This window comes from Xiphias gladius, chromosome 14 (assembly GCF_016859285.1).
Source record: "Xiphias gladius isolate SHS-SW01 ecotype Sanya breed wild chromosome 14, ASM1685928v1, whole genome shotgun sequence".
Classification (NCBI taxonomy): Eukaryota; Metazoa; Chordata; class Actinopteri; order Istiophoriformes; family Xiphiidae; genus Xiphias; species Xiphias gladius.
In genome coordinates this window covers 10,713,678-10,765,222 of record NC_053413.1, presented here as the reverse complement: position 1 = coordinate 10,765,222, position 51,545 = coordinate 10,713,678, and the positions used below count along the sequence as shown (strand labels likewise).

General features: G+C 39.9%; 1 protein-coding gene across 11 annotated transcripts; it reads left to right on the top strand.

The window, feature by feature from the left end:
* Nucleotides 1-3,250: 3,250 nt before the first annotated feature.
* st3gal3b (ST3 beta-galactoside alpha-2,3-sialyltransferase 3b) lies at nt 3,251-51,338 on the top strand. Of its 11 annotated transcripts, none has more exons than XM_040143169.1 (13): nt 3,251-3,339; nt 11,761-11,908; nt 19,079-19,141; nt 19,635-19,676; nt 20,961-21,003; nt 22,387-22,479; nt 25,895-25,989; nt 32,043-32,106; nt 32,202-32,297; nt 32,472-32,658; nt 42,798-42,944; nt 45,245-45,391; nt 47,610-51,338. In XM_040143169.1, exons 2-13 carry the CDS (start codon nt 11,800-11,802, stop codon nt 47,697-47,699), a joined length of 1,176 nt encoding a protein of 391 aa, XP_039999103.1. In that variant the 5' UTR covers nt 3,251-3,339; nt 11,761-11,799; the 3' UTR covers nt 47,700-51,338. The 11 variants fall into 11 exon arrangements, with proteins under 11 accessions (XP_039999103.1, XP_039999105.1, XP_039999104.1 ...); XM_040143171.1 differs by lacking the exon at nt 3,251-3,339 and adding an exon at nt 8,511-8,736; XM_040143170.1 differs by lacking the exon at nt 3,251-3,339 and adding an exon at nt 8,769-8,822.
* Nucleotides 51,339-51,545: the final 207 nt, after the last annotated feature.

Below are 51,545 nucleotides of genomic sequence, written 5' to 3'. Positions count from 1 at the left end.
AGAGAGCTAACTCACTTCCATAAAATACAACCGCACCACAGGTCTCAGGAAAACCTGTCACCATAAATAATGGTGTGTGGTTTTTATCTATGTGTTTGCAGGAGTCAAGAGTCCTCATTGATACTGTGAGAGAGAGATTTGACTCATTATTGACAGGAAGCTCTCAGTAAAGATAAATCATGTTTTCACGTAGTTCATGAAACCCTCCAGCCTCTGCTTCACATTTGCTGAGCGAGGTTCCTTTTTTAATTTGTCAGTTTGTCAACTGTCAAGAGTGTAAACTATCTTTGTAAACTTTTATTATATTTATCCTCAAATTGGAGTGTCTTACTGTAAGATTAAGAGATGTGATTTCTTGTCAAAACATTATTGTTTAACAATTAGGGGGGGAAGATGTAAATTTCCAGCCTTTATCAGGAGAGTCTTTTGGTGATTCCTTTCCCCCTAATATTGTGGTGTTGTTAGGCAATGAAAGTCACAGAAAAGCTGTTGAATATAACTGACTACACCAATAAATAATACTGTGATCATAAATACTGACATAATACAGAGTTTTGGAGCTGTTGCTACAACACTGTGGGTGGGGGGGGTATGCTTGCAAAACCAGGAGACATTATCCCTCCTTAATAAAACTAGTTTACAGAAGACATTCATTACGGCTTGTAACAGACGGTAAGAAACCCCTCATTGTATCTCTCACTTTCAAAGAAAGCTCTTTCATGAAACACGTCATTACTGTGGAACAGCAAACGGAACGTAAAGTCTCTTGGTTTTTGGTTGGTTTCGGTCACAGCTGATTTATCACAGACAAATCCTTTACTCAGAACTGACACCTTACTGTTTGGCAGTGAGATAGTTCCCTGTCAGTTTTTCTCTCTGCTTTCTTTGTTGAATGTGAATCTCAAATCTAAGTCCATTGTGGATATAATTTCATCTGTCAGGGTTTGGATCTGGTGTCTGTGCTTGTCAAAACTGCTTGCACACACACTAATCATTACCATGTCAGAGACAGTGGACTTTTCTACCCAAAGCCCCTGGTGAAGGTGAAAGTCACATATAAGCCACTTGTCCATTAACAGGGGCATACAGTGTTTCACACTTCAACATTTAAGGAGGTTGGCAGCTCAGCTTGATTAAGGGCTACAAGACCTAGACTCTCACCACAGGTGGACTGCAGGTCAGTACAAAAAGGGATTACAGTCAATCTCAGTGAGTAAACATATGACTCAATTTCTTCCTGCCTTTCTGCCTGATCGTGCTTGCTTTTTGTCTGGCTCAAATTGTATTAACTGGTGATTCTAATCAAAAAAAACAACAAAGCAAATTACATTAAAAGGTCAGTGAGCAGGGGTAGAAAACCTAATTTAATCCCTAATTTATTGCAGTCTTGCATAATTGGAGAGTTTCTGAAAAACTGATCTCATGCTGCCTCACTAAATTCTCCCAGGAGCAAACAAAAGCAATAGTGATTACCAGTGTGTCTGTGTGTGTGTGTGTGTGTGTGTGTATATATATATATATATATATATATATATATATATGTATATGTATGTCATAGACTGTATGAAATCAACCTGACTTCAGGCTAACCTCTTGTCTTTCATTTGCAGTGTATGCACAGTACTTGCCATAATCTTTTTCACTTCCTCCTACTTGCAACCCCCCTCACACACCTAAAAAAAAAAAGTGACAACATTTCTGCAGCTGCCTCGTTGATCTCATGCACCAAACAACAGCGCAGTACGAGACATGAAACACCAAGTATGTGCATGTACACACACGAAAATGTTGAAAAAATTGTAAGTGTGTGTATTTGCATGATTGAAAGAGACAGAAAGTCTAGGTGTGAGGGTGTGAAATCCCACAAGCTGATAATGCAAAAAAACACAGCAAGAGACTAATTTTGTGCAAGATGCAACCAATACATAAAGAATAACTGTTCACCACACAGACTCATAAGCTCCTTTAGACTTTGCTGTTTACATATTTCAAAATGTACTATATATATTTCAAGTATATTCTGCTGTGTTACTTGTTCATCTTATACTTTTGGCTTTATTACATCACATAATTTTTTATTTGCCCTACTTTGTTGACTGCTTATGATGCCAATGTCCAAGTGAATGAAGGAACGATTATAAGTATCCTGCCTGTTGGGGGAAAAAAACGGTGCTTGGCCATACAGACCAAACATAAACTATGTGTCTGTATTTTCTGTACAAAGAATACTGTATGTACTACGCTGCTATTGCAATCATGTACAGCAGTATTTCTGTTTGCTTCTAATGGAATTCCTCTTGTTAACCCCTCATTCAGTAGCAGACTGCAGCAATCTAAGCCTATAGGTTTCCCTATGGCTCTACTTTGGCCCCACGATCTCACATGACGGATCAAGCTCAAGCTCATCTAAGCAATCTTGGGTCTGCAATCATACAATTTTTCCCTGTTCCTACCCCAAACAAAATGCCAAAAATTTTTTATTTTTATGTTGGTTTCAGAAAGTTACAGGGAGTTTTCATTCAGTGATTCTAAATTGATGTAGAAACCCCCTGTGGTTAAACTCTGGTCTGAATGACAGAGATATTTGACCTTATGCTTGCTGCTGTAGTTTGTGGGTTGTGGAGTTACGGATGGGAGGTAAAGTAGCCACCATTTTGCAAATGTAATAATGATCAGCATATGCTATATCTGCTGCAATAAACATATTGATTGATTGCATAGAGAAAAAGAAGCTTTTGATCCAATAAATAATGTATAGAAGTGGTAACACAGTAAAAAGGACTCCCATATAGAGCATTTCACAGTGTTGTAGCTTAGTTAATTCTCTAGAATTAGATACAAATAGGTTAAGTTTTGCACAAAATCCTGTTGTTTAAACAAATATGCTTGTAATTGTACAAAGGATCCAAATCCCACAAAATATCTTTCACAATATAAGCTCATTTAAAGAAGATTGCAGTATGCTTGCTACCTTCTGGTACAAAGGTCATACTTCTTTTAACTTTTTTTTTTTCTACTTATATCTGATCCCCAGACGTGTTATGCAATAATACTGGACAGCTATGAAACAGTTATTTTTCTACGAGGCGTGTCAGAATAACTTGCCTTATTTTTAAAGTGTAACACGCATATGTCACTATTTTTCTGCTATTCAAGTCCTCCCTGTTATTGGTTAACTAATGTTTGAAGAGAGTACTCAAAGGCAGTGGCCAAATCAAACTGGGCCATTGGTGCCACTCTCTCTTTTGGAAATCCTGCACTATGTGGGTGTTTAGTCATTCAGCCGTATTTGTCTGTTTGATACTCTGGAATAAGGACTTGACAGCCGCAACTGAAAAGGTATAGTCTCTTTCTACCCAAAGTTCCTTCAGGTAAAAAAAAATACAGACTTGTTTCATTGGCCAAAATGATTATGTATTTTTTTTCTTCACAAAATTTCACAAATAGAATGTGCTACACAACTTCATATTTGAAAGCAGAACAATATCTCTGTTAAAGGAAGCACCTTACCCTGTCATGTATGATCAAAATGAGATAGGATGAACCAATTTTGAAAGCCTAAATGATGAACATTATATAGTTCACTAAAGTTATTTCCAGCATGGAGACATAATATTTATTTCTCTGTTTACCTGGGAAAGATGATCTGTCTCCAGAGATAGAGTATCTGCGCTGGCATAGATAGAGGCTCGAAACAAAAACAGGAATTATTTGTAGGCCAAGGATGAATCCATGACCTTGCCCTAGTCAAGCTTAAAATAAGCTCCCTGGTCCACTCCAGGAAGGTAGAAAGTGACGCTGTAAGCAGCATGGTCCATAAGAAAGCCATTTATATTCTACTTTAATTTTACAGTTTGTTCATAACCACAAACTTTTATTAAATAAAACTTAAGATAGGATTAACTATCTATAAACAATGCATAGTGTCCTAAATTAAAACCCAATACAGCTGTTTCTGAATTTATTTTATGTGTTAAGTCATTACTTAATAACCAGGACCCTTGCTTTCTTGTGTTTACTTTAATTGGCGACTTGAATAAACACATCACGTGTTTAAACTGGTCATCCATGGGAGAAAGATGAAATAGAAAGGACTGAATGGGAGAGGACAGATAAACAATGAGACAGATAAACAGAGAGAGAGGAAGGAATGTGAATGAGATCACTGTGTTGGGGCTGCATTTTTAAGTGTTGTAATTCTTGACTGCAAAGGTGACTACTGCTTTGCACATCACCTCACAAGCTCATCTCTTTGACTGCCATTTTCAGGTGCCCTTGGATATCTTATTAGATGTGAATCATTAATCCAGAGAAAGCAAGACACAGGCGGCATAGTGTTTTACTGCCTCCTGTATGAGGTACTGCTAACTCGGGCAAAGCCACTGAAATTGTGTTGCAAGAGGAAATGCCAGAGATTTTACCTTTTTTTCTGATTTTCTGTACTAACCTGTCATATTGTGCTATATTGCCATATTGCTCTTTAATCCTATTTGGTGCTCCTTATATTACAGCACCATTCGTTCATTTGACATATTGGGAAATACGGTTGATCCCTCTCTTAAAATCAGAAGATAAATACCACTCTCATGTTTGTACGTTAAATACGAAGCTACAGCCTGGAGCTTGTTAGCTTAGTTTAGCATAAAGACTGCAAGCAGTGGGAAACAGCTGGCCTGACTCTGTCCAAACAATAAAAAGATCTTCGTTTCAGCACCTCAAAAGCTCACCAATTACCAAATTATACAAAACCACTGAGAGGTGAAGTGAATAATATTTATTATCTCATTACAATGGCACCTGTCAAGGGGTGGGATATATTAGGCAGCAAGTGAAGAGTCAGTTCTTGAAATTGATGTGTTGTGAGCAGGAAAATTGGGCAGGTGTAAAGATCTGAGCAACTTTGACATGGGCCAAACTGTGATGGCTAGACAACTGGATGGTCTAGATGGTATGGGTCGTCTAGGTCATCTGGCTCGTTGGTCGGCAATGTTCTGCTGGGAAACCTTGGGTCCTGGCAGGACCTAAAGAAAGGATCTTATGCTAATGTCTTGGTGCCTGATACCACAGGATACCTTCAGTGTATTTCGTTTGTTTAGTCCACATGAGAAGTTTTGGACTATACTACAACACCAAAATTTGTCATTTTGCCGCTGCTAACTGCTTGCTAAGCTAAGCTATCCACCTGCTAAACTAACATAGCTCTAGCTTCATATTTCCCATTCGGACACTTAAGCGTATTTTCCCAAATTGTCAGACTATTCCTTCAAGCAGTAGACCGCCGCAGTGTAACATTAATTTCTGTGACTATATTAGCTTAAGTTACATTCCTGATAAAATATTCCGTTTCAATTACCATTGTGTAAAAGCAGTCCAAGTTTTTTAGACATGACAATCACTGATAATAAATGACTGTACTTATGGAAATGTCAGAATTATTGCAACACTCAAAGTGAATTTCTGTTCCCTCTGTTTAAGGAAGAATGACAATTTCTTCGGTTTTGTCTTCTAGTGTGGGAGCTGCTAAATAAGTAGCTCCAGTTGAGATAGTTCTTAGCATGTTAAATAAATAAAACAAATGGGAAGTGAAAGTGTTGTTCATGCAGACGCAGTCACTCTCGTCTACTCCTGTATGTATGAAATCTATTAGAACACCAGTAGCGGATGTTTATTTCCTGCCGCCTGCTCGCTAGAGCAAAAGCCACGCCACTGAGCAGATAGTTCATCTATGATTCAGATGATACAACAATCAATTATTTATTTTGCCACCAGAAAGTTTGGCTCTACTCATGTAGGAACTCTGAGAGATGCAGTGATCAAGCATGGAAAAGTCTGTTTAAAGATGTTGGGGATTCTGTTGAGTAGTGAGTACATTCTAGATGCTATTTTTTGACAAAAACTACACATGGTAATGGTAACCGTTTTTTGGTTTTTTTTGCAAATTATTCTAAATGATTTTCAGGAGCATGCAACAGAGGGGAAAAACAAAAACCCAGATTAAGGTTCTTTGAGGAGGAATTGATTACTCAGGATATTGAGGGTTAGAGGTTACAGTAAGTACAGATCCTACCATGTGATTCACAATCTCTGGTGAGCTTTTTCCTTGAGGTTAAGCTTTTTTATCTCCCAGTATTATCGCCTACATGTAAACTATGCAAAATTATTAAAGCCTGGTGGAGAGAAATTGCCTTCAACTTGTATTTCTAGTAATTGGATTCAAAAAAGCCTCAGTTAATATTCAGTTAATAATAAGTCCATGAAAGGCATTACATTTTCCTCAACATCATTTCACCGTTTCCATCACCCACTGATCTGTTGTACCTTCAAGCCTGGGAGCTTTTGCACAGCGGAAGCTGTCTGACTACACTTGAACAAGATAAAATGTTAATTGCAGTGATGGACCTGATGGTATCGCTGCTAGTGGACCTGAGTCCACAATACACACTGGCTAAAGAATTTGTGTTGTATTTCCAGTACCATGACAGATCTGTCACTCAAGTCTACACTGATCTGTTACTTATACCTTTGCCAGTTCGAAAGTAATTAGAGTAATGGGGCATGATGGAGTAGAGGCAGGAAAACCACATTGTAAAACAGCTGAGTCACATTTCAAGGCTTGAAGGATCAAATTCATTTGGATGTGGCTTCATCTTGGCAGCTAGACTCAGGATGTACAGCGAAGCAAATCCATTACAATCTGTGAACATATAATAAAAAACATTGCTTTCCTCCTCAGGAACATGGCTGCAGTGCGCTACCCAGATATTGCTTAAAGAGTGGAACGTTCCAGCTTCTTGTATTGTTTTCTCTGGCCATCGATCATTCCCTCTTGTAAGTGTGATGTAAATGAATGATCAGTGTGCCAAAGGCCATGAAGTGCTGCCAACTAACCAGCAGTCCCACTTGCCTCACGCTTCAAAAGCCTAAGTGTGTGTTGTTTGTGTATATATTTGATTCTCCTGGCTCCTGCTAATCTCCTGACCCCAGATGGAGAACAGTGGGTGAGCAGATTCTATTTCCTGCTTGATTCAATATTAATAGATTGGTATGCTACTCTGCCCCACTGTTTGCAGGGCAAAAACAGAAGACTTCCCCCCACACCCCCAGCCACCCTGTCTTACCTTGGCTCTCAGCCCAACAACTGCTTATGTAGGATTGGAGGCCGTTATGAGTGTCAGGGCACAAATAAGATGCACGTTCTGAGAGGAAAACTGAATTAACAGAGTAACCCGAGCAGGTGTGAAGGACAGGACTATGGATCTGCTGCCATATAACAATCTGCTGTATGCAGCCGCACGATAGAGTGAAAGCCCAACTGGGATTGTAGATGACATACAAGGTCTGCAGAGCACATTTATTAAACATCTTAGTAGAGTAGAGTATCACCTATTTAAATCTGTACTTCTGTTCTTAGAAGCTTGATAAAGGGTCTGTTCACATTGATGGGAACATCGGTGTATGAATCTCTCTCTCTCTCTTCACGCTGCTCTTATTTTTCCCTTAAAATAATATTAGTGATGGTAGACTGTGGTTTAACTTGGTCTACAAACCATCTTTATAAAAATTAATTAGGTATAAAAAAAAAAAAAAAAAACAGTATTTTTATTTTTTTCCCAAAGGAATATGGGTTAAAGTTTCTGAAAATGTGAACAGACTTCATGTTAACATCTGTGTGGCGTGTGTGTGTGTGTATGAATACATGCGTGGCCTGGTTTTCTAGTATGAATGATGGGCCCTCAGTGACTATGGCTCCTGTAGGTGTGTGGTGCTTTTCCTATATTATCTTGGATCAGTCATACTTAATACATCTTTGGGTTTATTTCACACCTTTAAAAATTATGTTTTTCAATGCCATTTTTAATGAAAGGGAATGGCAGGAATGTCCAACCCCTTCCTACTTTGAACATTTATTACTCGTTTATACTTTGAGCTACAAACTTTATTCAAACTTTAAGCAGGTGACCACCTTTGGTTCTTAATCACTCTGGTTCATCCTTTTTTTTTTTTTTTTTAATTCTTTTTTTCTGACACTACAGGGAATGTACAGCAGTGATTCCAGGTGTTCACCTTGACCACAACTTTATAGGTGCTTATGGTTTGTGGATTACATTATCGTGCTGGAAGGTATCAGAATGAATCGTAGAGAAAATGGTCTTATTCCTGTGTAAGTAATGATAATTTACATACACAGGAGTAAGCCCTAGGGATAATTAAGAACATACATAGAGACTACACAGTTCCTCATACTGTCAACATCATTGAAGGTCTTTTGGACCATACCATTGTCTAAAAAAGAGAGGAAGGACTGTCTGGATTAAAGTATCTACCTCAAAGACTTGCTGCCAGATTTCTCCAAACAAAGGCATACAGAATGGGCTTCAATCTAGAATAAGCTGTTTTACTGAAAATTTATCAGACTATAACGCTACTTTTGCAGCACCAATAACCCATTAGGTCTTTGGATTTCAGCAAATTCAACCATGACTGTGAGATGAAAACATGTATCTCACCTGTACAGTCAATCACAATATAATGCTGGCCAAGCACACACCACTGTAGTATGGCGGAAGCAGTTCAACAAGCTCTACACATTATCCGTCTGTGTTGTTGCTGCTGTGCAAGGACTGTTAAAGCTGGGGGGGGTTAACGGGTCTGTTGGCTAAAACAAACCCAGTTACAATGGGATGTTAACAGCTGACGAGCAGAGAGGAGCACCACGTGAGAAGCCGGATGAAAAAGGTGCTTTCTTTTAAGCTCTGTTAAAACAGGAGGGGGCATCATAATTCACCGAGATATCTCATGTGACTGTCGGTTGCTGTAGACCAGTAAGCTGCTCTGCTGCTGGAAATGATGATGGTGGTGGTGGTGGTGTTGGTGTTGGTGGTGGAGGGGGTGCCTTTTCATTCTGCCAGTCTAGATGCGAACTGGATCTGGTAAGACAGTAGGGGAAACACGCAGTCAGGCTGGTCGTCCGGTGCTTACAGAGCCAGGGTGCTTTCACGGATTACATCAAGATGGCTTGGCGAGTAGGGAGAACACGGTCGTTCCATCGACCAATCCATTATTTAAACTAAGGCTGGTATTGTTTCTGACCCGAGGACTCAGAGGAAGAAGAAAAGGTAATGTCTACAATTATCTGTTAATTGGAAATGGCAATGAGACGTTGCTGCGCCGTGTTTTACTCGACAGTGATTTGGTTTTTCGATTTGGCGAATGAGTGGTCTCGGTTTCTTCTAACATCAGCCGCATTACCTCAGTATTTCATCTCTCGTCGGACTTTTCTTCCGTCGCAGTTGTCACATACCATTATTTACCCTACATGTGTGGACAGCTTCGGCCACCCATCGCCGTCGCTGCGGTACCTAAGCCCATGTCTGATCACACAACTTCCGAACCAGTGCTGGGTGCTGCAGGCCTGCCGACGGCAATCAAGGCAAACTCCCCACTATGCCAACGCAGCGTTGTTAGCATAGCGACTGGCTAACCTAAGCTAACGGTAATGGTTAGCCGCTCGGTATGCTCTGTCGTCTTTTCAGTGCTCGCTCCATCTGTTTGGAAATGCCCGCTAACCGTTCTCTGTTCGTCGTATGAACCCCTCGGGTAATCTTTAAGTAGCAATTGTATGTAGACAGACTGGCGCATGAGTGAGAAGACTTCAAAGTTCCGTTATGTTTGTTTTGCTAACTAGCGGTTGAACTTCGCTTGCAGCAAAGGAGCCCCGCGGCTCGCCAGGTGAACTCCGCGACGTGGAAGGCAAAATAAACACCAAAACCTTCGACATGGCCTGAAACACAACGCTTTTGCCAGCGTGCATAAGAAATGAGTCACGGTGTGGTGTGAGGTAACGGTCCCGGCTGCTGCGCAGACCCGTTACAGAATGATGTAGAAAGCTTTCGCTTCGGCACTAACACGGTTTTAACAATAACGTTATTCTGTTGCAAAATTGCCTGGTTCCTCTTTTCCTGTCACGGAGGAAATCGCGGAATCGTCTGTTACATTCATGGGACCTTGCAAAATCCTTTACTTTTTTTTGGTTATGATTTTTTGAAGTTTTGCCCTCGGAGCCAAATCTCATCACTTTTGTGAAACTGGGTATGAGTTTTCTATGCCTCACCAACTGCTTACTTTTCACCGGATTGGGTTGACATTTTCACCGAACATCCAAGAAGCCGTAAGGATAATTTGCAAAATGTATTCATGTAAATAATTGTTGCTGTTTTAAAGTAATCAAATAAATTAAAAAAAAAAATAAAATTTTTTAACCTGAACGAAGAATCTTTCATTTTCAAAAATTAATATCGCCACTAGTTTGCACCTTCTGGCGACCATATTTTGATTCTGTGTAGTATTGATATAGTTCTATCGCATCTAGAAGTTATTTGGTCCTGCATAAAAAACCAAGTGCCACAGATCTTTCTCAATATAGTTTTGGAGCTGAAAACCCAGCTTTTTGTTTTGGATTGTGCAAGGTCCCATGAATTTGTTTATAAGTTTTAACATGAATTTTTTTGGAGAAAATCCCTGACATGAGCTGGAAAAAGTTCTGAATTCTGGGTGAGTTGTCATTGAAAGACCCAAAATGTGTAAGACGCAATTAAAAATGCTTTGACTGGACTCACAGCTCACACTGGTGGAGCAGCATGCTTATATACACATGGATACATTGTACTATACAGTACATGCTGTTGAATTTATTACACAGCTGTGTATTCTTCATTTGAGTTATTGTTTCCAAGTCTAGAGTGATCAATCTAACTGCCTCGCTGTTTGTCAGGTAACTTTAATAGTATTAACAATCTGAGTTTTGATAGTTAATGTATAGGATTATGGTTTAATATGTTGTAATTAATGTTATGTATGTCATAGAGTATCAACAAGTTGCGTTTTAACTGAGGAGAAACATTTTATTTAGCTAGTTTAATATGAATGGCTTTGCAGAGGTATTAGAGTCTTATCCGAGCTCAGCTCTGCTCAGACACCTTCCTGTGCCAAAGGTTTATAGACCCCCATTTGCACTTGCCTCTAGCAGTTGTCGGGATGAAACAGAAATGCGCAGTATGTCGTGTTTCAACAGGGCCTGTTTTTAATAAAAAGCTGTAGATCTTGCTAAGATTTTTTTTAAAAAGTCTAGGTTGGAAAGCAGTTGCATGTGCTATCATGAGACATGAGACACGGTATCTGTCACTGTAGCCAGTGACAGATAAAGTAGCTCATGTCAATTTTTCTGTTGCAGTGAGGGTGTGGTTTCCGTTACACTAGTAGATTGTTACTATTTTCGGAGAAGGGTGTTTAACAGATGCATCCCGGACAATTGATAAGTGTGCAGCAATTATCACTACTCGTTGTGATGTCCTCTGTTTGACCAAAGTAGCCACAAACACTGACTCCTTGCCTCTCCTTTTTGCTTCTCCTGCTTGAGAAGTTTATCAAGGTTCCTCAGGAAACAGCTAATGTTAAAGCTATTTTCTTCTTGTAATTTTTTATTGTCTCTGCAGACACAACTTAATAGCCATCAGGGAGAGAAGATGTAGCCAAGGGAAGATATATATTTGAAATTCATTTGATTGAGTCAGACCAAAAACAGTCCTTCTAAAACTGCCTCTGTCTGTACCCGCCCCCCAAATGTGTGTGTCCCTTGCTATATGTTAATGCATCATTGATTTTTCTTTTTTTTTCAGTTTTGTATTGTAAGTGCTGCTGATAGATGAATTTCTCTTTGGGGATGTGTAAATGCAGCGTCCCTCTCCTCTCTTCTCATTTCAGGTGATGACCTGGATGGTGCCATGTGAATGACTGAAGACCATGAAGCCCACACACAAGCTGCTGTTCATCCTGTGCCCCATGCTGGTCCTTGGCTTTATTTACTACTCTTCCGGGAAGCTACATCTACACGTATGGGGCCAGAAGCCTCGTAAGTGACATCTTCAGTCTGACCGTAACATTTATTCATCACCTGATCATCCATCTGTCATAGCTTCTTTTAAACCTACACATATTTTTATCTGTTTTTATGGAGCAAGTTGGTTTGAAATCTGTCTCTGTTTTGCTTTCTGCCTCTCTGTGCTGACTACCAGTTACCCATGTCTTTCTTTTTCTTTTTTTTAATTTTTGTTTTTGTTTCACTGCTGAACAAGTGTAATAAGCTGTATGTTGATGTCTCAAAACCTGTCTGTGTCTGAGTCTAATCCAATCTTCTACACCCAGTGTTAGTTAGATCCATCTCTGCTACTCAAATTGAGCCAATACACCTATGTAGGTTGTCTCCCAGATGAGACAGAGAAATCTATTGACAGCCCTACCTAGGCTACAAAACACCTACTGTATGTGTTAACCAAATAGATGCAATCTTTTTTGATTTGGTATTAAACATCTTGCTTATTCTCTTATCTGCTTTTGTAGATTGGAAGAAATGGCACTTTGACATTTCCACACTTAGAAAATTAAACCCTAATGCACAAAACTGAAAATGCAGATTCACAATGCCCTTTCTAACATACTGAGTATGCACTTCTTACACTTTCCACTTATAAATACCTGTGGTATGTCTGGGTGTAGGTTATGACTCGTTAGTTCTAGTAATGTTGAGTCCAGATTTAAAAACATGCTGCTATTTGGCTAAATACTTCTTCAGCTAAAATGTATGATCGGAATCCGCTTGTACAAACTGATGATGGGCTGAGGGGAGTTGTCACACTGTGTGGGCGCCCTGAAACAGCTAATCATATCCAGCAGAGGGGGCCAGAAGATTTCTCTTCAAAAATGTGAAACTTTCTTGCCTGTGCCTCCTACAGAGTATATTTTCTGGGAAAACATTCTCAGGGAGCAGTGTTTGGCACAGAAAACACAAATGTCACTGTTTTAAACCAGACTGAGAGCCTAGCTAGAGGAACAACATGCTATCTAAAGTGTAAAGCTTGGGGAAGTCTCCCCTGTGCTCTGTCCTTGATGTCCTGACAAGTTTTGCTAGGGAATTGGAGTTGTTTTTTCTTTTTTTTCTTTTCTTTTAACCATAGACCTAACCAGTTTGGATTAGTCTTATTATGAAAAAGTAATGCATCCTCCCTGTCAAGTTAACTCTTCTCCCAACTGCTGCCTCTGTGAAGCAAAAATACAGTCATGTGCAGTGCTGATTTTACATAGAAGGATTTATTTTTCTGCTACGGAATATAATGATTCAGGATGGCTTGTAAATGGCAGGACTGGCCCTCTGGTGTAGGCTCATTAGTTCACACAGCACTAAATGTCAGCAGTTGCTTTTGCTGTTGTTATTACGAGAATTTGTTGTAAGGTCCATTCAGACACACACCTCACTCCTTAAATGTTCAAGTCATGGAGAAAAACACGATACTGCAAATAACCAAATACGCGTTATTTTGCGTATTCAGTTCTGGGAGAGAACTATGAATGCTCTACTTTCTTGGTGTCATTACTTTCATGTTAACTCATCTCTGTTCTTCAGCGTTGCTCTCACTGTGACGAGATAAAGGCCTTCAGATTTTTTTCCTTCTTATGTGCCAGGTGCCAGTGGTGCAAGCATGGATTTTGCAATCTGCAAAAGTATTGTTACATTTGAACATGGAGCTCTACAATAACAGAGACCTGTGTACAAACCAAAAGACATAAACAAATAAAAAAAATCATCTATATTATTGTCTGAAAGGGCCATTGAGCCAGCACAGAATAATCTTTAAATGTGTACTAATATTTGTTTAATTTCTGGTTCTCCATGCCCTATGACTTAATCCCTATCCATGCCCCCCATTATTTGTATTTGACACGTGGAAGACTCTCATTCAAAGGGTCATGTCCTGTCCAGTGTGCATAAACCTTTGTCAGACTTTAGCAACTGTCTGTATTGTTGTACTTTACCTTGCTCTGCCCCTTACAGTATGTGATGTACTGCTGCACTTTGTCAAGTCTGTGGTGGCTGTGGCAACCTGCCTGACATAAATCAGTCTAAATGTGACTGTAAATTTATCTGTACTGTAGATTATATAGTTTATATTCTGTCCATGACTCCCATAGCTTCCTCCCATAACTGGGTTTTCTAAACTAAACAGTTCACTTCAAAATTGCTAAAAAACGTCCTCTTTTTGTTTGTTCATCACTGGAAGAGAACCTCAATCACAGATGACCTTGGCCGTGGTCCGTATCACAGCGGTTTACAATAAACACTTTCCATTTTCTCTATGGTCAGCTTTAGCATTCATAATTCTAAAGCAGGGAAGTAAAATGCTTTCAACCTTGTGCGGTCACCTGCATTGGATCAAAATTATTAGCAATCATTTTATTCCAATAACTACATGATGCACTTTGATGTGAAGACAACCAAAAGAATGGGGCTGATTTTCACCTCAGCACACAGTTCATCAATACAAAAAGGAGGGGAGCTTTGATTGCAGTGAGAAATATTGGCTTTCTGCAGTACTGTGGTGCCAGATGTTTGGCTTAAAGAGGGTCAAAGGAGAAAGATGAGCATGTGGACAGTCTTCCCTCCCCTCATCCGTGGTCAGCTAAGCTATGCTGTCTCAATCAGAGGATCAAATCTGGATAATCTCTTTTCCTCATTCTTAACCTATAGTGCTAGGTCACTGCTCCAGGGACAAATGGAGCATATAGAGGCTTATACACTGCTCATCATACAAATCATTATAAAATATCCCTGTAGTTACATTGTACCTTTTTTCTACCATGCATTTATTGCGCTAGTATGTACTTATTTAAAGGGCTCTTAATTGTCTGCCTGCTTGCAGCAGAAAACACAGGTTTGGGATGCACTGGGATATAAAATCCAGGTGACAGATCTGTGTACTTATTGTTGAATGATGAGCTTTATTAATACAGTTGGAGCCTTTTCATCCTGTGTTAGTAGTATTTTCAACAAACCCTTGCCCCTACAAGCTGGCTTCCTGTAGAAAGTGTGTGTGTGTGTGTGTGTGTGTGTGTGTGTGTGTGTGTGTGTGTGTGTGTGTGTGTGTGTGTGTGTGTGTGTGTGTGTGTGTGTGTGTGTGTGTGTGTGTGTGTGTGGTGCTTGTAACAGTGGGCTGTGACAGGAGCTAGGTTTAAGCAGCTGCTGAATGTAGATCCACCAGATGGTCACCACATTCAGAGGGTTTGTGCCCTGTCCTGCTTCTCTTCTTTAGCCCCAGTTTTATGATTAATCCAGACTTGTGTAAATAATAATGCCTGCATTCATTGATTAGATCAGTGCTGAATAATGTTCCTGTTTTGTTTGGAGAATTTTTGGTAGATTTTTGTCTATTTTTCAACCACTGGGAAGAGGCAGCATTGGCAGAGCATGTGCATGTGACTGTTGTCAGTCCTTTGTTGGCTGGAGTGGGCGTTTAACTCTTGCAAGGCTGGAGCGATGAGGGGCCCATACTCACTGTGGTTTTTCAACAGTATAGTCTTCTTTTTTCTACATAATTAGTTAGCCTTTAAGTTGTTCCCATTTTCGCTTCTCCAGTCAAGCCCTCAGTTAACATGGTTAAGAATTGCTGCGGCTGACTCACAAGGGCCTGTTAGCTGCGACTTGTATCTCTGGCTGTTTTTTTTTTTTTTTTGGTTGTTTGTTTTTCAGTCTCATTCAACTCTGAAACCACGATTAAAGTCACACAGTCTGCTGTATCACTGTGTTAAAACTTTTTATGCAGCTGTGCAAGTAATGCAGTGATGTGTGCCTGAACAGACATGATCAAGAGCTCTTGTTGTTATTGTAGCAAATTTTCTATTGCCTCAAGCGCTCTCTGTAATCGCTGGTTTTTAGTGTAAATATATTCAATTACAATACAGTTTGTATCACTGATCTGTGGTCATGTTGTGAGACAGTTTTGCAAGTATAAGACAGTGATTTGTTTGACTTTTCCCAGTGCAGCAGGGCAAGGAGTAATTGTTAGGCATTTATGAGGTGCAATCAAATCCATGTTTCATAACTGTTAAGGTTTCTTACGACAGAAACAGAAATATATGTCAGTAGGAACAGACAAACTGTGTGTTTGGTTGACACACACTATAAGTGATGGAGAGTAAAAGGCTACAGTAAAGAGGTTTACAGCTGCTGATATCAAGTGCATTAATGATGCTGTCCCACTTTTTACCAGATAATGGATGCGATTTCGAAAAAGGTCCACTTACTAGACATTTTCTGGAACTTTCAGCCACATCTCATTCATGGCTTTCATCAGCAAATGGTAACTTATCATCATGTGACTGAAGTATGGAATGTCACTTGATAACAGGTGGTCGTATATTGTATGTATTGGCAAATACAATATGGGAATATAATATTGTATATGCTCAGATGAACAAACTCTATCCACTGACGAAGGCTAAGGTTTTTTCAATTTTTTTTTTTTTTTTTTTGCCAAACTGGTATTTCCAAGAGGAATTATGAACATTTAAGCACAATAATTTTGTTGTATGCCACCTACAGTCTCCATTAGAATAGGAAAAAGAGCTGATTTCCTTTTTTGCCTTTTTTTGAGCTTCCCAACACCATATTCGTTTACAATTTGTTTGCTCTGGTGCCTGTAACAGGAACACCACCTCAGGGTGTTAAATCACAATTTAAATTAACACCGGCGCACATTCTTTTCACATGTTTTACATGTGAAAAGAATGTGTGCCAACATCCAAGCTACTAATTGTTTTTCTTTCTATTTGCAGTACCCAATAAGATACAACTTTTAACCCTTTTGATTTCACCTGTAAACTACTTTTCTAAAATAAAACATTGAAGTAGCTCATAAAAATGCTGCGTATGAGATAAATCCATTTTTTTGCGAACAGATTTTTAAGAACGTTTTTATACTTTGTTCTTAAATCTATAACAATATATTATCCTTCAAAATAGGATTCCCCTTCTCCCTGTTCAGTGTAGTTAGTAGTAAGGTCAGTAGTTGCTCAAGGAACATGCTCGGAATATCTTGACCCCAGTTTGGTTTTCAACATCGGGGATTGCCTTCTCTTGTCTTGGAGCTGTAGTGATATGCCTATACAGAATCAACCGGAGCAGAGTTTGAGGTTTACTAATAAGGAAATACAGTTAGGTCCATAAGTATTTGGACAACGACACAATGTTTATAATTTTCCCTCCTTGAAGCCTTCAAGATGTGACTGAAGTATAGATTTTCAGCTCTAATTCAAGAGGTTTTACAAAAATATCCCATTAACCGTTTGGAACTACAGCAATTTTTATACACAGCCCATCATTTTCAGAGGTTCAAAAGTAATAGGACAACCAACATAATTATAAATATCAGGATTATTTTTAATACTTGGATGAAGATCCTTTGTAGTCATAACTGCCTGAAGTCTGGAACCCACGGACATCACCCAATGCCAAGTTTCCTCCCTTGGGATACTTTAGCCGGCTTTTAATGCAGGAACCTTCAGTTGCTGCATATTTTTTGATCTTTCTCCCCTAACGTTTGTCTTAAGGAAGTGAAAAGTATGCTCAGTTGGGTTGAGGTCAGATGACTGACTTGGTCATTGAAGAATATTCCATTTCTTTGCCTTGTGAAGCTCTTGAGTTGCTTTTGCAGTATGTTTTGGGTCATTATCCATCTGTACTGTGAAGCACTGTCCTATCAGTTCTGCAGCATTTGGCTGAATCTGAGCAGATAGTAAAGCCCCATACACTTCTATCAGCAGTCACATCATTAATAAACACCAGTGACCCAGTTCCATTGGCAGCCATACATGCCCATGCCATAGCACTGCCTCCACCGTGTTTGACAGTTGATGTAGTGCTTTGGAAAATGAGCCGTTCCTTTCTTTCTCCATATTCTTCTCTTCTCATCATTCTGGTACAAGTTAATCTTGGTTTCATCTGTCAAAGAATCCTATTCCAGAACTGGACAGTAGTTTTTTGTTTTTTTTGTTTTGTTTTGTTTTTTAAAGATGTTTCTGGCAAAGTCTAATCTGGCCTTTCTATTCTTGTGTTACCAGTGGTTTGCACCTTGTGGTAAACCCTCTGTATTTACATTCACTAAAGCATCTCTTGGTTGTAGACTTTGACAATGATGCACCTACCTCCTCGACAGTGTTCTTGACTTGGTCAGATGTTGTGAAGGGTTTTTCTTCACCAAGGAAAGAATTCTGTGATCATCAACTGTAGTTGTCTTTCATGGTCTTCCAGGCCTTTTGGTGTCGCTGAGCTCGCCAGTTCATTCCTTCTTTTTAATAATGTACCAAATTGTTGATTTGGGCACTTCTAAAAGCAACCAAATGCAAATTCATCATTTGGAATCAACTCCAGACCTTTTTATTTGCTTACTTTGTCACCAAGTAACGAGGGAACAGGCCACACACACCTGTACTATGTATAAAAATGTTTGTAATTCCCAAACGGTTAATGTAATATTTTTGTGAAGCCCTTTGAATTAAAGCAGGAAGTCTACACTTTAATCACATCTTGATCGCTTATCTCAAATCCATTATGATGGCGTACAGAAGCAAATTACAAAAGTTGTATCACTGTCCAAATACTTATGGACCTAATTGTATGATCTGTGTTGCGTTTATATACTATTAATACAGAAGACATTAAAGAAGACAAAATTTTTGCTGTCTTTTTGTCACACGGAGACCTTTGTGGCCTTGTCGTGTTTATTCATCAGCATTTGGGTGAAATGTAACTGCAGCTGTCCTCTGATTATTTTGATAGAAGCGAGTGAGACATTTTTTCTTTTTGTTTTTTCTCTAAAAACTGTGTGGATTTTGTTTGAAGTCTACTTAGTAAAACAAATTCTAATGATTAAAAATGGGAAGTAGAATGGTAATGTACAGTAGTTGCCAAAATCTGAGCATAATAAACATGGCTTTAAGCACGTTCAGATATGATATATTGGTATTTTTGTTGTTTTTTTTTTGTCTCTGTGTTTGCCTATTTTTTTGTGTGCATCTGTTTTTGTGCGCAGCCATTGTCTGTGTTTTGCTGAAGCTCATGTTGAAAACATTTTTTTTTTAAACATTCTGAGTACTTCGGTCTTGTTTAATAGTTGTATGGTTTTTAGTTGCTTCCACAGTTCTACAGTGATGATGATCTTACTTCAGTCTCTTAACCCCCTTTTGTTTACAGAGAGTGATGCAGAAGAGACAACTGTAGTCCTGACTAAAGGGGCTGAAGTGAAAAGAATTACAGGTAGAGGCAATGAGACTCTGCCCATATATACTGGGTGACTATTGTGAAGTGGGTGATTCTAAACTGAGGTTGTTTTTTTTTCTCCTATGGAATATAAAGCTCTGCTAATTCAACAATGAAAGCTTTCCATTTTTACCACTTTCATCTACCTATCATCATTTTTATGTCTATGTTTAATTATCAAAAATGTTTGTGCTCATTCACTCATTCAATACTTAAGGGTAACTCTGTATACCACCATAATAATCACAGAAACACAATGGGACCTTTCTGCAGTTAATTTTCCACTTCATTGGGCTGTTCATCTTTGAATAAAGGTTGAGACGCAGAATTATAATTCAACCCACTGGGATTAAAGCTACTAACCTCTCCTTCTCCTCCTCCTTTTCTTACTCTGTAATGTCTAACATTTGCAGTTGGTTTTATTTTCAAGTCCAATGCTGCCATAACAGACTGACCACAAATGGTGCTAACTGACCCTTTTGTGTTTCAGAGGTGGAACCAGACATCAGCGTGGGACGAATAGTAGGCTCAGGTACATCTGCAGCCCCACCAACCTAACCCCCCCACATCTTTGTCGTCCTTCTGGCATATAAAAGAAAATTACGGAACCTTTTAAAACCCTGCAGTACTTCAGCAGCCACATTTGGAGTGGGAAAAAAAATAGTCAACTTCGTAAACCAGATCTTTTACTAATGGAAAGCAAATGTGTTTGTTTCCAAAGTAAATTCAAATAGTTGTAGTAATATATACTGAATTTGACCGGTAGTTGAACATCTGCTCAGTCCTCATCCTCCTTCATGAGGCTACAGTGTGATACAACACTGCCCTCTGTTGTCTCTGTAACAAATGGTTAGTATGTGAAGCAGTCTGTGGGAGTTTTGGTGCATAAAACTGTAAGGTTCCAGAAAGCAACATTTGTCCTACTGGTCGGACCCTAGCCCCTTTAATTTCTCCCAAGCTGTTTCCCTTGAGCCCTATAGCTGCCTTATGCTTCTCAAAAGAAACATAATGCATACACACACACACACACACACACACACACACACACACACACACACACACTCATCTTGGCTGCTATGGCAGAGTCCCCATCCTCCAAGGCAGTGCTTGGATCCCTCCCTAACCAGCCGTCATGCATTCCCATTGTCCTTTTTCTTTATCTTTCTCCTCCAGCTTCTCTGTGAAGACAAGATCCGCAACCACAGGAGTAATACCGCTTTTCCTACTTTCAGCTAATGCTCATGTTAAACCTAGTCATACTAATGCAATTACAGCAGTTTACAGAAGGAAATTAATAAATTATGTTAAGTGTTTTTTTTATAGACCCTGTATGCATCATTAGAAAATATGAGACTACAGTAGATGCGTAAAGGACATCATTCAAAATAAAGTTCTCATTTCACCATAAATATTTATCTCCTAGTTTTCTGTGCTTCTCTGTCTTCTACCTCAACGCTTCACCAGGCACCTATTGGCTGCCTGTTTGGTTGTCCATAGGTGATCTCTTAACTTCTTTTCTAACTTTATTTTAAACTCAACAGATTGTTTTGGCTGGCTTCTCCCTAACCTCGCTTGTCTTTTTTGTAACAAATTCTAATGCTTTTGCTTTTGCATTTGCCATTGTGGTTTCCCTGTGAAAGATGCACAGATTTGTTAACTACAGCTAATGAGCTGATAGTTGAAATGATGTAGATTGGATGACCGTGATCATGATCCAACTATATCAAGTTTCCACCCCAAAGATGACATTTTTCTATCACATTCTTTGTAGACTTATGTGGTAATGGTTCATTTCTATGTCTGTTTTATTTAACAGTGTATGATAAGCAGGGCTTTCTGCTGCAACTTGACACAAAACTGTGAGTACATCTCTTTCTACACTGTCCTTGAATTGAACACATTTAGCAAATCTCCATCATGTACTGCATGGGATATTCCTTACTTGATCTAATTAGACCAGCTGAATTCCCGTTTAAAATTGGTCTCCCATTAGTTTAAATATGTTTTACAGCTTGTTTCACTGAATACTTAATCATACTGATTCTGCTTAATGAATGGGAAAACATGAAGCATGAAAGTGTAAACGTTCTGCCAATTAATCTCACTTGATTTTTTTTTTTTTTTTTTTTTTAATAAAAAAACATCTTCTTATTGGAGTCTTAACATAAAGCTGGTGACAAATGCACAAATTTGATTCGTGGTCTGAGTAATAAATTTAGAAATTAGCGTGAACTGAGATGTAGTTAATGTTTTCCCGTTTGTTCCAGAGCGGCTGTGGTTTGTCAGGGGGAGATCATGCTACCTTGAGTCATTATGCGGCTGTCATTGTGTCAGCATGTCTGTTGATATGTGTATAATTCCATGAATTGGTTTGACACATTAGCTCTAAACTGGAATAAGGCCCTTTCTCTGCCCCACCCCGCCCACTATTACCGTGCAGGCACCAATCATATTCTGCCATCACCGCCCTGGCTCTCACAGGGCAAGTCTGTCCACACTCCGCACACACTGTAAGCAATATGTCAGCACTCACTTGAAAGTGGTTTTCACATGGGTTGAGTTTACTTAATACAGCTCCTTACATTATATCTACAGTGTCATCAATTACACCATTAGAGCACATGCATCCATTAGTGAAATTCATCTCAAAGCCAGTAATTAGTTTTGTGACTGGTTATTTAGTCCCACTGGTAGTCTGACTGATCGAAACGTGCCCCATAGATTTAGTTCTCACTAAATCACTTACCAGCTTGAATCCAGTTCGGGTTAAGCTGCAAGTGAACGACATTGTAGTAGGATTGAAATGTATTATATCAACATAGAGAGAGCTTCAAACTGTGCACAAGCAACCCCCAGTAAAGCCTCTTCTCCTGCCAACTCTGATCCTGGGCCTCACATAGTGCTAAGACACAGGCCTCTCTCCCTTCTCCTTGTTTATTTGAACTAGATTCATGGCATTCATCAGGTTATTAATGATGGTGCTAGTAATCGGGAGGTTCTAGTTTTAGCACTGCCAGTGTGATTGTTTGAACAAGGCCTCTCTCCTTTGTCTCGCCACACACAGGTGATATTCTGAGCTGTTTCTGAGTTCTCCAACTTCCTAAGCCAGCCGTTTCTCTATCTCTCAAGCAGATTGTTTGACAACCTCAGCTTTTTGAGGCTTTGAAATATATCAGTTTAATTGATAATCAGTTATAATAATGTGTCTGATTAATCTCTCCCTCTCTTCTGTTAATGTATAGGCCACTGGAATTGGCATACAAGTATGGCAACCTCAGTGAAGGAGTGTGCAAGCCAGGATATGCAGCAGCCAAGATGACCACCATCTATCCTAAGTGAGGAGGATTGCCTTTTCTTTTACATGTAATTTCAGATAAACAGGGAGAAATGCGTTGGATGTCCTTGAGTGTACTTTATGTAAACTTAGAGAAGGGAACTTCACAAATAAATCATTTTAATTGGATGTCAGCACAAGAAAAGCTAAAAATTTTACTCAAACATACCAAGATGCATGATGTCATTCCTCGAGCCAACTTGGCCTAAAGGGGTTTTGAGTCCGAAACAGAGAAGCCGCCTCATTCCTGTACAATCTTCCGCAGTTTCAATCATGTTTCTATCTCCTTTCCCCCACCACAAAAAACTCGACTATGTGCTTGTGATCCCCCCGTCACACAAAAGAACCTTTGTCACCCGAGTACAAGGTCTCCCATCTTTCCCCCACCATTTCCTAGAGCCTTAGAGGCGTCCTCTATGAACGACACCAACTAACTTCCTGTCCTGACTCATCACAAGCTTCCTGGTACCCAGCCCACACAGTCCACAAAGTCCTCCACGGCCCTCCCTGATGTCATTGGCTCCTTTGATTTTCCTCTGCGCCTCTATTTGCCTCCCATCTCAGCTCAATCTATAGGACATTGTCCCATTAGCATTCTTGAGGCTAGGCTAAGAGAGGGGCCATTTTCCGCATTGCTGAATAATAGCCAGCAGCACTTCAATGCAGTTCTTGACCTAGTTATGGAGCAAATTTGCCAACTCCATTTCTAAGCATAAGTTTTGAGACCGATTTATCTATTGCCTGAAGATACACAGTTACAGTCAAAGCTGCAGATGAGAAAAAAGTACACTATACAAGTTCAACATAAATTCCAATATATTACTGAACTGTTTAAATTTATTTATATATATAATGTACAGTATATATTGAATGACTCAACTGTCTGTGTGTATTCCTGCACACAAACATCAGCCGCACTGTCGGCTATAAATTGCAGCTCTGCTTAAAGAGACAGACAGAGCAGTTTTGTCAAGCTGCCCTCTCCCTATCTGAGAGACTACGTGTTAACAATGTCCTCTCTCATAATGACTTCCTCTAATCAGCTGCACGTGTCGGATCAAAGTTCTGTACTACGCAGCACCCCCACTGGGAGCCCTGTGATTATTACCACCTTCAACCCAGTCACACATAGGTCAATGAGCACAATTAATGTTGAGTTTTTCTGTAAGTTTGTGCGTATGTACTTGTTTGTATGCATGAGCGTATGGTTGAATGTACACAAACGTGCAGTATCTGTGTTTGTGATTTATTGTGTCCTATGTGAAAGGGACTCAACCAATTAACATCTTGTTTTTCTTTATCTCAGCCTGCTTTGTATGTTTACCAGGCAAAAACAAATCAATTTAAATGTTCTTGTTAGCATTTCGTCTAAATAGGAGTGGCCTACAGTTCAGCTGTTAGAGAAAACCTACTTAACCTCTGGCAGTGAGGTCCTGTGGCTCTCTCTCTAATCATCTCCTGCTTCCTCTGTGTTTTTCTTCTCTGAAGCCCCTTGCCCTTGCAGAATCCAATTTATTTTCCACACCTCCCCTTCCCTCTGCTTTACCCAAAACTGTTTGCATTGGAGCCCTAAATCAAGTGTTGGCAGTGAACTTGAAGCAGCACGGTTATGAAAATATTGCCAGTGAGAGATGGACCCAGCAAAGGAAGCGAGCACAATGCGTCCCTGCCCGTTGGCTGTTTTGGGAGCCCTCACTTTTTATTTAACAACAAGCAACCCCCTGTCTCTCTGCTTTGTCAGGATGTCAGTGACTGACTGTCGGTCAGGGTTCAGTGACTTGCAGTGATCCTGCGTTATTTATATCCCCTTATGGCCTCAGAAATCTTGGGTTTAATGAATCTCCATTTGTTTTGGCAGGACAGAAGTCTGTGAGTGTGTCTGCCCCCGTCAGGTGATGTGAGGAGGCAAGAGAGCCATACATAACTGGTTCTCCTCTTGAGTCTCTGCTCTCGTGCTTTAAAGCTGGAGGATAATGAGGGTATCGAAGACCGATTAGGGTGCTTGGAAGAGGCTGAAGGTATCCGGAAGGGTGCCCAGTAATGCCAGCCATGTTTGGTCATTGTGCCTCAGAGTGCCACATATTTCTTGTGAACCCACGGCAGTGTTATGGTAACAAGCTATTGCCGCTTCCTGCTGAGAAACAAGGGAATGTGATCGTACTTGTGTGTCCTCTCTTGATTCCAGAGTTTAGAATGTCTTTTCTAGTTGGTCTGTCAGCTGTTGGAGCAATAATTTATTGTTGGTGAGAAAGAACATCCATTTGTGTGTGTGGGTGTGTATGCGCGGGGAAGCCAACCATCAGCCCCTCAGCAAGATGTAGTAGTCATGTTGCTGGTGGTCTGGTTCCAGTTAATGAGACCGTATAACAATATTTGTAACTGTCTTCTATTATGAACAAAATAATACACACCAGCTGTAAAGATATCTCCAAGGAGCCCAGCATTGTCTTTTCTGTCCTGAATGATAATTTAGGTCTAACATTAAAGTTGAAGTGTATCCAAGATGCTCCATGCCTGTTAATGGCAGAAAAGAGACAAGTTTCTCCTCTTGTGTTCCCCTAGCTTGACAGCAGGTCATAAAAACACACATCCATCCTGAAGCCACACTCACAGAAGTGGCACGTAGCCCAGCACTGGGGTCGCAGGCGTGACTAAGAGGAAATGGCTTCTTTTGATTTTAGTGCTGCAGTTAATCAAAGAGGGACCCACACACACACTTATACAGATACACAGGATAAGGAAGAGGCGATGCTGGAAGTAGCGGTTCATTGGGGCTTTAAAAACATTGGTCACAGGCGTATTTTTGAATATCAGACTTAATTTGTTTTTTAATATGGCAGGATGACTGGCTTCTCACTTGAGTAGTTGAAACTGTGTGTGAGGAAAAGCATTCTGGCGTGAGTGTGTTGTCTCGGCAGATTAATCACAACTGTGTGTCAGCTGTGATTTAGACTTGGTTGGAGAGGTTATGTTGATGGGTTATGCACTGCAGCTGCCTTCTGTGTCTCTCCCAGGCTCTCAGTATGTATTCCCTGCTTAGTTTTTAGCTGCCTAGCTAATGTGTGTGCTTATTTTGGGAAGCTTTAGCAGGGCACAGGAGCTGGGGATGCTATTAGATTAATGACAGTGGAACAAAGGAGTTTGTTTATCACTTTGGGGCTTAAACCTTTCCCAGAATATTAACAGTATGGTCACAAGTGGAGCAGGGTTTATGGGAAGCCAAAGCGTCTGTCAGTGGAGAGGAGAATAGGTGTGGTGGGGGAAGTCACAACAGAATAAATAATTCCTAATGATAGGAAAGGTTTACTATGGAAAGTCAGTGTAACAACATAATGCCTTTCATCTAGTTTTCATCTCTGCTAATGAAAACTCTCTCTCTTTCACCTTCTTCCTTCTGTCCTTTCTTTCCTTTACAGGTTCATGAAACCAGCGCCCATGTTTCTTGATCGGAACTTCAAACGTCTAGCAAAAGTCAGCAATTACTTACCTCCATTTGGTTTTAAAACGCAAGGTAAGAAATATTCATTACATCAGTTACCCTCCGCTAATGATATACTGTATATTGAACATTAATTCAATTATAAAAACCTAACTACTAAAACTACTTTTTGGTTTGGTGTGTGTATATATATATATATATAGGTATTCTTCTGTTAAGAGTATTCCAGTAGTGAATGTTGCACTTTCTTAAAGTTGAGGGGCTCACAAGACACAGATTAAAAAAGAACGGTCAGAATCACAGCAAAAAAAGCCGAGCTGTCCTGACTTTTAGTCCTTAGTATGATTCAAGGTCCAAAATTGCTGATTGTTTACATTTCCACTAATGCAATTTCATTGCACCTTTCGTCAGACCCCCTGCCTCATAAATACCTACTTCTTTCCAACTGCACACGTCAATTTATAGCGCAGTTTTGTGGTAAAAATTTGTCTCAAGCCTGAGTCAAGTTTTTTTCTTAGAATTTGAAAAGCTCCTTTTATATTATACAGCTGTTTTCATCGGGTGAGTAGGATTCCTCATGATTAGTTAACTGAACTTCATGTGTAAAATCTGTGGAGTATCCCTTTAAAGCCAGTACTGAGCCTATGTTCTCAGTGCTGCTGTTTTTACAAGGTTTCAGTGCTGTGTTGGAGCATGACAGCAGCTGAATGGTACAGTACTTCGTGCCCGTGGTGCCTGGTTTCGCAAAGTAATAAACCATCTGATTGTGTTGGTATCAAGCTCAGCCTTACGTGTTTTCAATATTGCCCTGATTTTTTTACAGTTTCGTTCCGCATTGCCAATATTACACTTCGGTCAATAGAGGTGATGAAATGAAAAGTAAGAGCTGCCAACCTTCTTCTCTTATCACCATGCATCAGTTGACTTCTCACACTGTATCTGCTTACCCAATCTAGGCCAATCAACAAACTGTCAACATCTCTTATAAGACAAGTTATTCTGTAGTCTGATATTCGGATTTAATCATCATTTTGTTAATCTATTATTTTTAAATTGCTGAAAATATCAGGGATGTGGGCAGTGATTCAGATGTACAGTATGAAACCAAGCTGTTTTTTTTTTGTTTTTTTTTGTTTTTTTTTTGTCCAAATACCTCCTTTTTTCAGCTTGTTTCATTATCAAGGTTTCACTCTGATGGTTCAGCTGTGGAGAATGCCAAAGTTCTGCAACTATGCACGTTTCATCATTTGTCATTGTTACAAGGCTGATGTTTTTGGCAGAATAAATTTTACCTCAGGCTTGTTACTGTGTCCTGTCCAGAGTAAAGACGAGGTGAGAGAGCTAATTCATTACAGTGCACACTTAGTCACCTTTAGTTTTTGCCAAAGTTATGTTATCATGAAATAGTAATGCAAGCAGTACCTTTTTTTGGAAAATTGTTGCTATTGGTTTATTCATGGACTGTCTAACATTAAAGATGCCAAGAGCAGTTTCCAAACATCAGCTTTGTATTACAAGCAATTATCAAATCTCTATCTTGCTTCAACCATGCTTGGTTGTTGTTTGACTTCTGAGTTTTATTTGCAGACATCGTAGCTCATAATGCTCTTTGACAACAGTTTGTTAAACATCAATATAAGAACACAATATTGACCACACCACCGGAACAAGTTTATCAACCAGTCCCCCATTTGGAGCTGAAGGATATTTCAGAAAAGAGGATTTGTGAGTGGATGTGTTAAATCAAAGTAAAAAGGTATTTATGGAATTGGCTCTCTGCCCCAGCCAGTGTTGTAACCCTCCGTCCAGGCTGTAACATGACATTTGACAGTCCATTGTTATCATAATTTCATGATACTCTTACTGTACCACGCCCAATAGTCAGAAAATATGAATAATTATTTACAATCTATGCAGTGGCTTCAGTGTTTGTCACAATAACAACCTTCTAAGTGATGAGCATTTGTTTACTCGAAGAGTTCTGTCTTCGGACCAGGGAACTCTAATGTCTCCACACACTCTGCTTGTTCTGTGACCTTAACACACCGCAGCGCCTCAGATATCAAACCAGTACATAATACCATGGGAAGTGAAGAGATAACATTAACCTGGCTTCAGCGACATGCTCTGTCACAAATTTTCCAGTAATTAGAAGTAGAAGGTACACTGAATGTTACCTTTATGCACCGGCAATTTCTCCGCTGTCATACTAACACACACACACACACACACACACACACACACACACACACACACACACACACACACACACACACACACACACACAGAGCCAGCCTCAGTCACTATCAAAAGAGCACTCCCTGTGTGAGTGTTACACCTGGTTTCTGTTTTCTCCACGGACGGCGACAGCAGCGGGGTTTCCCTTTTAGCGGTACCCATGTGGAGAGATGATACGTGTGGATCTTGAATAGAACGCCACAAAGGATTCCAAATTGGGAACACGGAGTGGTGGTGGGCGGGAGATTTATTTTTACTTTTTTTTTTTTTCTGCCAGGAGGTATCTTTTGCAACAAATCAACCATAGCAAGAGAACAGTAAAGCTGTGTTGATTCTGTCTCAGAGAAAAGCAGCTTGTCAGGATGCCAGTCAGCCACTGTATGGTCAGCATGTTTTACTGGTTATATTTTATATTAATTGTGAAATGCTGCACTGCAAAAGAAATGCTATTCTTTCTAAATAATTTCTTTCTGCGAACACAGCTTAACTGTTTGCATCATTGCATGATGATGTTCATTTAAAGAGCCATTTCCCAAATCTCAGTCTTCTTTGGCACCTTTGGAGAAATTTGGAAAATTTGGATAAAAAGAAAAAAAAAATGTGGTTAATACTGCTTAAATCTTCTAGTAGTGTTTAGTAGTAGTTTTCATCAGCATCCCCCTGTTTCCGTTGATAAACTAAACTGCTGATGTGGTGAGTGATTTTGCAGAGCCAGGGCATGCAGAATAAGTGCCTAATGTGCAATATTTGGGAAACCTGTGGGGAGGAAAGACACAGTTTGCTGAAGACACAAGTTTAGAGTGGAGTTGTTTCAGCTGCTTTGTTTGTTTAATACGTCTCCACGCTGTTCAAAGTCTATCTTCAATTCCCCTGATGCAGGGGAGACAGTTGTGTTGTATTGAATTATCATCCATTTTGGTGTACACAAGATTATAGACGTTTATGTGTAGTTGCAAAAGCTGATGTTGACTGTTCAAATAATCTTAGTACCAGCATTAGATAATGTACCCAGAACTGGACAGGGCTTTGAAAATGTGCATTGCAGCCCTCACAAATAAAAGATGCAGTGGGAATGCATTTGTCTCTCCTGCCACTTTTGTTAGACGAACACACTCGGTTAACTGAAAGAGGCTTTCATAAAGTATTTGCTCCTAAAACTTGTTGATTAGCCAATCAAACTTTATTTGTATAGCACCTTTCGTACAGGTTAGTGCAATTGAAAGAGCTTTACAGATGACTGACAAGCTGATAGTAAGATAGTTCAAATGCAAACAGTAAAACGATTTTAGGCTAATGAACATGAGGATAAAAAAAGTGAAAAAGTAATTTAAAAAGATAAATAATAACTTAAATAAATAAAATCAAATAAAACAATGACAAAATAAAATCGATGACAGAATAAAAGATGTTCTGTTAAGTAATTGAATCAGCTCTATATTTAGCTGAGTACAACTACACTCTGGTTTTATTTCCTTTGCCCATGAGTATAATCGCATTAACATAACCAGAGTATGCTCTTTACACAAGCTCTGTACATGATCACACTTTTGATGCTCATGTAAATTTGAGCGGCAATTCCTTGCTTTATCTTCTCTGTAACATGAGACAAGAACAGGTGCACAAGTGTATATTCATATTACAATTTCCATTCCCTCTGTTGCCTTTAGTGAACCAAGGCAAGGGCAATATTTAAAATGTAACCTCTATAGGCACTTTTATCTTTGCATTTAGCTTCGTAACCATTACTGGCCTATTGTGAACATCAGGGTCTCATAGATCCTTGCCAGTTGAGAAGCTAATTAGCTGCAGCTAAAGAAGGAAGTTTTGTCCCCACTTGCTAATTCAGAAGCGTGATAAACTGATAAATGATATCACTGTGCCATTAAGTGTTCATTTCATTGTCAGCATGCCCACCAAATGAAGGCACACAGACCGTAACTTTATACATAGTGAGGAAGAATCATGATTTAGCCAGAAAGACATAGTGGACTGGTGCCGGAGATGTGAACGCACCTCAGATTTGCAGCCCAGACGCCGTAGTCCTGAGATATTTTTTGGATATTTTTGATTGTTCACATATCAGGCTTCTTGAAAAATTAGTCCTTGTGCTGGAATCAAATGATTTTTTCTTTTTATTCATTACAGTGGATATTTAGTGAAAAGCCTACTTAAGTGCAGGCCTAACAAATACCTCTCTCTCATCACGATTCTTTATATTGTTTACGCTAAACTCTTCCCAACAATTTGTCTGTGTTCATGTGTTATGCGACGCTTCCGCCGTTCCTCTATGTTGCCAATAAAGATTTTTGTCAAGAGTTCCACGTTGGGCTAATGTCTGAACCTACAGCCATTTGTCTCTGGCTCTACCACGAGACATACTGTGCTGAAATGTTTACCCCGGCTACTTATAACAATTAGCCTCCATGTCGTCCTCTGGAAAAGTGTCCTGCCCATTGTGATTTTTCACTTTTCACCCGCTTGGATGCAGGTGTGGTCCTCTGTCTTATGTTTATGCTGCTCGGGGTGATGCTTGACGCCAGACATCGACACCACTTCCAAACAATGGGCTGTTGGTCTGCTCGCCTCTCCTCAGCAGGTTAATCATTAGGAGCATTAGCTAGGGTGAATGGGGCTGTAATATGTCTTACAAACTGCTTTGAGGCCCCAGTCTAAACTCTCTTCTTCTCACTCTTCCCTTTGCTCTTACTTTCTCTTGGCCCCCCCTTGCAGACTGTGTGCTATATGGTGATTATATTACGTTAAGAGGAAAGGGCCATGAAAATGCCACTAATTTTTTTTATTAATGTGATGCAGGGTGAATGTTTTTTCATGTGGGATGCAAATAAAGGAAAGGCAGTCCTAGTATCATAGTAGTATAATCCATGAAGTCCTTGTATGGTGCTTCCCCATTACTACAAATTTAAGTCGGATTATAGATCGTAGCAGCTGTAATGGAATCTGCACATTTGGGATGTTAGGTGAATTACAAGTATGAGAGGCCTAAAAATGGTCAAGAGAGAGAGAAATAAATGTAATACCTAACAATGGAAGCATGACTCTAGCAGAATACCCTGTAGAACATGGCAGGAATGCGCGCTATGGCTAAACATCCCTGTTTCTCACCCTGTGATCAGAGGGGTGCTGGCCACGCAAGGAGACAAGCTCAACATCGCCCACTTAACCAGGAGAATGTGCTTGTTTGAAAACAGCATTCCTCTCTGAGTGCTCTTATGGGAGAGTTTCTACATACACACGCATACCATCCTGAACCCTGTATGTCTGTTTCTCCCAGATTCACTCCTCTCCGTTTTCTCCGATCACCACTATTCCTGATGGTTGATTGGTCACCCCTTATCTCTGACTGAATAAACTGAGAGAGGTGTTCTCTCCTCCAACTGTCTTAAGACCACCTAGATTGCTATATCTGCAGTGGTATGTTGGAGCTTTCGGCAGTTTATACATCTTCTACAGGAGTAGTTCCCTCAGTCCTAGCTTCTCAAATATATCCTTTTAATTATTAGAGAACATCTAATCTGTGATGTTAAACTGCTGTACCTCTCCATAAGGAGTGAGCACTTAACAGGACTAACCCCACCGACAACAATACATATTCTGATGCCAGATTATGTGACACAGTATCTTAGATGTAGAGAATTCGAAAGTAATGATATGAAGCCAGTCACCTTTTATTTACAAAACAGCAATTACCCATCAATATACTTATACACAAACTGCTCTGGTAAATAAAAAAATCTACACAATATGCTTACGTATGAAGTCATGTTTTAAAATAGTGTACTGCAATGCGGTAGGTGACAATGTAATGTATCCTTAATTCTCCTCCTAATGGTGTTTTTTTTTCTTTTTTCTTTTTTTTTCCTCTGCAGAGAGAATCATAGACAGCATTTTAACTGCTGCGAAAAATTACGGACTTGGAGAGGAGCTGGACAGGTAATTACCGCTACTCACACAAATCAACAGGAAGTCCTGTTTGATCTGTTTATCATCTCTTAATATTACTAATCTCTGACCCTCCTGCCCTCCAGTCTCAGCTGTAAAAGATGCGTCATCGTGGGCAACGGGGGCATCCTGTCCAACAAGTCTTTGGGCTCCCGTATAGATGACTACGATGTTGTAGTGAGGTGAGACCACTCCTTCAAGACACTGATCATGACTTAATGAAACTTTAAGTGCATAGTCTGTAGTAGGTTAGGTATAAATGACACCATCTTAGATCATTTAATTGCTGTATCATGGATCTTATGGGCTCTTTGAAGCATGAATTCCACTCACTATGACATTTTTTGTGCTGGCAGGTTGAATGAGGCACCAGTAAGTGGTTATGGCAGAGATGTAGGGACCAAAACCACCATGAGGATTACCTATCCAGAGGGAGCTATCCAGAAGCCTGAAAACTATGAAAAAGACTCTCTTTTTGTTTTTTCTGCTTTCAAACCACTGGATTTCAAGTGGCTCAGACAGATGGTTTTCAAGGAGAAACTGGTGAGGATGTATTTAAATCATCGTTAAGGAATGAAAGTGAAAATCAACATATTTAACACGCACACACACACACACACACACACACACACACCCTAAATAATAACAGGATGACGACTCACAGCAGAGAAATCTGAGACACTTTGAGTGGGTGTTCAAATATAAGAGTCCAAAATGAGAAAAGTGTCTGCTGCACAACAAAAGTAGGCTCCAGAAACACTTAAAGTAGAATTTGTACCTCTCTGGGTGTCTAAATGGGTCTGAATATCTGAGTTATGTGGGTTTTTTTTTTTTTGAAGAACATAGCAGTCTAATCTATTATCACATTCTGTACATTGCTTTCTGTGGAAATGTAAGCCATTGTATTATAAGAGGAAAACATGAATCTTTACTTTATAGTGTGGGTGTTTTAGATGGTTTAAATGCTTAACGCAGAAAGGAGAGTTGAGAAAAACCAATGGCTATGACACAAATAATTTTTTCTTCTGTCTCTGCCTAAAGAGTTATTTTTCTTCATGCTAAAATGCCATTTTCCCCTAAATTATGCTGCTCTCCTGTTAACCTGTTGTCTCACATGTTTGGATGTTGCCGCGCTAATAACTACAAATTAATTAATAACAAATCTTTTGGGTGTCCTTTCGAAACATTATGATGGCACAGTTAAATGATGGGCTGTGAACTGGCCTCTTACTCACAAGGGCCAGACTAAATGACAGAACAGGCTCTCCTTTATCTCTTAAGGTATTATAGAAAGCATTCATTTTTAAAGGCCTCTGTGTCCCCTACATTATAACCTTTGTCACTACAAAAAAAGCTCTCCTAAGCACTTTCATTCAGCTCTTCTTGAACTGTCTCTAGTATCGTTGTGAGATTCTTTTGAGTCCATTCAACTGCAGGACAATGGGAGTACTTAGTAAAAGCTCAGCATAGTTCCATTTAAAAAAAGGTAGTGGTATATAAAGGACCATACCGTTGATTCCTTTACATGTTTTAGCCTCAGGAATCGTAAAATAACATTAAAAAGGTAAGGTGTAGGAAATGGGCTAGACCTTGCATAAGCAGCTGGACAATCCATACGGGTATGTTCTACACAGGCAGAATAGCTGAACACCCTTTTACTATTTTTGGTGCAGGATGCTTCTGTCTCATCGAGCTACCCAGAAATCAGGAAACCTACTTTATTTTCCACCACAGCAGTGTGACTTTCAGGGACCAGGGGACATTTGTCAAATAACAAGAGTCATGGGTGACAAAACTGGGATAGAAAATAAAGAGGAAAGGACGATACATTTATAGTATGGGATGGAGACGGCATAGAATGGCAAGCTGAAACTAAGTAATGGCGTGACATTGGATTAAAAAAGGAGAGAATAGAGGAAAGATAGATGGAAAGGATAAGTAAGTTAAATAGGATAAAGGGATAATAGCTGGGGAAAAGAAAATGAGCAGTGGAAGGTAACTGTAAAGTGAAATGGTGGAAAATAGTTTGCTTGGCTGGCTGATGGCCCCTTCAGCCTTTGATAGGGCCCAGATTTTTCTAGTGTCAGAGGGAGAGGACAGTAGAAATGGTTGCCTGGGATAATTGATCTGGCCCCTGGCATCTGACTCAGCCCTCTTTGATCTGCTGAGGAAGGAAGAATGTTTCCCATGGGTTAAAAATCAGGGAACAAAAAGAAAAAATCATCAGTGTCTTTAGGTCCTAGCCTTGATGATAATATGGAGAAGAAGAAAACTGACAGATGTGCAAAGACCCGTGTTTGACCTCGGGATAGTCTTTAGTCTTTACCCTGTTTTATACATTTGAGTAGTTGATTTACTATCATATAAATACTGTATATCACCATACGTAAATGTTTCCTGGACGATTCCACTTTACTGGCAGACTGGGGTCACTGGAATTAGTTTTTGGCATTGAAGATAAACAATCAGTGTCAGCGATGTTATATATAAACAGAACAGTAACATATCATACAAAAGATGTAGTGTATAGACTTAGATTCCAAGAAGACCCAAAAGCAATGTAAGCCTTGATAGTGAGGTTTCGGGCTCATTGGCGCCCGCTATTGCGCCATTAGACTTGGTGGTGTTAGGTGTTATGAGAGTAAGTTGGTGTGTCTAGAAGGTTTTCGACCCACTATACGTCGCCCTCTTTGCTTTTCTTTGACAGTATGTGTATTTTAAATCACCTTGATTTAAATAATGTACTGTAGCATTTATGGGCTCATTTAAATGCTTGTTACTATACACATCACACTCATTATCATTTTGAGTCAAGCTTATTGAAAATGGTCACTTTAGGCAAACAAAGATACCATTCATTTGTTTTCTCATCAAAATGAGAATATCTTAACATACAGTTAGCTACCTTGTGTTTCCAGAGGAACAATATCTGTTTACTAGTGGTTTTTAAGTCTTAGCAAAAACATGAAAGGAGCTGAGGTCCTGTTAAAAGACTGCCATCCTAACTTCATTGTATCTGACTCACACCCACATTAGACTAATGCATTGGACAAAGAAACATGAAGAGGTGCTTATGTGTGTATCTACATGGGTCTTCTGTCAACTAAGGGACACATTTCCAGAAACAGTAACTCATAAATATTTTTTCTTTTTTTCTTTCTTTTCACTTATTACCAGACAACTGGTATCTAAAATAATAAAATGCAACTGTCAGAGAAATTTGGTTCAGAGAGTGGTACTGCACACTAGAGGATATGCAGCAGGAAATTCTCCCCAATCGGCAGCAAGCTTCCCTCTCTTTGCTCTATCCATTTAGTCCAAACCCACAGCGAGATGTAATGTAACTATGGACAGCTGTCCTTTGGGAGCTTTTACATCTGTTGGTCGAGCAGGGGATTTCTTTGTGTAACCTGCAGACTCACTGCTGGAAGGGATGCAAAACCTTTTCACTCTCCATCTGCGGTTATGAAAGCGAGTGTCTTTCTTCCTCTTCTTCTTTAAAAGGTTAGTGGGTGGTACACAGTTGTAGTGCAGCCGTGACTCATCTAGCCGGTGGCCAGCGTGCTTGACTATCCTGCACTATTGTAGCTTTTCAAATGCCTACAGCGCAGTCTTGGATGGGTGAACAGAATACAATTTAGTAAGGCAGTTTCCCAGTCTGTTATTTTGTGTTTTGTACACTCTCACAAACGCACGCATGCACGCACGGGAAAGGGCACAGGCACACACACAACCTCCCACTCACTCACACATGCACAGTTATAAACTTCAGAGCAAAATCCAGACCAAGTCTAGATCCTGATCAGATCTTCACCTTGTAGACAGTTCTCTCTCTGAATGTGTCTCGCAGTTTAGGTCAGTGTAGTCTTACAGTATTGCAGCATCACAAGGCTTCCGACTTCCTTAATCCCTCATTACCGCAGGTATATGTGATAATTACTCAACTTTGTCACTCCGCTTGAAAGTCTGACCCCACATATGCAGCAGCGTGGTTGATTGCCCGGTTACATGCTGTTTACAACAGTGCTCAAACATGATTTCCACGGTTGTTGATATTTCCTTTTTTCCTCTGTGTCTAGTTTCGATTTTTGCCCTCATACACAGCACGCACTCACGGTTCATGCACACACAGCCGCAGTTGTTTGTATATGCAGGGATATTTTCAAACAGAGCCAGTGAAGGATATACAGCCGGTGGTAAACACGGGGTTCAAAGGTGGAGTGTCGGTGTTCTATCTCTCGTTTGTTTACAGGAACTTTCCCTGCCTCTTTACAGGCCAGAAAGATAAATGATGGATGGAGACAATTTGATAAAGAGAGTACTTCTCCTTTAGTAAAAATACAACCAGGGGTTCTTATTTAGAAGTATCAAAATAGTGTAGTTCAGCCAATATTTTAAAAACATTGCACATCTTATCTGCCAGAAATCAAGTGTGCGAGGAATTACTAAAATAGCCTGTTGCTTCATATTACCAACAAATTTCCAAATGAACTCCCTCCAGCTGGAATATTGTTAGCAAGCATTCCTATTGTTACACTCTGTGTAACGCCTGGGTTTTTCTGTTGAGCCAGAAAAGTTTATTGTAACTCTATCACTGAGAACGCACTGAGAGACAGAAATAACAGCTATATGGCTCTTTTTTTTAAGCCCAAACATCTGTGCAGAAGCCCGAAGTATCATGCATACATGTATTCATAAACATTTACATACTTGTAAACATGGATTCTGAACATGAACCAAGTGACTAACATAGTGTCCGGATGTCACTGATTACCATGAGTGTTGCATTTCAAAAATGAGTCACCTACCTAGCCTACAATGATTAACACTCAGACTTGCACACTGGGTTCCTTTAGTAGTATGTTGTCATTCAATGGATGTTGGGTAATTGAGTATTTATGCCAGTTTAAGGAGGAATTTGACATGTCAAAATAGGTCAAAAGGAAGACTAGTTTGTTTTTTAGTCAGATACCAGCAGGTCTTGCAGGCAGCGATAGCCATGTGATCTTCCAAGATGTCACCTGTTAGTGGCCAGAGGCCACGCTGCACATACAAGTCTTCAGAGTCAATGTACTTGTTTTGTCACCGTTTTCACGTTTGCCGTCATGGGAGTGTGGAGACAAGGTTTTCACACAGTGGATAACCTCAGAGGAAAAGAAAAAACCACTGTGACCTCAATGAGGGCAGAGGTCATGGTATGCGTCAAGAAAAGCAAAGGCAAATTGGTGAATGCTTCAGATTCCTGGCATGCAAAAGTGAATAAAATAACCAAAGCTGTCCAGATTTTTACTTCTGTGGATCTAAGAAACCTTAATCCCCCTACTGTGCACCTCACCATTTACCACTTAGTGTGGAAAACCTCTCTCCCTTTCAAACATTCTTTCTGAAATGGTTCCTCTTCAGTGGAGCACTTATGTGGTGAGACACTGCAACTTGTAAACTCAAAGGTCCAACATGTACACAGTGCTAACGACCTCCAGACGACCTTAATTGCGATTGTTGGCAGTTTGGCGGCTGCCGTTTTGTTTCTAAATTGCTTTAAATCTACCCTCCGGAATCCAGTCCACCTCGTTTGAGTCGTCCTCTCCATAAACATAAAACACAACCACGTCCTCGCACAGCAGTTTACGGGACCGAAGAGCCCAGATAGAGCCAAATTGTGTGACAGCTGCCTATCAAGAAAGGAAGGGCATGTGTCATTCCAGCCATATTATGAGATTATTGTGGACAACACTCAAGAATAGGTCAAAACTTTGAAACCAGACATGTACTGTATCTTGTGAAAAGATGGTCTAGCTTTACTGTGTTTGTTTACACTGAAGGGCTTTAAAGCCACCTGTAGTAACCAAGCAGATGTGAAACATTTTGTCCTTCCCTTTCCCCTCCTATTACACTCCCATCAGTGCTCCACATTTCTACACATTTCACTCAGTCCCTTGGGAGCTATAAACTGAGCTGTCTGCTTCATTCAACACAGAGAAACATTTTATTTTAAAGGTGAGTTAAGTTTCATTGGCTTGTGCTTGAAGCCACACTGAAACCAAACCACACTGAAAACTATAAACACAAGGCTTTCAGCCAAGCTGTTTCTTATTTGGGTATTTTCACATTTGTGGAGTGAAGTGCAGCTGAGGTGTATTTTTAGTTTCATGCAAATGGAAAAGGATTAATGTCATCATGTTTATGCCCAGTATTATTTAAGTACTTCACCATCACTAGCCCATACTTGGTTTTCTAATATTTTTATTTGTTTTTTACATCATCTTTATTGTGCCTAGAAGGGCAATCTAAGATAGTGAATTTCACATTTTTTGAATGTTGTACATTTTCCCTTTTACCACTCCCTTTGTCATTGTTAAGAGCCATGTCTGTCTGTCAGTCCGTATCACTTTTTCCATATGTTTGATTCGTCACCTCTTTTGGCTTACAGTAGCTCCTCTCCTCACCCTCTGACATTGTCTTCCCCTAATCCTGTGCTTCAAGATCCTTTGGTGTTGGTTTGTACATCTAGGATTTTCCTACAGCAGTTAAATTACAAGACAAATACACTTAGCCTTTGCAAATCTTCTGGTGTAGTCAACAATACTGACATGAAGAGACAGTGTTATGGTATAAGTCTACTCAGAAATACATTAACGGTACCTCCTTAAGTTCCCAGCCACAGAAAAATCTTTAATAATACATTTTACACATTTTACTTTTCACCGGCTTCAGTATTGCCTCTTTCAGACTCACTGGTGCTGAAGATCTGTTCACCCGTCACGTTCATGTACAAGCACAGGTATACAACCCAACTTCTCCAGCTTGTTGTTGTGTGTGGGAAACCATGTTTACCTCAGTTATTACTGTAGCACATTCCTCCTAGCCACTCTGATATTGAGTATATGTGCTATTAATTGTACACATTTGGCTTCCATTACACTTTAAAGTGCACTCAAGTAAGAGTTTGCCCATGTCACTTTGGCCTACATGCTTTGGTCAGGCTCCGTTAAATGTCTAAATGGGAAGCAAGGGACTCTGATTGTTGTTTTCGTGTGCTGTGTCATTCATCAGAACTATTTTTCCTCCTCATTGACTCGTAATCTCAGAAGCACTGCCAATAATTGTCAGCATCCTTACAATACCAGGCTCTTATTAAGGGTGCCTCTGATATTATGGCAACAGATTCATCACCAGTACAACTCTTAACCCCCAATTGGTACAGTGTACTCGACATGTGTAATGTGAAGATTACTCTTGTGGGCCAGAAGATTCTGAAAAGTATGAATTTCCAGCTTGGCACAAATAAATGCTCAGCACCTACAGTTAGAATCATGATAACGCCAATAGAATGAATTAAGTATAAGAATATGTTGTCGTAATAACAAATAATGTCTTTGCTTCAAGAAGTATTTACGTGGCTCAGATGCATGTAACTTTGTTTATTCAGGGAACCTGAGTACTTGTAAAAAAAATCATGATGCCCATTAAGAAGTAAAAGGTTGTCAACCTCTGATAGCCGATAAGTGCATTTCCATCCACCTGTTTCTTGTAAGATTATTCTTTGCGTTTTTGCCCTTTATTGTACAGTTAATAGTGAACAGGCATGCGAAAAAGGTCCCCAGTTGGCATTGAACCACAGACATTAGTTATGTGGCATTACATCATCTCATTGCACCCTCTTCTTCTGCAATGATTTAATGGCACCCAACTGGCGAAGTAGTGCCACCAACTGTTTTTCTGGATGTAGATGAAAATGTGCATGAAGTTTTACATTTTCATTGCCAATTATTTGGAAATAAGTTTCAATTTTGTACTAAATTTGGATGGAAACTTTACTAATGTAAACACAGTTGGAATTGTCAGGCCCTACTTAACCTTCTTCTGACTGAGTGATGTCAACCTCTACCATCTATCTCCTCACATTGCAAGTAATTTGTTTCTAAGTTCAAGGTTGTTTTAACAGGTGCTTTATTGGAACACACAGCCTTGTTCACACACTTAAATCTAATAATCTAGACCAATTTAACCATAAAGCTTTCGCAGGAGAAGGGAAACAGCCATTTCCTTTCTGACCACAGCCCAGCAACAGTCTTAATGAGCCCAGCTACACATTTCTGTTCACCTTTTTGAGCATTTGTGTGTCAGGACTTGGTGAGTAAGTGGTGTAGGACCACTCTGCAGCTTCCTGTTCTGTCTGTGTTCAAATGCTACTGGCGCAGCACAGTTTCCCTTGACAAGCCAATACAAACTCACACAGAGGTTAGCGGTCAGTCCACAGTGGAAGTCACATCCTGTTCCCTGGAGGTTATTTGAAAGAGCTTTGAGTACTGCTGCTGCAGTGTCCACCACTGATAGTGCAGTGATTTTCAGCAGTTATTTTTGGTCTTGCCTTTAACCTTCATTTAACCAGATAAGGCTTGACCTATTATTAAAATTCCCCTTCTATCACAGTCACATATTTTAATATTCATATCCAGTAGCTACCCACAAACACAGTCTTCATTGCTGTCATTTTACAGCTCCTCTGGGGTAGTTTGAGAGCTAAATGCACTGTCTAAGGAGGTTTGAGTGTTATCATTAACTTACTCAGACCATGCTAACTGCTGGAGGTTTGAGCGGGAGACCTTTTTATTGTAAGCAACGTTCCACATTCCTAAACTCATAACAGCAACTGCCACCCCCTCCAACCCAGTAGACCTGAATCCTTACTTACTAATTGCTCTTACATTTGTCAAAGCCACCTGTACTTGTCTGAATATCTTCAAAGAGATCCCCACCCCATGATATTTATGTCTATGTACATGTCAGGTCATAGCTGTGTAAAGCGAGGGGTGTGTGTTGTGTGTCATTAGCTTCTCCTTCCTAGAATAAAGAAAAAAATGCATCACTCTCTTTATTCTGCATACACAGACGTGCACACATCCAAACAGTGCTGCTAAATAGATTCCTGGCAAACACAAGCTGTGTTGACAGGAGAGATGAGCTGCTGTTCCTGTTGCAGCTTGCCGAAGGCACAGAGATGGGCCCATGTTCAAAAAGAGCCGCCACTGTTTAAGCCACAAAGCCAGCCGACTTGTTGCTACTGCCTCTGCCAACACGCACACACACACACACACACACACACTAGCGCATGCACACACACGAATTGCTGTATCAAAAGCAGCCGGGCGGGTGCTTGGCTATTTGAACAGGTGATTCCCATTTACATCTGCTGACCCTATTGGCTTCATGCCTTTTAGGATGTTACTCTGTCAGGCAAGTCAATCACGCACTGCTAGTTCATTGCACTGTCATTTAGTTTATTATTTAAAGTAATGCTGCAAAGGGGACTGATTTATAAGAGGTGTAATTTAGATTAGATATTGTTAAGAATCAGAATTGGGTAACCATTTGCATAATCATTAGACTCTAAAATTTTGAAGGGTACCTTTTTGTGAGTTTGTGTCTTAGTATCTTACTACTCAGTGGATGTTCTGGTATAACAGTTGAGCAAGTGCATTTCATAAGAGTTACATAATTTTATTCAGGTGGTGCTGTAGGCTTGTCTGAAAGGTTGCTGTAGCGACTGTTGAGGATTGCTTTGTGTAAAAAGACCTGAGGTCTTGCCGAACACCCTCAGGTCAAGGTGTGATTTGAACCATTTCCTGTCAAGTGCCATATTTAACCTTGGATGTTGGCTTGCAAAACCATTTTGGGGTTTGTGTTATCCCAACTGCATGTCTAATAACAAATCAGTGTTGCCTTTACTGCCATTTTTCTCCAATTAAAGTAATTTAATTCAGTAATATACTAATATTTAATCTTAAAGCAAACTCTTCCATCAAGCCTAACCATTAATGCCATGTGCAACTTTTGTTCTCTGTAACAATCAAGAAGCAGTAATTTCTGATAAGGAAGTCAGAGAGAAACCTTATCAGGACATGTTAGGGGAAAATGGAAAAGATCAACCCAGCAAAGGAAAGGAAAATCCTGCTCCTGAGTCAGTGTGTGTGTAAACATGAACTTCTTAAAAGTTCGTCCCCAGCATCATCACCCTAATCGTCACCTTTATCTATCATTTTTCTCTCACTTGTCTGGTTCAAAGTCACAAGGACAAGAGCTTGTAAAACAAAAACAGTAATTTTTAATTTTGTTTAAATAAAAGTAAAACAGAATGAAAATGAGTTTGTACCTGCCTGTACCTGACACTGAAAAATGTTAAAATGCGTTTCAAGTGTGAATTTGTGTATATGAAATATTTTGCTCCCACAACCATTTTCCCTACAACCAATGGAACTTGGAAAAGAATGACTGAAAAGCAGCACCTTCCAAGCACTTTGGGTTGGCTGAACCCCCTCACCTACTGCTAGGCTCTACTCCTACCAGGGGTCATAATTACTGATGTCCTTCGAGCCCCTCACCATGACTTCATCCGTTAAATCCCTAAAAGCCATTTCCCTAATCAGTGCTAGTAGGGGTCTGGCTTCAGGTTGGCTTCTGTGTTTTATGTCAGAGTTGTAGAGGATAATCTCACTTTGATGTTGGGTTGGTAAATCGCAGTTTGCTGTCCACAGTGGAGGTATCATCATGTGAATGTCAGTTTTGTGTTTTGTGTACATGACTCTGAATTTGGAGAGAAAAAAACAGTCCAGCATTTATGACTAATGTATAATATTCTGTTTTTTGCTTCCTACTACCCTTCCTTTTGTCTGTTTCCTCAGAGGGGTACAGAGGGTTTTTGGAAGTCGGTGGCTCACTATGTGCCTCGGGAGCCGACCGAGATGAGAATCCTGAACCCTTACTTCATCCAGGAGGCTGCCTTCCAGTTCATTGGCCTGCCCTTCAACAATGGCCTCATGGGCAAAGGGGTAAGACACGTGAAGGCACACGCGCACGCACACACACACACACACACACACACACACACACACACACACACACACACACAGTGTCAGGATTTTCCATAGCTCCAGCATTGTATGCACGCTTATAGTTTTGTACTGAGAATATCCTTACAATTTTGCACTGATAAGCATGTGCTTTTGTCAGCTTCTTGGAAATTTGTTCGGCAAATTTTCATGGAATCCTGTATAAGGAATCAGGGAACAAAGAAGCAATGGCAAGAGTTATCTCTTTTTAAGAGATATTAGAGAGTACAATCAATGTATGATAAAATCGTCAAAAATGGCACACACTTGCATTTGGATTGGCTTTTTGAACTGAAAAACTGAAAAATCTGGATGCAGGATGAATCAATTCAGACTTGGGCTGCACCAAACAAGTATTTTGATAAGTGATTACTGTAATATTCTACACACACAGTACTACTTCGCTGAAGTCAAGGTTAGATGGCAACAGATCTGTGCCCTGCTTTGCACAATAGTTTTTTGTTTTTTTTTAATAATTGGTGGCACATAAAATACAAATGTTTCTGGAGTAATTTAAGGCTGTTTGCCTTACTTTTATTAGTTATCTTTGTTACTCATGTTCAGGAGTTTTGAATAGGGAACAGCTTTACTAAAGATATGGGTTTCCAATCTACCTTTTGTTAAAATATTAGGTTTCCTTGGAGATGTACAGTGAATGGGAGAGTGGTCTCTGACTTTTGGACCCAACTGTATATGATATACTCTTCAGTTGTATTTTACTCTAGTTAGTTTGTACTTAAATCTTGGTTTTGAAGGCTTTCTTGGAGGTTCTTTACCTCAGAACGGCAGCGTACCTCCACCATTTTTACAATATAAAGAAGGAGAAAGAAAGTAAGAGGAAATAAACAATTTCTAATTGTTGACATTGCCAAGCTGCTAGGGACCTGCTGTAACCGTGGTTCAGTTGAAAAACAGTGCTTGGTGTTTTAATTCAATGTTAGAAGTTGATGTATGTGCTTTGCTCATGAATCATGTTTATCTGGACCCAAGACTGCTGTATCAGGCCTTGACCAGAGACCAGAGATCAGAGAACATTTGGTTAGAGAAATAAAGTGAACAAATTTTACTTGGTGGCCACCAACCAGGGTACAGAGCAGATGAATATAAACTAAACACAATACAGCATTTGAACTTAAATACTGGTGTGTATGTGTATATGGCTGCGTATAAACATACTGTTTGTGTGATCTGTTGGTAGGTAGAGAGGGAATATTGTTAGAGAAATGAGGAGTGTATCACCGTAGCTCTGCCCTCTGGGGCCAGCAGAACACCCCTGCATGAACTCCCCTCTGCAACATGTGTTCAACATGTGGACATCTGGCCTGTGTGTGTGTGTGTGTGTGTGTGTGTGTGTGTGTGTGTGTGTGTGTGTGTGTGTGTGTGTGTGTGTGTGTGTGTGTGTGAGAGAGAGAGAGAGACGGAGTGCGTGGTCATTTGTGTTGCATCGGAGTGTTTGCAGTGCTGTCTCATACAATACAAGCTACAAAGTTGTATGATTTGGCACAATCTTTCCCTAGAACACTTTCCTGTCTCTCTTCTGACTATCAGAGTTTATGTTTATGTATGTGAAAATTAATGAGGAGGTCTATTTGTTAAACGAGTGTTTATATAGAGTGTGTACGTGAGTGTGTGTAAATTAATTTGTATTAGAACACGCAGTAGGGGGTTGGCAAGCTGCTAGTTCAGCTCCACCTACCCTGAGGGCTGCAAATCAGGGTAATGGTTTAAATGGGGCCTCCCTACACTCTTTCTTCTGGACCCGCTTTTTTTTTTTTTCTTTTTCCAACACACACACACACATAATTTTTCCTCTCTCCTTGTTCTGCAACATCCACACACACAATCACACACACACAGCCCCTATACCCCCCAGATCTTTGGCAGCCCAGGGCAGATAGGAAGCACAGTTCAACCCCGTAGATCACTGTGTCGTAGCAGGGGTCTTCAGGGGTCGTGTCTTAAAGGTAATAGTTAATCACCAAGTGCTCAAAGTCAGTTAGCAGCAGTGGAACAGAACAAAGACAGAGGCATAAAGGAGGAATGGAAGCAGATACATGAGAAGGAGTGGACATCTGTCTCTGAACTAGTGTTTCAGAACTGGCTGGAAGTGATAATACTGCACATGTTTTTAGTCTATATTAATCCCTGTGTTATTAAAAATACATTTTTAGTGACAAATGCTCCTGGTACATGTTTTTGCTGTAATGATCTGACAGCCCGTGTCTCTGCTTTTACTACAGAACATTCCAACTTTAGGAACAGTTGCTATAACGATGGCACTGCATAACTGTGATGAGGTGGCGGTGGCAGGATTCGGCTACGACATGAACACTCCCCACGCACCTCTGCACTACTATGAGACTGTCAAGATGTCTGCCATAAAAGAGGTGAGTGTTTGAACATCTGAAAAGAGCACTTATTTCACTATAAACTTATCAAATAGCCAAGCTGCTCTTAAATTGTCAGATTTTTAAATGAAATCTGGTGTGACGCTCTGTCGATGCTAATGGGAACAATATATTCTGGCTGCTCCCTACCCTCTCTGGCCACTGAAGAATAAGTGAAGAAACAAATAACTCTAAACTTTGATGAGGAGGGACCACCGGTCCTGCGGAGGTTGAGGGGGAGTTGAAAGGGCTTACAGCCAAAATACATTCACTACAAAGAATTCACTATTTGGGCTGATGGTACCATTAGTCCAAGAATTGTGGACTAATATTACATCCAAAGATGTTTCAGTACTTGGAACATTCCTATTCGGTAACTCTGGAGATTCCTGCTGTGCTATCTGCGTAGTCACACCATTTGTGTATAAATGAGGCATGTAGTGTTAATAATACAATAAACATTTGAACTTCTGCTCTATCCTTCTGCCTTAAAAGTGCATAAGACATTGGGAGGAAAAAGTATTAAAAAGTTAAACTGAAACAAATATAAAAAATCTGAGTCATATCCCATTTAATAAAAACTTAAACTGTTAACGCACCTTAAAACTCTAATAAAGCTAAACTGAATGTGATTATAAGAGAAAAAATAAATTAAGAGTGCAAAACATTTAAGAAATTAAAAGTGTACTGACCCTGCATTGAAGTGTCACTAGTCTTTCATCAGTCACTGTAGCAATGTGCCTACTGATAGTGTGTGGTTTGAACAATCATTTTGTAAACGCCCTCATGACAGATCGCTCTCCTCTCCATCAGTCAAGTCTTCCTCTCTGTGTTTACACTGAAACCCAGTGGAATCAAAGATGTCACCCATGTGCTGACGGGTATAAACCATGAGCTCAGTATGATGATAACCTTTGTCTAAACTCCCAGTGAACCTTTGGCATTTATTATCATCATCTTCATCAACATTGTCATCATCAGCCACACATGGCTAATTAATGGGAACACTTCTGGCTTTATTGTTTGGAACACTTTAACCACTGCCAGTCCCTGGAGTTGTTTGATTTTCTGAAAACACACGGCCACTGAGCTGTGAAATCATCCACATATTATTCCCCTGCTTTGGAGAAAGAGCTTGTTTCCTATCTAGGGGGATTCCGTTAAAGCTCCACAGAAATCCCGTAGCCAGACAAGATACAGAAAAAATTGATAATAAAATGTCACGCACATCACATCAGTCAGCGTGGTGCTGCTGAGCTCACCTGCATCAGTATCTGATACGCGCCGCTTTTATCTGATCCTCAGTTCTGTTATTGCAGAGCCAATCAAGGTTAGAATCTATTTAGTTAAAGCTGCTATTATCAATATTTGTTATATTAAAAATTGATCAAACGGCTTCTTGTATGTGAAAGGGGTCACTTGTAGTCATTTATTGTTGTCATTCTTCAACACCTCTGCTAACATCACTCTTCAGTCCTTGACTTTTAAGTTATATTTAACAGCATTCAATTGTTGAAATTGTGTAAAACACTTTCCCTGGCCTGCCCACCTTTTTTTTTTTCCCTCATAAAAAAAAAAAAAATTGGTCAATTTTTAAATCGTGACATGATTTTTGACTTCAAAAAATGGGTTTCTGTTGGACTTTAAACATTGCAGCCCTGTTTTCAATTCTAATTTCCAATAAAACTGCCGATCTCATTGTTCCTTGTGGCCTTGATGTGACCCATCACACAGTGGTAGGAGGTTTGACTCAGACAGGCCCAGAGACGTAGGAGAGTCTTAAACTGAGTCTGAGTCTTGCAGGCCCCAGCCTACCTTTCCATTTTTTTTTTTCCCAACCTATTCCCTCCTGTATGTTCCTGCCCTCCACCCTTTGCCTCCTTCATTTGCTCTCTGGTTGTTTCTTCATCCCAAAGTACCGCACAGGAACTAACAGCTCTGGTTACATGTCGGCCCACTGGTCTGAATCCTCATAGAAGAAGCAGGGAGGAAAACTGACCCAGCTGGGCTTTAAATATATAAATACACACATGTACACCCACACGTATAGATACCTGGAATGTGAAAATCCCAAACTAACACACAGCCTTGTGGCTCAGTGCATATAACAATGCTTTTGTTATTGCTGCTGTTGAATATGATCCGTGTAGTTGTCTTCCTACTTCAGCTTTGATGTTGCATGATTCTGATTTTGTTTTTTTCTCTTCTTCTCTTGCAGTCATGGACACACAACATATCCAAGGAGAAGGAGTTCCTCCGCAAGCTGGTGAAGGCCAACGTCATCACAGACCTGACCAACGGTATCTGAGTTTACAACTCACCCACAGTCTCCCTCTATTTTTCCCAAAGGACTACAAAACAGGAAGCAGGAAAATCGATCAACCCATGGAGAGAGAGCCCTTAGAATCCAGGTGGCCTGCACACCTGTCGGGGGTTTTTATATCAAAGGATATTATTTAAAAAAAAAAAAAAAAAGATACAGGAGGGTTTCCATGGAGAGATGCACACATGTGCCTTCTGAACCAAAGACTCCTGCTGATTGAAGCGGGGGTGGCGAGGGGACCTGGGGAGGACTGAATCTGCCTGGTTCCTGTCTCATCATTAGACAGTTGCAGAAAAGCTCCGCTGGCCCCACGTTTCAAAGTTTACCACTTCAAACCCCGGAGTACCACATGATTTAATAGTAAAAGCAGAGGTCACATGTTGACATGCAGATGTCAGGGGTTTAGCTTGACTTACTGGCTAACTTGATGAAGGGACAGAAGAGAAAGGAATGAAAAGAGGACTGTCACAGAGATTGTGCGGGGATGGGTTGAGTATTAGCAGTGCCAAACGTACCTCGTACAGGGGAGAGGTCGCCCTCCTCTCCTTTTGCTGCCTGAATGTATTCACTTTCCTCAGTGTAAATATCAAAGATTTTTACTGTGCTTTTTAACAGGCTGCAGCAGCCCCCACACCCCCACCCTTCACCTGCCATTTGTCCATTCATTCATTCACTTTTTTACTATCTGTCCAGGGTCCAAAATTAACACTTACCAGATTACAGCATATAAATATGTGAGGGTCACCTGCGACACAGACTTGTGTCAATTTTAGACACTAACATTAGTGTTTAATTCATCTACCGACTTCTGTTTTTGAGGTTTTCTCTGTAAAGTCTGTAGAAGAATTTCTATCAGTGACACAATAACCAGGTGCTTGTTAATCTGGCTCTACACAGAGTGGTTGTGTGTGTTTTCTGATGTCTGGATGGTTAGTTATCCCCATGTGGCTGCTCACATCAGGTGAGAGGCCACCAAAAAGAAAAAAATAAAGACTAATACAGATAAATTACTTCAGAGTGTTCAATTAAAACTCTAAATTTCCTGGTTTTAATGATGATTTTAGCTTTTAAGCTTCTCTACACTACAATCCATTGAAAGCATGCATTAGGACACTTATGTTAAATTTTGATCAATCAAAACTATTTTTGACTCTTATTTTCTTAAATTAACCAGGTCTGGCAGGTGAGCCCTGAAGTAAAATTCAGACACTGCATCTTTCCTTCTCCTCTTTGTCTGTTTGCAAATCCTTCTTCCTCTCGTTTCATTCATGTCTCAGTACTGTCTTCATCGCTTCATCCGCTGTGAGCCTTCAAGCCGCAGTGGTGATATACAGCACTGTAACGTGTCCTGTCCTGGTCAAGGAGACCAGAGACTGTATGTCGGATCCCTTCCCCAACCTCCTGTTGCTGCAGACTTTCTTGTTCTTCAGTAAATGGTGAAATCTCAGACTGTAGAATATAAATATATATATTTTTGTTTTTAGGTTAATTTTAGTAATTTATTTTGTTACACAGTCCCAATGTTTTGGTCACAGGCAGGCCTGCTTTCCATTGTATTTGTTAAGAGAGAACACAAAAGTTTGAATTTGTGTTTCAATTTCACCGCCGTGTGCTTCCTCTTAGACTGCATCTTTAAATTTCATGGCAGAAGCAGTGTTGTGATTGAATCCACTGATGAATCTGTTTTTTAATTGGCTTAGTGTTAAATGTCAGCAGCTCTTTATTTCTCTGTCATGCAGCGTACATTAACATAATTTCTTAAAATATCTTAAAATTTCTGAGGTGATAATTGCCAAGATCGTAAATTAGCATCACATGTGCTGATCAGAACCTTTGCACTCTGCAGATGAAGGTTTTGCCACACGCTTTTCAGTATTTATATACTGCATTAACATACAACAGAAAGTGTTCAGTATTACACAATCAAACATTTTGCTTTTTCTTTTTCTTCCTTCCCTCAAAAAAATTGTCAGAATGTCAAAATGTCACATGTTTGCTCATCATTTTATCATATGTATGCAAAAATCAGCTTTATATAGTGATGGTGCATTTTAAAAACTTTTTTTTTTTTTTGGTTAAACTTCTGATTATTCCTTGGAAGTGCTCATTTACTGTATATTGTAGTCATAGAGGTTCACTTCCAATACTCTCAATCAGTAAGCTGCTGTTTATACATCTGTTACATTGCTCCATCACATGTTCCTTTTCTTGATTAAGTTTCCCAAAGCACTGCTGGGATCGTCCAGCCACATGTCCAGCCCAGTCCCTTCAGAACAGTTCCACTGGGTTTGAAGGAATGGATCCTTATTTTGGGAAACTAGGCCCTGTTTGGGACTTTTTTAATTGTTTTTTTTCCTGAGAGCTAGCGCACAGGGAACAGCTGACCATTGCAGTATCACGAGGCGCTCTCAGTGCCTTACACCTCATCACCTGGAAACTGTAGCGGGGAGCTTGACGCAGGAAAGTAACTGCAGCCGATTCAGTATGTAGGATCAGTTCCAGGTCAGGACAGGTCACTCCTCATGTGTCATTTGGGACCAGTCCATTTCGTATCTGTACTGTATGTACATTATATACAGTCTAGGGGGGACTTAAAGCCCCATACTGGCGGTCTTGTATTATTTAGCCCATAAACTACATATTCACCGGAGGGGAGGCAGGAACCAGTGTTTTCAGAAGTTGATCCATACTAATGACTTAAACTCGGGATATCTCGACCTCTGCTGCTCCAGTTTTTTTTAAAATCTGTCTCTTGTACGTCCCCCAGCTTTATGGAGGTGCAATGCTAAATCACTGGTGCACCACATTAATGCTTGAATGTTAGAACATCCTTGAATGCGCCAGCAAGGAGAGTTTGAAAATGGTCCCTACTGACTGCCACAGCATCATATCATGATAACTTGGACATAAAATAAAGGCAATTGTCACAGATGATGTATCACAAACGAGGTAGATTTGAGGGTAGACTTTTTTATAGCGTACTGAATCATTGGAAACCAGTGGTAGCTTGGACGGCAGATCTAAAATCTTCAGAGTATGTAGTGGAAAATGGATATCAATAATGTAAAACGTGTGCAATGTGTGCTCAGCGGGCTAAAAGACGCCAAGCCAACAGTATGGTCCTTAAAGCTTTGAGACTAAGCAGATCCAGAGAAGAAGTGAGCCCTTTTTTTTGTCTTTTTTTTTGTTTTTCTTTCTTACAGTGGGTTTAAACTTTTACAAAAGCTAGAGGAGCTCAAATGGATCGCCTCTTCTAATAACCTCCTCATAATAAAGCAGAATGTATTAGCTCATCATATTTATAAACCTTTTGATTGTTTTTTTTTTTTTTTTCACCACCTTTCACCATCATCATTTGGAGGTCAAAGTGATCAAAAGTATTACTGTTTGTTTTTATATACATATATATATAGAGAGAGATATATATATATATACACGTGTGTGTGTGTGTGTGTGTATATATATCTCTCTATATATATAGATATATATAGATATATAGATATATATAAATGGCTTTCTGCAACTCAATAAATAAGTTTGTAATGGATATTTGCCTGTGCATGTTTGCATCTTTTGATTCTGTGGAGCAACTGGAAATATTTTTCCCCAACAGCTCAACGGGGATTTTTTTTTTTTTTTTTTTTTCTGTATTTGTCTTGTTGTATAAACATATTTCTGTACACTGTGAATTTTCAGTATATATAGTAAATATTTTTGATGTATTTAGTCTACTTTTATTTATCTCAACTTAAAGGCATTACTTTTCGTCCTTGCTTGTGTCATAATGTGACAGCAGGTGGCCGGAAGATCTTTGCAGATGATCTCAAAGCA

Excerpts from the sequence above, each read along its gene's own strand:
- st3gal3b (XM_040143169.1), top strand. The coding sequence starts at position 11,800 with ATGAAGCCCACACACAAGCTGCTGTTCATCCTGTGCCCCATGCTGGTC. Across the intron at positions 19,142-19,634 it reads TGAAGTGAAAAGAATTACAG|AGGTGGAACCAGACATCAGC; the intron begins GTAGAGGCAATG and ends TTTGTGTTTCAG. Across the intron at positions 22,480-25,894 it reads ATGACCACCATCTATCCTAA|GTTCATGAAACCAGCGCCCA; the intron begins GTGAGGAGGATT and ends TTTCCTTTACAG.